Genomic DNA, 69,245 nt, shown 5'->3' with positions numbered 1-69,245 from the left:
TAATCTATCACACCCGATCATCACGTGGTGCTTCGAAACGACGAACCTTCGCAACAGTGCATAGTTAGGGGCAACACTTTTCTTGAAATTTTAGTGAGGGATCATCTTATTTAAGCTACCGTCGTTCTAAGCAAATAAGATGTAAAACATGATAAACATCACATGCAATCAAATAGTGACATGATATGGCCAATATCATTTTGCTCCTTTTGATCTCCATCTTCGGGGATCCATGATCATCATTGTCACCGGCATGACACCATGATCTCCATCATCGTGTCTTCTTGAAGTTGTCTCGTCATCTATTACTTCTACTACTATGGCTAACGTTTTAGCAATAAACTAAAGTAATTACATGATGTTTAAGTTGACACGCAAGTCATAAATAAATTAAAACAACTCCTATGGCTCCTGCTGGTTGTCATACTCATCGACATGCAAGTCGTGATTCCTATTACAAGAACATGACCAATCTCATACATCACATATATCATTCATCACATCCTTTGGCCATATCACATCACAAAACACTTGCTGCAAAAACAAGTTAGACGTCCTCTAATTGTTGTTGCAAATTTTTACGTGGCTGCTATAGGTTTCTAGCAAGAACGTTTCTTACCTATGCCAAAACCACAACGTGAATTGCCAATTTCTATTTACCCTTCATAAGGACCCTGTTCATCGAATCCGATCCGACTAAAGTGGGAGAGACAGACACCCGCTAGCCACCTTATGCAACTAGTGCATGTCAGTCGGTGGAACCAGTCCCACGTAAGAGTACGTGTAAGGTTGGTCCGGGCCGCTTCATCCCACGATGCCGCCGAATCAAGATAAGACTAGTAACGGCAAGTAAATTGACAAAATCGACACCCACAACTGCTTTGTGTTCTACTCGTGCATAGAAACTACGCATAGACCTAGCTCATGATGCCACTGTTGGGGAACGTAGCAGAATTTAAAATTTTCTACGCATCACCAAGATCAATCTATGGAGTAATCTAGCAATGAGGGGAAGGAGAGTGCATCTACATACCCTTGTAGATCGCTAAGCAGAAGCGTTCAAGTGAACGGGGTTGATGGAGTCGTACTCGTCGTGATCCAAATCACCGATGATCCTAGTGCCGAACGGACGGCACCTCCGCGTTCAACACACGTACATCCCGGTGACATCTCCTACGCCTTGATCCAGCAAGGGGAGAAGGAGAGGTTGGGGAAGACTCCATCCAGTAGCAGCACGACGGCGTGGTGGTGGTGGAGGAGCGCGGGACTCCAGCAGGGCTTCACCAAGAACTACGAGAGACGAGGAGGAAGAGGGGTAAGGCTGCGCCAACAGGGGAAGGACTTTATCTGTTGGGCTGCCCCTTTGCCTCCACTATATATAGGGGGAGAGGGAGGGTTGCGCCCCCACCTAGGGTTTCCACCCTAGTGGTGGCGGCAACCCCAATCCCCATCTGGGGTGGCGGCCAAGTGGGGGGGAGAGGGAGGCGCACCAGGCATGGGCCTTAGGGCCCATCTGCCCTTAGGGTTTGCCCCCTCTCCTCTCTAGGCGCATGGGCCTTGGTGGGGAGGCGCCCCAGCCCACCTAGGGGCTGGTCCCTTCTCACACTTGGCCCATGTTGGCTCCCACATGCTCCACGATGATCTCATCGGATGAACCACGATGTCATGGATTTAATCAATCACGTATACAATTCTCTTTATCTAGCGGTATTATGCTTGCCCGAGATTCGATCGTCGGTATCCTAATACCTTGTTCAATCTCGTTACCGGCAAGTCTCTTTACTCGTTCCGTAACACATCATCCCGTGATCAACTCCTTGGTCACATTGTGCACATTATGATGATGTCCTACCGAGTGGGCCCAGAGATACCTCTCCGTTTACACGGAGTGACAAATCCCAGTCTCGATTCGTGCCAACCCAACAGACACTTTCGAAGATACCTGCAGTGTGCCTTTATAGCCACCTAGTTACGTTGTGACGTTTGGCACACCCAAAGCATTCCTACGGTATCCGGGAGTTGCACAATCTCATGGTCTAAGGAAATGACACTTGACATTAGAAAAGCTTTAGCATACGAACTACACGATCTTTGTGCTAGGCTTAGGATTGGGTCTTGTCCATCACATCATTCTCCTAATGATGTGATCCCGTTATCAAGGACATCCAATGTTCATGGTCAGGAAACCTTAACCATCTATTGATCAACGAGCTAGGCAACTAGAGGCTTACTAGGGACATGTTGTTGTCTATGTATCCACACATGTATCTGAGTTTCCTATCAATACAATTCTAGCATGGATAATAAACGATTATCATGAACAAGGAAATATAATAATAACCAATTTATTATTGCCTCTAGGGCATATTTCCAACAGCCGAGTGCCGCGCCGGCTCCGCATCACCACCACGCCGGGCCCCCGCGCCGACAACTTTCTCCATCGCCCCCATGTCCGCCGGCGAGCGCGACCGGTACTACGTCCGCGCGTCGGTGTGCCGCCGTTATTGGGAGACGAGGACACCGCTTCCCTGGAGCGACGTCCACCTCCCCAACAACTGGCACCTGTCCGCCGATCGTGTGCCGATCCCGCCGGTCTCGGCGAGCGGCCGTGCACGCCGTGAAGAGATCGCGCGCCGCCGCCGCCTCCTCCCCGACGACCTGTACTATGACCACAGGTATGCCCCCGACTCCCCGCTGTGGGACACTTGGCTCCAGGAAGAGCACGACGTGCGGCGCACGTCCTACTTTGCCGGCACCGTGTCGGGGCCGCGGAGGCCACGTGCAGAGGCGCGCGTGCGTACGCGGGTGCGTGGCATGACGCCCACGCCATCGCCTTCCCCGTCTGCTCGCCACCTCCTCCTCCTCGCATGACAGCGGAGGAGGAGGCCCGTCTCCTGCAGCGTGTCATGGACGACTCCATGAACACGCACGACGAGCGGCAGTGGGACGGCCTGGAGGAGGCTATGGCGCTCTCTGCCGCTGGGGACGTTGCCTTCCCGTAGGAGGCGATGGAGGAGGACCCGTCGGCCGCGTTCCAACAGCTGCTGGGCCAGGGGTGGGACTAGTCCTGCACTTCTCCGGAGATGGCCGCCGGCGTGGGCGTGAACTGGTGCCCCACTCCGCCGCGCTCATCGGAGCGGGAGGCGTCACCACGGGAGGAGGTGGTGTAGGCACCTCCGGCCGTCCAACCCGCCCCCGTCCACCACGCACCTCCGGCCCACCTGTGGACGCCGCCGGCCTACGTCGACCTCGTCAGCGATGACGACGACAGCGGCAGCCAGTGAAGACGGTGACAGCCACGGCACCGACGGGCGCGGCAGGAGCGCGCGGGAGGAGTTTTTTTTGTTTTTATATGTTAATTATGAAACTGGGCCTTTTAAGTGGCCGTGGAAACTGGGCCGTTTTGTGGCCGACCCCTATATATGTTTTATGTTTTTTTAATGCGTTTACTTAGTTTTTTAGTTATTTCATTCCAGTTTTTATATATTTTTTATTCACGTCCACCCCGGACACGATTTGGAGTGCGGCCACGCGGTGCGCGCACGCACGACTCATCTGACAAAGCCGGACACGGGCGAACCCATCGGCTCCTCAAACGGACAGAATCCGGCCAATCCGGACGTCCATTTGGGGTCGTGCGGTGGAGTTGGCCTTACTTCAATGGGCCAATAGCTATCACAAAAAGGAGGGGAGAGACGGGGTCCCCTCATCATTATTCATTATCTAACACATGACTAGCTAAAAGGAAACTTGGCCTTTTAAGTGGCCGTGGAAACTGGGCCGTTTTGTGGCCGACCCCTGTATATGTTTTATGTTTTTTAATGCGTTTACTTAGTTTTTTAGTTATTTCATTCCAGTTTTTATATATTTTTTATTCACGTCCACCGGACACGATTTGGAGTGCGGCCACGCGGTGCGCGCACGCACGACTCATCTGACAAAGCCGGACACGGGCGAACCCATCGGCTCCCCAAACGGACAGAATCCGGCCAATCCGGACGTCCATTTGGGGTCGTGCGGTGGAGTTGGCCTTACTTCAATGGGTCAATAGCTATCACAAAAAGGAGGGGAGAGACGGGGTCCCCTCATCATTATTCATTATCTGACACATGACTAGCTAAAAGGAAAGACTTGGGACGCATCGAGACGTGGAAGGTACGTGCATGTGGACCGTATAGACATTGCTCGATCACATGCTTCGTGTCTCCATGTATGCCTGACTGGTTCCATGCAGGTCGGTGGTTGTTCCGATGTGCATGTGCATGCATCCGCTTCCTTTGCCTTTTGAATGAAAAGGGCGCACGTTTCCGTTAACTAATCCTTGTAACTAGTTTGCCACAGGTGGTCGATCAGAAGAATAGCATATGCCGATATCCAGCCACGTTCCAATAGCAGGCACAGGAGAGCAGGATTTGGCCCACAGGTCCTCGTTGGCGACTTGGCGATATGCTGGAGATTGGCGTCATGCCGTCCTTCCTCCTCCTGATTTCTCCTCTTGATTCTTCTTCTTCCTTTTCTGATCCCCAACTGCTTTTCTAATCTTCCATATCATTTTCTCTTGTTCCTTCCAGATCTCAACAATTCCCTTCTCTAATCTTCCTTATCCTTTTATCTTGTTCCTTCCAGATCTCATCAATTCCCCTGCTCCAACTAGTGAGGCTAGATCCTTTGTATCCAACCCATCAACCGATCTCTCTCCGTCTCATCTATATCAGCGGATTCCTTGATCAATTCTCGCTCACCAGCCTCTCTGCCTGCGCCCTTCCACCGCTGTGGCATCGCGCCTCCGCCACCACCGTCCGAGACTCCTACTGCCTCAACAGGATTTCCTTGTGGTGCCGCCGGATTCCCACGTCGAACAGGAAATCCTCCCCATCCCTCAGATCTGTCAGACTATCGGCCAAGTGCTGCTGGAGCGCCTTGGCCTCGTCCTTCTCGCTTGGCTAGGACAGCTAAAGGAACCAGTTTCTGAATTGGACAGAGAGCACGACTGCTTCGAATAGGAGCAACACTTTCTGAAATTTGTGTCTGTGGAGAAGCTGAACTGGAGTCATGATTGCCATGAAACTCATTGGCTGGAACTGTCGTGGCATGGGCAAGGACCTCAGCAGCTCTACTAAGATGGAGTACCTCGCAAAATTGATGAATTCCACCTGTGCTCAGGTAACTTTCGTATCTGAAATTAGAACATCAAGGTACAGTTCTTCTCATCTTAACTCTCGATTTAACAATAACGATAGTTTTGTAGTTCCATCTGTTGGTCGTTCTGGTGGTCTTTGGATACTTTGGTCTGATGAAGTTTGTGTCTCTGTCAAGTTCTCTAATCACTATATGATTTTAGCCCTTGTTGTCAATAAAATTACCAATGTGGAATTTGTTCTGGCTTGTGTTTATGGAGATCCCCATCATCGCCACACTAACATAATTTGGGATCATGTTCTAAATTTTGTTAATGATAACATAGGGAAGCCAATTGTTTGTTTCGGTGATCTGAATGATATCATGTGTGATACGGAAACTACTTCTCTCAATGTGAATAAGAACCGTATGCGTGCTGTCAATAACTATGTCAAGCAATGTGGTATGTTTGATCTGGGGTTTAGTGGACCGGCTTATACTTGGACAAATATGCAGTTCTCCTCTAGACCTATCTTTGAAAGGCTTGATCGTTGTCTTGCCAATGCAGATTGGTGTGTTATGTTTCCTAATACTAATGTTTTTAATTTACCAATCATTCATTCGTTGAGTGATCATGCACCTATTCTGATATCCACTGATTCTCAGTTCCATAGGCCTAAACTACACTTTAAATTTGAAAATTGGTGGACTTTTGAGGAAGATTTCCAGGGCATTGCTAAAAATGCTTGGGACTCCTCGGTTAATAGACCATTCCATGTCAGAACCAATAACCTTGCAGGGACTTTGAAAAGGTGGTGCAAAAAGAAAAAACCTTTACAACATCAACTTGATTGTATTCAGGATCAGATCAATGAGATTCAAATGAAGCTGGTGCATCTCCAAGACTATTCCCTTCAGGCAAGCCTAGTTGCCTAATATGAAGGTAATTTGACCAAGCGCATTGAATTTTATAGGCAACGTGCAAAAAAACACTTGGCGACCAAAGGTGACAGGAACACATCCTTCTTTCACAATGTTGTTCAAAAGCGTAAGCGTCGAAATCGCATAGTTTCTATTAAGGACACTCATGGTAATAATTTGTTTGATCCAGATGATATTGCCAAGGAGGTTGTTAATTAGTTTAGAACTATTTTTTGCTCATCTTCTACTAATAATGACAGGCCAGTTTGGATACTACTTTGCCGCAAGATACAAATGACTTCACCTACTCGATCCCTGATAAACATGAGATATGGGAAATTCTCAAAGGCATGAAGAAGAATGCCTCTCCTGGACCTGATGGATTCAATGTGGGTTTCTACCTTTCGGCTTGGAGTTGGATAGGAGATGATGTGACCAATTTGGTAAGAAATTTCTACACCACCGGTATTGTTCCGCCTCATCTCAATGATACTCAAATTGCCCTCATTCCGAAGAAACTTGCTTCGCATCTGCCTTCTGACTTTCGGCCCATAAGTTTGTGTAATGTTGTTTACAAAATCATTGCTAAATCTTTAGCCAATAGGTTGAAAGGACATTTGCTTGATTACATTCACCCCTCTCAGCAAGCTTTTATTGAAGGTAGGCGCATAAGCAATAATATTATTGTCACCCAAGAAATTGCCCACTCATTCTCTCTTGCTTCTTGGAAGAGCCTTGATTTTATACTGAAAATTGACCTTGCCAAAGCTTTTGATAGAATTGAGTGGCACTTCATTGTCTCGGCTCTTACTCGTAAAGGTCTCCATGGCCATTTCATAAAACTTGTTCATGCATGCATTTCATCCCCAACATTTTCAGTGATCATTAATGGTCAATCTTTTGCAAAATTCAATAGTTCCAGAGGCATTAGACAGGGATGTCCTTTGTCACCGTATCTTTTTGTCCTTGCAGTAAATGAGTTATCTCTTATGTTACAGGATGCCTTGCAAGCTAATCACCTGACAGGTATTTCGCTTGGACCAAATTGCCCTCCTATTCACTCTTTGATGTTTGCAGATGACCTGATTGTTTGTGGCAATGCTAATGTGCAGGAAGCTAATACTATTTTACAGCTTTTAGACCATTTTTGTTGTGATTCAGGGCAAACTCCAAACTGGAGTAAATCTGGTATCTTATTCAGCAATAATGTTACGATGCAGGTTAAACAAGATATTAAGAGAATCTTTCCAGCTCCAGACATCGACAGTTCTTTCGTCCATTTAGGCCATCCACTTGTTTTACCTTCTAAAGATAGATCAGCTGCTTATAACTTTGTTTACGATAAATTCAAGTCCAAACTTAGCACATATAAAGCCAACAGACTCTCTCATGCGGCAAGATTAACTCTCATAAAATCCGTTTTCCATTCCATTCCTGTATATTACATGTCCAACATACTTTTTTCAAAAACATTCCTTGCTAAACTAACAACAATCATTAGGAAATTTTGGTGGACAGGTATTCAAGATGATCAAACTACTAGAAGCTTGTGCCTTAGGGCATGGGCTGATGTATGTATTGAGAAGAAAATTGGTGGTCTTGGTGTTAGAAATTTGCAGGCAATCAACAGAGGACTTGTTCTCTCGACGGCATGGAGATTGGCAAAAGAGCCGCAAAGTCAGCTAGCATTGATTCTCAAGGCAAAGTATCATCATGATACATCCATTTGGAGAGCCCGGCCGAACAAACCTAAATCTGCCTTTTGGTCTGCAATTCTAAAGGTAAAGCCTCTTCTAATCTCAGCCACAATTTGCCAAATTGTTGATGGTGCTAGTTCTATTTGGAGCTCGCCTTGGTTTTCCGGATGGGAAACTATTTATGATCATCTTATCATTCAGCAACAATATTTTTCTTACCCTGCACAAGTTAAAGATCTTTGGATACCGGGTCAAAAGAACTGGAATGCAAACTTGATTAATTCTCTTTTCACTCCTGAATTGGCTAATACCATTCTACAAACTCCTATTATTAAGGCAAATGGTAAGGATATGTTAGTTTGGAAACTAACTCCTGCAGGTGAATTCTCTTCCAAAAGTGCCTACAAGCACTGCTTCAACAATCTTCAGCTTCCACCAAGGCAAAGGCCCAAAATTGTCCCTATGCAGGTCATTTCCCTTCTTAATCAGGTGTGGGAGGATAAGCAAATGGCACCAAGAGTTCAGATATTTGCTTGGAGGCTTCTTAGGAAAGCACTTCCTACAGGTAAGAGGGCAGGTAGGTACTCCAAACATATCAATGAAAACTGCTCTAGATGTGGACTATTAGAAGATGAAATGCATATGTTGTTTCTCTGCCCTTTTTTAAAGCTGCATGGTTTTGCTATCCCTGGTTTATTAAAACGGAATCTCTGGCTGAAAATTATCATTCTATTCCTGATATGATTCGTGCTTTGATTACATCTCAACATCCAAAAATAAACTTGACTACTCTCTATACTTTTCTATGGTGTCTTTGGAAAGCTCGGAATGATTGTCTATTTTGCAGCAAATTATGCAAGCCTTCCCAGGTGTATGCTTCAGCAAATGCAATAATTGAAGCAACCAATTTAGAAGATAAGAACTTCGCTCAGCAACAAGAAAGCGATAAAGCTCAGGAGCAGTTGCAGGCTTCTTCAACAACCACGCATACACATGACTGTAATAACCTTACAGGGAATGTCATCTTTTGCGACGCAGCCTGGGAGAGATGCACAGATTCAGAGCTGGGCCATGCTGGCTTAGGAGTAATCATCACCATGCAAGACAATCGGCACCTCCAACAACTACACGTCTCTGCGCTTTCGCCTCCAGTTTCATCATTCCTCCAGGCTGAGACTTATGGGCTGCTACTAGCTACTAACTTAGCAGATCTTCTTCAGGTTCAGAACCCTCACTTTTGCACCGACGCTCGGTGTTAGTTTCGGCGGCAAGGTCATCAACGGTATTTGCTGCTCCAGGATGTTGGGAGAACAGACCTCTCCTTGCAGAGATCCAAGCCTCTCCCTCTTTTAGTCGTAACAAGATCACTCACATCAACAGAAGCAACAATGTAAAAGCTGATCATCAAGCTCGATTAGCTTTGCGGATTCAGTCAAGGTCCTTAGCTCTTCGTTGCTTATGTACACAAGCAGATCAAGGTCAATTTCCCGGAAAGGACATAGTTTCTGGTTCTAGCATGAGTCCCTTCATGCTTCTTTCTGTAAAATGCACCTGATCATCAATAAAGTTTTCTTGTGTTAAAAAAAAGCCACGTTCATTATCTGCTTAAGTTCATGGCATAATGTAGTACAAAACATATATACTATCGGGATTGCTAAAAGTCTCAGTCGATACTATCTTTATGAGATCCCACGTGAAGATCCGTGTACTTGTAATTTTTTCTTTCTTCTTTTTATACTATTTTCATGCTAAATACTAGTAGTATATATACAAAATCTTGTAACCTGGTCGCAAACCACGGCCGGGCGTATCCTGCCCGGATATTTTTGGAACCATACTTTACTCGCTCCTGTCTCTTCACTCCTTCTTTCCTAGGAATTTAAATATCTCATGCCAAAACTACTTGTAGTATTGCATATATACACTACACATATTATATTGGAGAAAGCTAAAGAGAACATTATATCGAGGCTATCATCGTCATCAACTAGATAAGGCTTCGTACACTTGTTCTCTAGAAACCGGTGTGCGCCGTAGATTCCATCCAACTGGCCTATTATTGGTCTCTCCTTTCTACGTTTTCGTTCTTGTCAAAGTCTCAAAACCGGTGAACATTCCGATAGTTGTTCCGGTCCGGTACCAAGATTGGCAAGGAACTTATCGATTAGCATCGCAGTACATTTTGTATTTGATGCACACGTCTCAGAACGAATGAACAACCCTTGTACTCCCTTCGTTTTTCTTTTCTCTGCACATAACTTGAAGCTTGCATACCAAGGGGCGTACCGCTGGCTGTTTCTTGGACCGTATTAACCTTCCTCTCATGTTAATTGCATGTTGGGAACTGGAGCGCTTTAAGTAACTGCATGCAGCTAATTCAAAAATGCTACATCTACGGGGCTTTAGGCTGGTCATAGTGGGGAGTAACTTAGACTAGTGTCATATGCATGACACTGGTCTAAGTTACCAGTACCTTTATAATGCAAAGTAACATAATAGTAGTGTCATAGATGACTTCATTTATTAGCTTGTAGACTCATCTTGTCTTGGGAAGCGCTATGTTACAGTAACATATTACTCCCTCCTTTCCGGTTTATAAGGCTCAATTCAAAAATCTCACCAACCAAGGTAGATGATGAGTGGTGGAATATTTTTTGTAGTTTGCAAAAGCACCCAATTAATGCTCTTGTTTTTCTCAAAAAATTATGTTTACGAATGCATTAATTGCAATGCATGCATGCATAAAGTGCATGCATTGGTCAGTTTTCTCTTAATACTTGCATGCAATGATTTAATGCACCTTGAAGTCTGAACATGTGATGAGGAACAATCAAATTGAGCCTTATAAAATGAAAAAACTAAAATTTTGATATAAGCCTTATAAACCGGAAAGGAGGGAGTATGTTACTATCTCACATTAAATACTTGCTACATAAGCAAAAAAAATTGAAGTGCGCTATGTTACTAGCTAAGTTACTCCCACTACTTGCCACATACTTGTTACAGGTTTTTACAGGAGTTTACAGACTCCTTCCAAACTTCATAAACATCGCCCCACCCCCCTCCCTAATTTTCATGGGGGTGGGCCCCCTTCCCAACTAACACCCTAAAATCAATCATGTAAACTCCTGTAGAAACCTGTATATGTAGCATTGTTGCAGCTAATTGGCCCGTGCCCCTCGGCTGCCCTGCGTGCAGGCCTGCTCATGCATGCGCATTGACTGCTCCACTAATTGCTCTGCCATGGATTGGCTAGCTGGAAGGGACAAAGTTGGAAGGAAATAGATAAATAGGCTAGCGCGCAGAGTAATTAGGAAAAAACGAGAAAAACTTAGACCCAGAGTAATAAAAAACAGAGGGAGTATGAAACAACCTGTTTTAGACAAATCATGCATGCATGTATGATGTTGTACCAAAAAAGGACACGCAGAAAAGTTTTTCTTTTTTGCAGTTACATTGAAGATACACTCAAACACATAAACCCACACAGAGTGCACCACCAAACCATAGTTTTTTTTTTTTGCGAGAACACCAAACCATAGCTACGAAGACACAGACAGCGGATAAATATGTGAATCTCAATGAGTTCCTATGTTGAACCCACCAAGGGTGTGTGTAAGTGTGAATTCCGGGTTTAAACCTTACTGGGTGGAGTCAGTGCTGTAGCTATAATTTCGAAACAATATGGTCCAATCGGCACAATTTTTTTACCAACAAAATAGTTTAGACTTGACCAAAACTCCTGATCAGAAGACTAGGATTTTCATATAGGAAAGGCAAAAGCATTTTTTCCTTTGGTGCTCCTGCCTCGGCATGTCACGCATTGCCAGCCGTTGGGGCCCTACCTCCACCCGATGGACACTGTTGGGCAGTGGGCACACTGTTGTACTTCTCTTTGGGTTGAAAGTATATAAGTCGGTCGCAAAATCCCCACCATGTGGCTCCGCCACCGGGTGAAGTTATCTTGGTCTTTGCTCTTTAGGTTGTGTTTGATTGTGCTACAGATTCTGAAAAAACTGTTGTGAGCTGCGAGAAAGCGTCTGTCAACTTTCAGTTGTGGAAAACCTGGAAGTTGTTTAGTTGAAAGAACTGCGTAACTTTAGATTTGACTGTGAATTGTCTGTAATGCCCCGAGGGCCTGAGAGATTGTTTATATGCTAATTGACCGTAGAACACTTACGTAATATAATTGACATATAAAAGGCCATTTTGGGAAGGAAATTTTTATTTTTTAATATTGTATTATACACATAAATGACTATACTATGCACTAGATAGTTAGTAAAGAGTGCGTACATGTATGTACAAATAGGAGAGCACCATACGTCTTTTAGTTTTATATACGCATGATATACGATGTAGCTCAGGATCCAATTGAACCAAAGGCAAGACAAAAAATTAACTAGATCCAACTGAGCCAAAGACAAGATAGAAAATCTAGATCCAACTGGCCAAAGGGAAGACAACATCAGCTAGTGTATAAGAAATATGCCCATGCATAATCAGCTCCACTACTAAACACTATAACGTTGTTGGTGATCTCCTAGCTTCCTTCAATAGCTACCTTTAGCACCTGAACTCATATGCAGCAAGCCAACAATCATTCTGAATTAACAATCTTGAAGGCAAACTTTGCAATGCTCTATTGTTCTTCACGAAAATACTGTATATGCAATGTGTGCGTGCTTCAGGTGCATAGAGGTCAAAACTGAAGCTTCTTCAAGAAAATACTTTATATGCAATCCGTGCGTGCTTCAGGTGCACAGGAGGGAGGAGTGAGTGGGGGGAGGAGAACAGAGGGCCGATGCGCTGGTGCCGCTGAATGGCCGTCCGGCCTAGGGCTGTCGGGAACGCGGGAGGGAGGGAGGGGAGGGAGGTGGGAGGAAAACGAAGGTGGGAGGAAGGAGTAGGAGGAGAAGAGAGGATGGAGTAGGAGGAAAAAGTCTAGTGCACCGGAACGGGCGGGGGCGGCAGCCAACCTAGCGTCCGGTGCGGCGGCTCGAAACTGTCTGTCATGCGTGTCCCGCGAGACTCCTACGCGCGTGTCCTGCGAGCGTGTGAGAAAACAGATCGAAGCGGTATCACTTGGCAGTGGCATTGGTGGGTAAAGCATTCAGCTTTGAGAGGACGGCCATAACCGGTTGCTTTAGAAGATGAGAAGTTGGGGTACCCCCAACTGCGAAATTTGCACTAAAAAGAAGCTACAGATTCTCAAAAACTGATGTGAAATTTTACCCCTTTGGTTAGCTTTTAACATCTTCAAACCAGAAGTTGGTGAAAAAAGCTCAACCAAACACAACCTTAGTCTTGGAATCGCGCATGACAATTCCTGCTCCTACTGCTATGCTTTGACTGGTACACACACAAGAACGATGGAAAATTAGTAGTAAATTGAGCCCAATGAAAAGTAGTGGCTGTCGTACAATCTATCCCGACTAGCCTATCAAGTTCTATGGCACCATGACTTCGCCTTGATAAGTCCAAGTCAACCATGGAGTTTTTTCCGTCTCGCAAATAATTAGGGTTCCCTCGCAAAATAATAATAATAATTAGGGTTAATATCGGCACTGTGAAAGGCCTATTTTTCAAATAAATTACATTGGAATTTTGGAGGATTCGAATCTAGGAATACACGCAAGAGTTATAAACCGGTACTAGCACTCATTGCCCGAAAATATTTCTCTGTCGTAGTTGAAATGTGTTATCTTTTCTTCAATAGTAGTAGTACATTATGATTATCATTTGCATTTATGACCAGGCAAAAAAATACTGTCATGCGTGGCCCCACTCTTGCCAGTGACAATGTCCCAACTAGGGCGTTGTTGTTCCTGTTGCTTTCTCTGAAGCCTGAACTTCCTGCTTGGCACCTGATGCTATCTTGCAGGAACAAAACAAAGAGACATACTAAAAGGCATGGTTGCTTTAGGCGAAAGGATTGGGACGCGGAGTAACTGCACGCGAGCTCATATGAGCTTGCTATCCACAGCATTGGTGAGTGTGTGCGGATCTGTGTCAATATATTATACAAGCTCGACTGGTCTCCAGGAAAATGAGCACTGTTGCGAAATACGTACCCGGCAGATGTGGGGTAGTGGGCCTAGGTGACGGGGAACGGAAGGCGGAGTAGATGCGCGGTTGGACGGCCGTTCCCCGCCGGAGAGGTGTTCCATGGATCAGAACCGGAGCCGCCGTCTGATCCATGGATCTAAAAAATCGCTATACGGTGGGGACGCACCAGCCTCGAATTGAATGCACCAGCGAGTTCTCGACCAGAGAACGAGTGGGGTTTGTGAAGCGGAGGAGTGCGATTAGGGGGCAAGGAGTGGCGGCGGCGGCGATCCACCATGGAATTCCTGATGCAGCCCATCGGCAGGTACGTGGACCCTTTCTTCTCCGGCGAGGTTGTCGGCATTTTTTCGTGCCGCAGTGTGCCTGAGTGCAAGCGATTTTGGTTGCTTCACGTGATTTAGATCTGCTGTGCTGGAGGAGGTTGGAGAGAGTTTGATGCCTGCCCCGGTAGTTGTGAATGGCGGCCTACTGGCGTACCAGACGGAGCCCGAGCCGGCGGCCCTGGAGCCGGCGGTGTCGGTGCAGGAAAGGATGGTGAAAACGGAGAGGCGCAGATCTTGTCGGGCAAGAGGTAGCACTCCCCTCCGACGTCTGAACTGTCAACTGGGAAGATGAATCCCGAAGCACCCGGGTGGAATAAGAGGTGAGTACAGTACAGGAGCTTGACTGTCTATCGTTAATTCAGTTAGATGTTGTAGTGTGGGGATGAAGAACAGAGGCACATATAGTCTCCTAGGTTCAGAAAGAAGGTAGTTCAGTCCATTCAGTTAACTGATGGTAAATTGATTGGGTGGTTGCAGGCTTAGGACTGGAGCTGCAGCACCAAGCAGGGGCGCCATGCCCTACTCGGATCAGTGCGTTCGAGAAGGCTATGAGGTGTTTCGCAGAGAACCCGACAGAGAATGTGATCACACCTGTACTGTACTTGGCACCTCATTCGACTTTGTGGGTGAGGCCTATGACTTCTACAACCTGTATTCATGGGAAAAAGGTTTTGGCATACGGTATAGGAAGATCCGGCTAAATGTGGAGTGGACGAAATGCATGCAAGATATATTCTGTGGTTGTGAGGTGAGTCAAATTTTTGATGCCATCGTTCATGAATGTTGGGTGCAGCGGATACATTCAAGTGTATTCTTTGTACTGGCATCTGATTAAAAGGTTTTTCATACCCTGATGCAGGGTAAAGCAGGTGTAGAGAACACAAGGCTCGTGCAGATGTGAATGCCCTGCACTGATAAGACTTCTACTGGGAAGAAGACAATGGGTGGTGTATCGTAGAGCATAGAGAGAATCATAACCATTCACTTTCCCCTAATTTCGGTGAGACAATCCATTGGCCATCACATAAGCATATTGACATGTACAGCTGAGATCTCATAAAGCAACTCAGGCAAAACAATGTCAATGAGTTTCCGGCACGTCTGGGCTGGGGACTTCTCTCCCCCTGAATTTGCTGCGCACTTCCATGGACGCCGAGAAGAGGTTGGGAGAGAGTGGAGGCCCTGGGAAGAAGATGATGCCATTTCCCATCAGCAGGTAAAAGCTGTAACATTGCCATGTGTTGAGTATTATGTTTATTTAGGAAATATGAGATAGACTAGGATATGTTCCGGCTTGTCTTGTACTCCAAGTTGACCATGTACTCCTATATATATGCCCACGAGGCTCAAGCAATACAACGAACAACAATTCCACCAAACCCTCTCTCCCTTCTAACACCCTGATTTCCTACAAATTGCAGCGCACACTTGCCAATTTTGAGTCTGTCCTGTAATCTGATTCTCGCCAGATTCCCTTTGACATAGGAGCTGGTTTGCAGGACGGTACGCCTATCGGCAGTCTAGAGCAATCGTCGGCTGCAGCGATGAGCGCGGCCGCACATATCCGTGAGGAACAAGCAGGCGTGAAATGGAGGATGGCAAAGCTTGTCCACGGTATTGGAGCTGTCGACCGGCATGGTGAATCCGCAAGCCCCGGGGTGGACATAAAGGTGTGTGCGGTTTAGAAATTCTTATATACTTTGGTTGTGTCTGATAGCACTATTGCTGAGATTCTTTTCCTCTGAAATCTGGATCAGATTAGTGCGGGATGTAGATTTGTGGCAACTAGTTATGGAATGGTGGACCTCAGCATCTCGAAAAGGGGAAAATGACGTGATGATTTTGTTGTTGTGTACAGTATAACTAGAAACTAGTGTCCTTAGCAATCACCACCATTCAACTGTTCCCAATCCACATATGATTAACGGTGTTTTGGTTATTCATCGCAGGCTTGAAATGTACATATAGTTCAAGCATTTATTTCTAGAGCGATTGAACTATATATTGCTTTTCAGTTTATTCGTGTGGAGTGCTAGATTAATTACTTCCAAGTATATTTATAGATAACAATAGAAAACAGAAATCTGGGTTTTGTAACTTTTTTTCTGTTGGACCTGCATAGTGGATGCATGCCGTTGATCATCCACTGAGGCATCAAGATGAGCAACATCCTGATGGACAAGCAGCTGCGATCAAAGGTTTCAGACTTCGGGCTGTCGAAGCATGGTCACAGAGGAGTCCCACACCAAAACCAATATCTGTGGCATGCTGGGCTAGATCCGCAGTCACTACTCAACAGCCTTGTACTTTTGTTGCTTTCATCTTGGGTCCTACGCACTTCTAGCTGATTGTTCGGTGATCTATACCTTTGTTCTCATGTTACAACTACAGGCCATTAGTTAGGCATAAAAGTGATTTCTTTGCAGCATGCAGGTTATGTGCAGTGTGTCCATGCCGTTAAAGAATCTCATATTGCTTTCAAACTTCTACCATAGATATTTATTTTCTTTGGCCTAGCTGGTTCTGATCATATCAAACCACTTAAGAAAGGCGCTACAGAATTTTGTCGATGGAGCTCACTCAAAATATTGGTTTATCATGTAATGTAACATCAATACTTTTTAGTCCAACTAGGATTTCTTTCATTATTGGATCTTAAGTGTTTGCTAGGATAAGTTAATCGTTCTTAAGGTAGCTTCAGTCATGGACCTTGAATAAGTGTGTCATTTCTAATTTTATCAATTTATTTCCTGCACAGCTGATTTCTGGTATGCCATGGCGATATATTTTAGTGTTGCTCATGCTGTTGATTTGGTGTGGTATGTCTTATCTATCCATGTGCTGCTTTGAATGATTATTATTTATTATATTATCTATATAGGTTAGACAAATTTGTTAAATCTTACGATTTACATATTTCTCCTGATGCAACCAATCACTATACTATTATTTCTTTGTGGATGGAGGACATGCAATGCTTTTTTCCATTGGTTTTAACTTCTAAGTATGATGAACATGTTCGCTAACATCTATCACATGTAGAGACAGTAGTAATGCATTCTGATGTTCAAATAAGATAAGCTACTTGCATTGCGAGACATGTATGAAGGGGATCATCTCGACACCTTTTCCCTCCAGACCTCTATACTTTTTGGAAATTCGTGCAATATTTTTAGATCACAATTTACCTTTAAAATCTACCTATGACGATGGGCTGCATGAGGATAACCTGATTAACGATGAGCTCACCCGTGGTGTTGACAACCTCCTTATAATTTCTGAAACGATGTACAAAGATTAAATAAGGTTTAGTTACTTGCTTACAGATCTATCATTGATCGAATAAAATGTGAAGAAAAAACTGTTGTTTATTGTCTCTGCACAATATAACGTATACAAAATACTTATGTGACACCTATTGTCCTCACTTCCATGTTTTTCCACTCCAGTGTCGTTGTCTAGACTATGACCTCTGCCTTCTGATGTTTCGTTTTTCTCTGCTGCTAGGTATTTTTCTTGTATTCCTGGTTTTTTGTTTATACAGCTACCTTTTCCATTGGTTGCTCATTGGATTTGATGCATCTAACCTGTCCATATCATTACTGGATACATTAGTCTCTCCATTGATGTTGTTGGGTGTGTTTATGTTTCTGTTCTTCACTGTCCTGGTTAGGAACAAGGTGTTTGCTAGCGCCAATGCTGCTTTCTGATGACGACAAAGTTGTTTCCAATTGGTTTCTTAGGGTCGCCTTGATGAGCGTGCTGAGGAATTACAACCGGAACTCCCTCAGCGATGGTACAACTTTCATACATGCCGAACGCACCACTTCCTGATGTAGCCTTTGACTGATCTACCTTTAGTTATCTCAATTCAACCGCGAGTCAGAGAAGTATGAAGAGAAGATGACTAGAATTGCATGTTGCTGCTTGAATGATATTATCAAGGGCTGGAACCAGGGGAATTCTTGATAATAACCTTGTTTTGTTTTGTGATAAATGATAGGGGAGGCCGCTAATGAGGGCAAACTTAGCTATTGAGGACCATGCTGTGAAGATATACACAATGGCTATACTCAAGCAATTCGGACAATCCTGTATGAGTGCATCTGTTGTATGAAAGTTGTGCTTCTGATGCCATCTGTATCTGAAAGTTGCACTTCTGCCGACACATTTAGTGGAACATCAGTGGTATGATATAGTGTTGTTCGAACTGGGTGTTTAGTCTTTAGTTGATGCTGTGGAATACAATTGGTAGTAAGCTCTTCATTGTACTAGTGAAAGCGTAGATGTGCAATGCAAATGATGTGTAGTTGAGCATTTTGGATTGAGTTTTCATAGATTTCCATTCTGCTGCCAGCCTTGGGTATCTGTTTTCAAATGATCTGCCTTACTACTTGTGGTGGTGTGAGTAAATGTTCATACAAAAAAATATTAGGCTCGTGACTGTTGCTACAAGTTTCAGAACTGCTTGTGTTAGTTGGTCATTGATTGATTTTTGTCAAATAACTGAATGTTACCAAATGTCGGGGATGAGCATTGATTGTTTTTTTTGACACATGTGCAAGCAGCACCACCTCCATTGAGAACAGTTTAAATTTTTGAATTGTATATGGTTGGGCGGGGGCAATGTTTTGTGTATTAAAATAGTACTTGGGGTTTGTAGAGGCAGGATGGGAGGCAGGTGAGGCGGTCAGTCCAGGAATGCAGTAAATATGCGGCAGTGAACAGACGGCAACCGAGCCGTGGCCCGGGTGTTAAATGGCCATCTGTGCGGATGAGTCTCTAACGGTGGCCGTCGCATTTACGAGCCGACAACGGTGGGCCTGTCTGCAGGCTTTTGGAGAAATACGGGATAGACAGCATCGCTATACAATTTTATATACAAGAAGCGGCTCGAATCTAGACATGAACAGGCGATGAAGATAACGAGCTCATCTGAGCTCCAGCTCAGAACAACACTTTCGAAAGGATTGGACTTGTTAGTCGGTAGGCATATCTTTGGACGGCTACGGGAATTGACGGAAAATTCTTCAGAATTTGGCTGGCTCATCGCCTCTTTCCTTGATCGGTAGCTAGATGTAGACGTATCTGTAGAAAAATAAGCGGTTGATGGCACTTGGTTTTAGCATCAAATCAACATAGAGCAGAGTAGCCTTTGGTTTCTGAATGCTGTTGCGTGCTGATGGGCGGTAGGTATATAACAGGATTCCATTCCATGGACATGGATGTCGGTCAGCAGCTCGATCGCTGGATGTTAATCCGTAACGCTATCCAATAATTATATGCCGAAAGCACATGAGATGAGAGGGTCACGGTCAATCCAGCTTTGAGAAAACGGATCGGTTCCGTCATCTGTCTTGGACGGCATGGGAACAGAAGATGGGCGCCAACAGCTCTCAGGCTGGGAGCAATCTGATGTTGTTGATGGAGGAAAGTGAGGTGGTGCAAAAGCATTTAATGGAGGATTATGTGTATTCTTTTTTCTTTTACACAGGACTTATTTACCCCTGAAATTCTTTCTTGCTACTAGTAATTAGTACGTACTATATTTTCTCCTTATTGAGAGAAAGTATGGAATGACAAGTATAAATCGATTCGATGGCTGAATGGTGGTGGCCTAGTGGGGTGTACTAATTTTTTGTTTTGACAGCAGTGGGGTGTACTAAATTAATTAAGCATTTGACCAAGTTCCAAACTGATCATGTGGTAACGTGGGCATGGCCTAGCTGTCGAGTTTGACGAGTGTCCACTCCACCCAATGGCGTTCCATGCCCTCCCAACATATATACATCCACCACACCACATGTCTAGTAAGTACTCTACGTGCTTATCCTCTGTCGGCATCCCTCCAATTTTCTTATGCCAAGTTGTTTAATTCGTGCGCTCCAAGAACCAACAAAATTTACTCCAACTTGCTGCGTACTAGTAGAAACTTGTTGATCCGGCTAGTAGAAACCGTGTAGAGGTAATTAGCTAGGTTATCACACAAAATCAATTAAAAAACATTTACACGTGAGCCACAGCGAAATCATGTGGCTCGAATATCACTCCTCAGTCCTAGCTCGCTGTCGCTCACAAAACCGTGAGGCTACTGGAAATGCATTGTGGAGAAGACCCTGTGACTGAAGAACGACGACCTAAAGCCGCCGGAGCGTACGTGGATGCGAGCCACCCACCGGGCCTGCCGGGACCTGCAACGCGATGGAAGGTTGACTCGTCATAATCGGAGACCTTGGAGGAGCTAGGCGGCATGCAGCAGTATACGTACTGGGTTCACTCTCGTGGCATCGCGGTATTATGATCTTCGTCGTCGTCGTCGTTGCGTTCGTCGAACGAGCCGAGCATGCATGTATATTACTCCCTCTGTAAACTAATATAAGAGCGTTTAGATCACTATTTTAGTAATCTAAACACTCTTATATTAGTTTACGGAGAAAGTACTAAGATGCAACTTGCATTACTGCATAGTACGAGCGTGTCATCCATGTCATGTTCAGCGTTCCAACCGCGGCCACTGTTGCCAACTTAACTGCAGGGTCCCCTGACTCTGATCTCAATCCTGATCCACTCGTATATACGTATGTTCCGATTTTCAACGTGCTGAGATCGAAAGCTAGTACTCCTAGTAGTAGTGTCTTGTGCTTTAATTTGTCAACGGTCGCCGAAGTCGGGCGAGCTAGCTGTCCCCGCGCCTCTGGATCGACGTGCTGCGTGTGTCGGGTCGGGTCGCCGCCGTGTCTATACATGACGCGGCCGTCGTCGCCGGGAGAAACTTCCAAGAATGAACCGTGAGGTGCCTAGCTACTTGCCGTCGATCTACTACTCATCACCGAGCATGTGAAGTTAGCTAGCAATGGCATCGATGGATCCTGCTCCACTCTCACCATCGTACTTACTACTACCCCTAACACATTAGATTCGTTCTCGATCTGACACTGGCGGTGACTAAGTAACAAAAGGGAAGACTTGGGACGCGTCGGCATGTGCAAGAGGTACATACGTCTGGACCATATCACGTGCTTCTTGGCCTTTCGATGTATGGATGTATGTGTGCCTGTTGCTGTTGGCATGCAGGTCGTGGTTGTTTTATCAGCTGGCTTGCGTTTTGAAGTAAAAGGGCGCGTCCGTTAATCCTTCTAGCCAGCTTGCCACAGTTTTATCAGCTAGGTGAATGGGTAAAGATGTACTCCCTCCTTTCTAAAATATAAGGCGCCGATTGACTTTTTTTTGTCTTCGTTACACAACTTTGACAGTGATTTTCACGTATTCCATGTCTAAAAAATTAATATACAAACATATGAACTAAAATTGTTTTGCAAGACAATTACGACGATGCCATTTATATGTGTTTAATCCATGTACTTTGATATATTAGTAGTCAAAGTCGTGCATCAAAGACCGTGTAAAATCAATCACGCCTTATATTTTGGGAAGGAGAGAGTCCATTCTTAGAAATCAAACCATCTCCGAGGATGAATTGGATTCTGAGAGTGATTGCGCCAGTTTTGAAGGGGAGTTGACATATGCTTCATCTTTTGACCTTGAATTCTTTGTTACACTCAACATACAACATATCATCATTTATGTTCAAATTTGACACTTTTCTGGTTCGGTTGCTATATCTAAGTCATTCAGTGCATTTCTAGGCATTTAATGTGTATAATTCAAATTTGAACTACGAGTACATTAAACACTGCACAAAAGTGTTTTGGAAAATCATATTCAGGGTCTTGAGTATATCTGCACACCTTATACAAGAAAAGGAAAAAAAATCTCAAAGACCTTTGTGGCAAGAGTCAACCACAAACATGAAGTTTATTCGTCTTTTAATTATTAAAAAGGTAAATGAAGTCTGAAAAACATGAAACCTCGCATGATGTCATGATATGACCTCCGCATGATATGATAAAAATTGAGAAGCTTCGATTTTATTTTTTGATGTAAACTCTTTAGAGATCGAACCATCTTTGAGGATGAACTGTGGTTCAACATGGACTGTGCCAGCTTTGAAGGGGAGTTGACATTTGCTTCATCATTTGACCTTGATATTTTTTACTACACTCAACATATACCATATCATCAGTCACTTTCAAATTTAGCATTTTGGGGGGTTTATTTGCTATATTTAAGCCATTGAGTGCATTTCTAGACATTGATTGAGTACAATTCAATTTTGAAATATGAGTAGTTTAAATAGTACAACCAAATGATTTGAATAATCATATTTAGCATATTGATTATATTTGAATGCATTATACAAGAAATGGCAAGAAATCTCAAAGATCACTATGGCAAGAGTCAAACCATAAACATGAAGTTTAATGATTTGTTAATTCTAAAAATGTAAATGAAGTATAAGAAACATAAAACATTCCGATGTGTCATGATATGACCTAAGTATGATGTGGCAAAAATTTGAGAGGCCCTTTTATTGTTTGCGTTGCACGTTTGCGTCCGGCGGTTCCATGGCCGCACCTGGACCGGCTGGCGGTGTTGCTGCTGCTCCGCACGTCGGTGTTCACGCCCCTCCTGCTCTATGGACACCACCATGTCTACGACAACTTGCATATCCGACGGATCCATGACTACAAGGTGCTCCGGCGACCAACAATGCCCCTACCAGCCGGTGACTTTTTTAGATCTACAATTGTTCTCGCGCATGTGTGTACACAATCGTCACCTTTGTGTATGCACATCGCTCGTGGCTGTTTTGGTTGGATGGTGCGCAAATCGAAATTACAACAGACGCGGACGGTTTGCTTGGGTCGTCTGCAGATCGAAAGCACATTTTTCTGCTCGTATGGGTTATACCACCCCCCCCCCCCCAATTGCACACCTCCAGCAGCAGAAGGTTTTTAATTGGGTTCGTAGAGGCCCTTTTTTTGCACTGCATGTTTCTGCACTTCTTTTAAACACGGTATAATCGAAGATTCCCACAAACACGCACATACACTCATCCTTCTCCCACTGAACGAACATCGCCAAGAAGTCCGAAACAAATAAATTTAGAGAGCAACATCATCAAGTTTAGGACTTCAATTCTGATGAGCTAGGTCCATCAAAGGGAAGCTAGTCATCTGAGTTACGTTGAGTTTGCGCATGTTTATAATCTAGCGGTATAATTAGTTATGTAGTAAGGTACTCCCTCGCGGATCCAAAATAAATGTCGTGATTTTAGTTCTAATTTGATCTAAAACCGTGACACTTATTTTGGATCAGATGGTGTAGGAAATAGCACGTATATATTTGGTCGCTGGATGAAGACAGGCATTTTTTTTTGTGAAATAAGAGCTTCCATTCATTAAACAACGGGATTACAATCGTTCTGCAGACAAACAACTACTCTTCTACCGGTCGAAACGGAGCCACACGAGCATCTGATCGATCGAGATACATATACTCGTCCTCTTTGAAACGAGAGCCGTGTGGGCGCCTTCTCCTGTACAAAGGGCGGCGTAGTTTATCTGTTAATTTCGGCCTGGATGGATAGAAGAGAGATAGGTGCAGTTAGTCGGCCGGCCGGTGAACCTGGTCACAAACCACGGCCTGCGCATGCCGCCGGGCTTACCCATAGTTTGCTCGCTCCTGTCTCTTCCTTCCTGCATCGGAGTACATATGCGGCTATCATCGTCGTTGTCACGTCGTACACTTTTAATCTAGATAGAAACCGGCGGCGTGCGTGCGCCGTAGATTCCATCCAACCGGAGCATTATGGCCTATCCTTTTCTTCATTTTCGTTCTTGTCAAAGTCTCAAACCCGGTGAACATTCCGCTGTTCTCGTCAGGTGCCAAGATTCGCAAGGAACGAATAACCTTTATTCATTATGATTGCAGCACAAGTTGTTTTTGATGCGCACGGCTGAGAACGAACAACCAACCCTTGTATGAGACCACCTGCATTTAGAGAACACAAATAATGCATGCATGCACGATGTTGTAGGAAAAAAGAATACACGACAATTTTCTGTTTTTACGATTACAATGAAGACATAGGCAATAATATACATCCACACGAGTGCAGCACCAAACCATAGCTAACAAAGAAAAAAAAAGATACTGACAGTGGATAAATCTGTGAATTACAGTAGATTCCAATGTTCATCCCACCTGGGGTGTGTGTAAATGTTAGTGCCGGATTTAAACCTCGGTCGACCGGATCAGTGGCACAACTAGAATTTTTAAACAGTGTGGTCTAGGAGACACGACCTTCTTTGAAAGAAAAAACATGTCAACATACCAGTACCAAATTTATCAGAACCGTTGATCACAAGACCAGAATTTACATAAAGATAAAGCAAATGCGCACTTCGAAGGAGTTGAAATGAGGCTATTTCAACTTCTGCATCCTTTGCATGCGGCTACTTAATCGTGCGGTCTAAAAAAAAATCAGAAGACCAAATATATGTAGTTGCGGTTGAATGGTCGTCTCGCATCCGTGTCCGCGGACTGATCCTCCCAATACACGGACGGATACGGAAGATTTTTTACGAGTTACCGTTAAAGATGCCCTAGGCCGCGGGCTGGTGGTGGATCTGAGCCAACCACGGAGCCGGGCCGAACATGCAACGCGATGGAAGGTTGACTCGACTTTGGAGGAGCTCTGCAGCATGCATCAGCAGTATCCTGGGATTCACTATCGTGATATCGCGGTATGATCTTCGTCGTCGTCGCGCTCATCCAACAGAATCACGAGACTGACATGCATTTACTACTCCCTCTGTTTTATAATGTAATGCTTCCTCTATTCACGTGCTTTAACTTTGACTGTAAATTTAACTATCAAGACCGATTGCGGCGGAAGCAAAAATTATATCAGTGAATTCGTATTCGAAAGAAATTTTCAATTATATAATTTTTTCTTCCGTCGCAGTTGGTCTCGTTGGTTTAATTTGTGATCAAAGTTGGACCTCGGAAAGCGCGAGCGCACTATATTTTAAAATGGAGGGAGTATCTTATAGACCGACGCAACTGGCGTACGACCGTGTCATGCATGTCATGTGCCGTGGCGATCGATCTCCAGCGTTCCAACCGCGGCCACTGTTGCCAACTTAACTGCAGATAGCTAGCTAGCCGGTCCCTCTGATCTCTGAATACTGACCTACTCCTAGTATGTTTCAACTTTTCAACGTGTAGAGATCGAGATATGCAATAATTTGTCAGCGGTCGCCGAAGTCGGGCTGGCTCAGCTGTCCCCACGGCCACGCCTCGTTCTGCTCCATGGATGGATTCAGCAGTCGCTGCCGTGTGTATACGTCTCGCCGTCGTCGTCGCCGGCAGAAACTTCCAAGAATGATCAGTGGGTTGTCATCGATCTGCTACTTTAGTACCGTCGTACCGAGGGCTGGAATTTTAGATTAATAGCAGTTTCAGAAATTTTTAATAAATTTTAAAGGCTCACGCAATTCATTCGTGCAAGACAAAAGATGAAATTAAAGTTTAGTCCTACATTGTTAGTTTGGCGGGAGTTGAACCTCCTTATAAAGGAGGTTGTTTCCTCACATGTATGAGCATGAGAACAAAAGGAATATTCATGCGCGCTCCTCCTTTGCCGGCCGTCTTGCCACGCCATACCTCGGCACGACGCGCTGCAGGTTGTGAGAATGAGCCGATGTCTAAATTTTTACCATGTACGACTGGTATTCGAAAGGTTACTCGAAAGCTGAAAGTTTTTGCTGTAATAAATATTGAATACGAAAGCTGCACCTTTGGGCTGCCGCTTGATCACTTCGTCTCTCTCTTACCCTTCAGCTCCCTACGCAGCCTATTTGGCTCCTTCTCCTGTGCCTATAAAGAAGAGGTCTCTCCTCTCTAGAGAGACACATTAGAAGATCATCTTTCTCTCGCCATCGAGTTCCAATCTCTGAGCTGCTGCTACGATCTTCTCCATCCCGGCTTGCAGCGTGCACCGCAGGTCGGGACAGTTGGACTCCGAAACCCCACCTCTCTGAGTCATGTACATCAGAAGGGTGATAAGGGTTTTGGAGAGCGCTCTGCGCGACTACTGACTGGTTCATCACGGACGCTCCTGACACCGACGACCACTTCCCCAACGACGACTTCTTCCCCGACGTCGACAATCTCTTCGACGACATGGTTGGCGAGGATGTCGACCCCCAAACCAGTGCTTCTATTGTTGTACCGTACGTGTTCATGTTTTTTCTGTTTGATGTTTTGTCACATTTCTTGCTCTAATGTCTGCTCTAGATATGTTTGATTCTAATTCATATATGCAGACGCTATTTATCTTCTCTTTATCAGATAGCGTGACTTGTTTTATCTCTGCTATATTAATCATGCTTTATCTAATATTTCTGTTAATAAAATCATTTCGTAAATTGCTTATATTTCCAACACCGAGTGCTACCACTACATTATTCATCATCTGAGACAGGCCGTGACTAACTAAAACGGAAGACCCGGGACGCGTCGAGACGTGGAAGGTACGTGCATAGGGGTGGACCGTATAGACATCGCTCGATCACGTGATTCGCGTCTCCATGTATGCGTGCCTGGTTGCATGAAGGTCCTGGTTGTTGCGATGTGCGTACGTACATCAGATGTGTCATGTGTGCATGTGAATGCATCCACTTCCTCTGCGTTTTGGCTGCAAAGTGCGCGTCCGTTAATTAATCGGTGTAGCTAGTTTGCCACAGGTGGTCGATCACAATGTCAGATGCCGGCAATCGAGCCACATGCATTATCTGCTGAACGAGAAGCTATAGTTAATTATTAATGGCATAATGTAGTAGTACGAAATATATATTTGATGGACGGATGGAGACGGGCATACTCTTCTTCCAGTACGTTGAAACGGAGCCACAGAAAGTATCTGGTCGATCGAGACGAGACGGATATGCTCTTCCACTTGTAGAGCCGTGTGGGTGCCTTCCCCTGTACAAATGGCAGCCGTAAGTTTATCGCTTAGTTTCGGCCAGGATACGATGGATAGAGACATATAGATGCAGTCGGCCGGTGAAGCTGGTCGCAATCCACATCCTGCGCATGCTTATCCTGCCCGAACATTTTCGAAACCACAGTTTGCTCGCTCCTTGTGTCTTCCCTCCTTTGGAATTAAAATATCTCACGCCAAAACTACTAGTAGTGCATATGTATATATATACACAACATTATATTGAGGCTATTATCGTTCTTGTCAACTAGGTGGGAGGACGACGAGTTATTTAACCAAAACCACCGGACAATGGCTAGGGTAACAACTTGGTATCAGATTTTAGCTAAAGCTCAAAAAACCATCGAAATTGCACATAATCCGTAAAGGAGAGCACTGATTGTTTGATTTGCTCGCGAAAACAACGAAACTGACAGGTTGGGCCCGCCTGTCAGACTGACTTGGCATGCTTATGTGAACAAAACATTGACGTGGACGAGGGACCCATCTGTCAGCATCACATATTTTCCCTTTTTTCTTTTTTATTCCTCATCTCTAGCTTTCTCACGCCACCTCTCTCTGCTCCACTGAGCACGCCGCCGTCCTCCTCCCCCCTCTCTCTCCTTGCTTGAGCAGCGGCGCCTAGTATCTCCTCCCGCCGGCACTCCATGGAGAGGCAGACAAGCTGCCGCCGCTCCCCATGAGCCCCTGACGCCACCTCCCTGAGCTCGGGCATGCGTGCTCACAACAGTGGCTGGTGGCGGGGTGCTGACAGCGGCAAGGTTGCTGCATGGACATGGGAGGAGCACCCACAGACAAGCATCTCGTCGGTGAGCTCGCTCCGGGCGCGGGCGACCTCGGGCTGTTGTCGTCGTCTCCATCACCGGCGGATTCGTGGGCCTCCCTCTGCCCCGACGCGAGAACACCCACCACGCTGGCGCTCCATGTCTGCTCCACGCCTACCCCGCGGGTGCTCCATGGACAGGCGGATGAGCAGCTGGTGCTCCCCATGACCCCAGCAACACTTCCCAAAGCTCGGGCTCGTGGGCGCACGATGGTGGACGGTGGCAGGATAGTGACCGCAGTGAGGTCGCTGCGGCGGATGGGGGAAGGACCACCTCGACGGGCGCGACTAACCTTGAACGGCTCCGGTAGACCTGTATGTAGCTCCTCCATGACATCGCTGGTTCTGCCCAGGAAGCAGCGGGCACGTCCAGCACCTATTTGATGAAATGCCCATCCGAAAGTAGAGGTAGAAATAAAAAGAAAAATGAAAAAGGAGACGTTCTGTCATTGACTTGTGGGACCCATGTCCACCTTGGCGTAATTGTCCACATAGGCATGCCACGTCAGCTGGACAGGTGGGCTCAACCTGTCAGTTTCGCCGTTTTCACGAGCAAATCTGGCAATCAGTGCTCCCCGTTACAACACAATTTCAATGGTTTTTTGTGCCCTGGCTAAAATCTGGTACCAAGTTGTTACCCTAGCCCCAAGTATAGTGGTTTTGAATAAATAACCCGAGGTCGACGCACACTTGTATCCTAGAAACCGCGTGTGTGCGTCGTAGATTCCATCCAACTGGAGTATTATTACCCTATCATTTTCTACAATTTTGTTCTTGTCAAAGTCTCAGATCCGGTGAACATTCCGCTGTTCTCGTCAAGTTGTCCACACACCATCCTTGGATTTTGCATTTGATGCATACATCTAATAATGAACGAACAACCCATGTATGAAACCACCTGCATTTAGAGAACACAAATCATGCATGCATGCATGCATGATGTTGTAGCAAGAAACAACACGAGCAACAATTTTCCATTACTTTTGCGATAATAATGAAGATTAGACAAACACATACACCCAAATGAGTATGGCACCAAACCATGACTAACAAAGGAAAAACTAAAAAAGATACTAACCTGGATAAATCTATAAATCGCAATGAATTCCAATGGTTATGCCACCTGGAGTGTGTGTAAATGTTCGTGTTGGATTTAAACCTTAGTGGGTGGGTCAGTGGCCTAACCAGAATTTTGGAATGTTGTGGTCCAATAGACACAACCTTCTTCTACAGAACAAACTTGCACATAAAGGAAAAGCAAATGCATACTTCGAAGGAGATGAAATGTGGTCGTGTGGATGACGCTTCCTCGTCGGCCTATCGCGCATCGCCAGCCGTTGGCCCCCTACCTCCACCCGATGCACACTGCTGGGCGTCCCACATACTTCCCACATACCACAGATCGCCTTCCATGACACTGAGCTCTTTCTCCACTACGTTTCAGCAGGACAACGTTACGCCTCTATTCGAGTCGATTCATACTAAAACAATGAGGGAGCCTGTATCATACTTTTTTAGTCCAATTTGGATCTGATACGTCTCCAACGTATCTATAATTTTTGATTGTTCCATGCTATTATATTATCAACTTTGGATGTTTTATATGCATTTATATGCTATTTTATATGATTGTTGGGACTAACCTATTAATCTAGAGCCCAGTGCCAGTTTCTGTTTTTTCCTTGTTTTAGAGTATCATAGAAAAGGAAAATCAAACGGAGTCCAATTGACCTGAAACTTCGCGGAACTTATTTTTGGACCAGAATAAGCCCATGGAGTATCAGAGATGGACCAGGAGAGTCCCGGGCTGCCCTCGAGGGTGGGGGACGCGCCCACCCCCTGGGCGCGCCCCCTGCCTCGTGGACAGCCCGGAGATCCACCGACGTACTTCTTCCTCATATATATACCCATATACCCTAAAAACTTCGGGGAGCAGAATAGATCGGGAGTTCCGCCGCCAGAAGCCTCTGTAGCCACCGAAAACCAATCTAAACCCGTTCCGGCACCCTGCCGGAGGGGGAATCCCTCTCCGGTGGCCATCTTCATCATCCCGGCGCTCTCCATGACGAGGAGGGAGTAGTTCACCCTCGGGGCTGAGGGTATGTACTAGTAACTATGTGTTTGATCTCTCTCTCTCTCTCTCTCTCTCTCTCGTGTTCTTGAGGTGATACGATATTGATGTATCGCGAGCTTTGCTATTATAGTTGGATCTTATGATGTTTCTCCCCCTCTACTCTCTTGTAATGGATTGAGTTTTCTCTTTGAAGTTATCTTATCGGATTGAGTCTTTAAGGATGTGAGAATACTTGATGTATGTCTTGCGTGGGATACCCGTGGTGACAATGGGGTATTCTATTGATCCACTTGATGTATGTTTTGGTGATCAACTTGCGGGTTCCGCCCATGAACCTATGCATAGGGGTTGGCACACGTTTTCGTCTTGACTCTCCGGTAGAAACTTTGGGACACTCTTTGAAGTACTTTGTATTGGTTTGAATAGATGAATCTGATATTGTGTGATGCATATCGTATAATCATACCGACGGATACTTGAGGTGACATTGGAGTATCTAGGTGACATTAGGGTTTTGGTTGATTTGTGTCTTAAGGTGTTATTCTAGTACGAACTCTAGGATAGATTGAATGGAAATAATAGCCTCATGTTATTTTAATACGAACTCTTGAATAGATCGATCAGAAAGGATAACTTTGAGGTGGTTTCGTACCCTACCATAATCTCTTCGTTTGTTCTCTGCTATTAGAGACTTCGGAGTGACTCTTTGTTGCATGTTGAGGGATAGTTATATGATCCAATTATGTTATTATTGTTGAGATAAATTGCACTAGTGAAAGTATGAACCTTAGGCCTTGTTTCAACGCATTGCAATACCGTTTACGCTCACTTTTATCATTAGTTACCTCGCTATTTTTATATTTTACAGATTACAAAAACCGATATCTACCAACCATATTGCACTTGTATCACCATCTCCTCGCCGAACTAGTGCACCTATACAATTTACCATTGAATTGGGTGTGTTGGGGACACAAGAGACTCTTTGTTATTTGGTTGCAGGGTTTCTTGAGAGAGACCATCTTCATCCTACGCCTCCTAGGGATTGATAAGCCTTAGGTCATCCACCTGAGGGAAATTTGCTACTGTCCTACAAACCTCTGCACTTGGAGGCCCAACAACGTCTACAAGAAGAAGGTTGTGTAGTAGACATCAAGCTCTTTTCTTGCGCCGTTGCCGGGGAGGTTAGCGCTTGAAGGTATATCTTTAGATCTTGCAATCGAATATTTTTGTTTCTTATTTTATCACTAGTTTAGTCTATAAAATAATATTATAAAAAATGGAATTGAGGGTACCTCATATGCTTCATATTTTTAATATCTTTCATGAAAATAAGGGTTCCGATAATTGTGCTCAAGTGCTAGAGGAAGAATGCATTAGAATGTTTGGCACTAAATCTTTGAATGATGAGCATGATCGCAATGTTGTTAGTATGAATTCCTTGAATATCTATGATGCTAATGATATGCAAAGCCACAAGCTTGGGGAAGCTATGTTTGATGAAGATGATATTTTTTGTCCCCCAAGTTTTGATGAGCAAGTTTATAATTATGATAGCATGCCTCCTATTTAGGATGATTATATTGATGAAAGTGGATTTGGAGAGGTCATGACTTTATTTAGTAATGATTCCACTATTTCGGAAGAGGTTCCAATTGATTATGAGAACAAAGTTATTATCTATGATGATTATTGTGATGACTTGTATGCTATTAAAAATAATGATAACCATGAAACTTGTCATCATGTTTTAGTTTTCAATTGGATTATGCCTCACATGATAATTATTTTGTTGAGTTTGCTCCCACTAGTATTCCGAATAAGAAGAATTTTGCTTATGTGGAGAGTAATAAAAGTTCTATTCTTGTAGATCATGAAAAGAATGCTTTATGTGATAGTTATATTGTTGAATTCATTCATGATGCTACTGAAAATTATTATGAGGGAGGAACATATGCTTGTAGGAATTGCAATAATATCAAGTTTCCTCTCTATGCGCTTAAAATCTTGAAGTTATACTTGTTTTGCTTTCCTATGCTAGTTGATTATTGTTCTCATAAATTGTTTGCTCACAAAATCCCTATGCATAGAAAGTGGGCTAGACTTAAATGTGCTAGTCATATTCTTCATGATGCTCTCTTTATGTTTCAATTCTTATCCTTTATGTGAGCATCATTGAAATCATCATGCCTAGCTAGGGGCGTTAAACGATAGCGCTTGTTGGGAGGCAACCCAACTTTATTTTTGTTCCTTGATTTTGTTCCTGTTTAGTAATAAATAATTTATCTATCCTCTGTTATGATTGATTTTTTATGTTTTAATTAGTGTTTGTGTCAAGTAGAACCGGTGGGAAGACTTGGGGAAAGTCTTGTTGATCTTGCTGTAAAAAACAGAAACTTTAGCGCTCACGAGAATTGCTGCTATTTTTTATTGGAGAGTGCTATTTAGTTAATTATTTTTGAAGATGATTAATAGATAAATTCCTCACGTCCAGCAATTTATTTTAGAATTTTTGGGGTTCCAGAAGTTTGCGTTACCTATAGATTACTACAGACTGTTCTGTTTTTGACAGATTGTGTTTTTCGTGTGTTGTTTGCTTATTTTGATGAATCTATGACTAGTAAAAGAGTTTATAAACCATAGAGAATTTGGAATACAGTAGGTATAACACCAATATAAATAAACAATGAGTTAATTACAGTACCTTGAAGTGGTGTTTTGTTTTCTTTTGCTAACGAAGCTTACGAGTTTTCTGTTAAGTTTTGTGTTGTGAAGTTTTCAAGTTTTGGGTAAAGATTCGATGGACTATGAAATAAGGGGTGGTGTCGGTGTCAAAACCGGCGGATCTCGGGTAGGGGGTCCCGAACTATGCGTCTAGGCCGGATGGTAATAGGAGGCAAGGGACATGAAGTTTTACCCAGGTTCGGGCCCTCTCGATGGAGGTAAAACCCTACGTCCTGCTTGATTAATATTGATGATATGGGTAGTACAAGAGTAGATCTATCACGAGATCGGAGAGGCTAAACCCTGGAAGCTATCCTATGGTATGATTGTTGTTGTGTATGTTGTCCTACGGACTAAAACCTTCCGGTTTATATAGACACCGGAGAGGGTTAGGGTTACACAAAGTCGGTTACAATGGTAGGAGATCTACATATCCGTATTGCCAAGCTTGCCTTCCACGCCAAGGAAAGTCCCTTCCGGACACAGGACGGAGTCTTCAATCTTGTATCTTCATAGTCCAGGAGTCCGGATGAAGGTATAGTCCGGCCATCCGGACACCCCCTAATCCAGGACTCCCTCAGTAGCCCCCAAACCAGGCTTCAATGACGATGAGCTCGGCGCGCAGATTGTCTTCGGCATTGCAAGGCGGGTTCTCCTCCAAATTCCGTGTACCTGTTGAATAAAGTCCGGTTTCTTGTAGATGTTGCGCTCCTTGGCTTCTTCGCCCAATAATGGCCGCTTCCTACGTGTCAAATGAATATGAAAAGTCTTAGTGTTTTTACATTCACACCCCTAGCCGCGTAAATGAGCTGACCTATTTAAGGGGACGGGGATTTAGATCCAATCCACATCTTCCTCCCTTCGCGAGTGTTTATCAGAGCGCATCCGACAAAGGTCCATTCCACCATGGCCAGCCGTCGCGACTCCTCCTCTCGCCCTTCCAACCCTCAGCCTGGATATTGGGAGAGATGCTCCATCCCGCATAGCGAGCTAGTGACGCTCCAGACCAAGGGATTTCTCCCCTCGGCCTATATGGTCCCGGTTCGAGCCGGCCTTGCCATCTATAATGGCGGAGAGCAAGCGGAGAGTGCCCCTAATCCCTCCAAAGGAGAGCGGGTGTGCCTCGTCCCTTATTTAATAAGGGGGCTCAGATTTCCAATCCATCCATTTCTCCGGGGGCTCCTGGAGTTCTATGGCCTCCAGCTATACAATCTCACGCCTGCCTCCGTTTTGCATATCGCGGGCTTCGTAGCCCTCTACGAGCTGTTTTTGGGTATCGAGGCTCATTTCGGGCTATGGAAAAGGTTATTCTGCCTTGTGCCCCGCTCTAAGGAGGGGTCAATGTATCAAGTGGGCGGAGCCGAAGTGTGGCGCATCGCCGGGACCAGATATCTATCCGGAACCCCAAAGAAGGCGTCCGAAGACTGGCCCTCAGAATGGTTTTATATAGAAGATGTCCCGCTGCCGGATCCTGTCCGGATCGGCCTCCCTGAATTAGACAGTGCTCCCTTGAAGAAGCGCCTAAGCTGGCGTCCACGGAGCCCTCAGAGGGAAAGTGACAGGGACATCATTTACCTGATGGGCCGAATAAGATTGTTAGCCCATTACGGACTAACCATGATCGGGGTTATGGCCGAATGCATTATGCGGGGGGTGCAACCACTTCAGTATAGAAGCCACCCCATGTGGGACTTCAACGGGGAGGATGACGCCACCCGCTACGGCCGTAAGGGGCCGGATTCAGCTGCCGCTCTACTAAAGATCTTGTCCACTTTGTATAAGGGAGAAGAGGAGGAATTTCTCCGCATCAACCCACAGGGTGGATTCTCTATGCACAATCCCCCAAGCTGGGTAAGCGGTCGTATTTACTTGCCCATCCGTTTTGTATTCCCATTGTTAAATATTCAGTCTGACGACTTCAACGCAGGAACTGCGCTGGGCTGTTAAGGAAATAAGCAGCCCTCCTCCACAACCTGAGGACCCAGGACGGTCCCTCGACCCGGCCTCTCAAGAGGATCCGGACATATCTGTGGAGCTGATTGATGGAGCGTTCCATCAGTTGAGTCAGGACAACGCATTGGTGGCCATTACGGCCGATTACCCAGGGCTAATCCCGGCCTCCCAGGTAACTGAGATCGAAGTCCCAGTACCCCGAATAGGTGTCCGCCCTTTCATGTTTTCAGTTTCCTGATTACAACCGAACTTTGCAGGGGAGGTTTTTAAGGCGGAAGGCCGAACCTGCGGCGACAAGCCAACGAGGGGCCGCAGGGCCCCGTGGGCAGAAAAGAAGTGCAGTCCGGACCGAGGCGTCAGCGCAAAGGTATGGTGCGCCCCCTTATCCCATGTGTTATACCTTCGAGGCACATTGACACTCATGCTCTCTTCAGGACAAAGAGACCTCGCCGGACTATATCCGTAGAGGCTGCCGATCGCGCCTCCACCAGCCAGGCTCCAAAGCCTGGCCCGGAGGCGGAGGCGAACGCAAGGCGCGCGCCAGACGCTCCTCCGACGGAGGATGTGGATGGGTTGCCTGCCACCAACTCTGAGGTGGAGAGTGCCATGAACCACAGGCGTCGCCGGACAATTCTTCACGACGCTTGTTTCTCCCAAGGGGCGTTAGATGCCTTCAACTCGGGAGATGCGTACCACCATGCCGCTCAAAATGGTCTAGCCAGAGCCATGGAGCAATATGTAAAAGACATACGGGTAAGAAAATTTTGGTAATTATATATATATATATATATATATATATATATATATACCAGTAGCCCCCGAGACTTGAAACAATTAGAATAACTGATTTAAGGATCATTTGTTATGCAGGTTCTTACAGAAAAGAATTCCCTACTATCCAAGGAGCTGGAAGAGTGCAAAGCCCAACTTGAGGCCGCACTAGCCGCGGCAGGGAAGCCCAAGGAGACCCCCGCTGGTAATATACACTTCGAAAGATAAGTATTTTGCGAAGCACGGCATGGGTGCGAATCTGACAAATGAAATTGCAGATGGCGCCGGATTGAATCCGAAAAGGCAACACCTCCTACGCTAGCTAAAGGCTGGTGAGAAGGTGCTGATAAAGGTGAGGCGGGAGAAGAACGATCTTCAAGATGCCAACACCAAGCTGGGCGTCGAGTTGAAAGATGTTCGTGCCCAGCTGTCAGACTTCGTGAAGGAGAATCAGCGGCTTCGGCGCGACATATTTAGTAAGTGCTTGAACGAACCTTTGAAAGAAAGTTCGGCGGGGAAGTCGACTAACAGAGCAATGTTTGTAGGTGTGCTAACAGGTCGTCCTATAGAGGAGATGCCCGGTTCTATGGGTGACCTTTTTCTCGAGCTCTCGCAACTGCTCGATCGAGTTCGGCAGGCGATGCAGGGCGTCGCCCAGGCCCAGTGGCCATCCGTCTCCATGCCCGAAGGTCTTGGAGAGCTTGCGGAGAAGCTAAAGGGAGCACGGTGGCGCTTCTGATTGTGGAAGATATCGGCCTGCCGTCAAGGCGCTAGGGAGGCCTGGGCCATGGTGAAGACGTGGTACGCAAAGGCTGACCCCAACCACATGGCCGAGGTCGATCCTGTAGGGCCCGATGGGAAGGAGATCCCTGTAAGCTTAGTATACGGCCAAGTAGAGTTGGCCACAAAGTATTCCCAGTAGGACTGTAAATTAGACAGCCTATTAGATGGTATTGAAGAGGAATACAATCAGTCAAAATGACTATGTAATTTAATTGACATTTATAATGCCTTCTAGCCGGATTGTAGATCATTTGTCATGGCCGACCTTTTCGCTTCAGCCTCGGGACCTGACGGTCCGGAGTGTGTCCGAATTCCCATGCGGTTATGTAGGAACCGTTGAATGCATGGAGACCAGGTGTAGGGGTCATTAGTGCGTGAATAGACAAGTGCCCGACTAGTTATGTTATATTACATGGTTAGTAAGAAACATCTTCCAGGGAGAATAGTTCCGTTAGGGGTTCCTTTCCCTGGGAGGCATGCCCTAAGGTGTATGTCCATGCTGCGAAAAGAAACGCAGGAAAAACATCTGGGGGCGTATAAATAAATAAAAAGATCATCTTTAGTTCACCGATCGAATATTCCCTTAAGAACGCTAGCTTTCGGCTTCACCCAGTCTGAGGTACACGTTCGGCTGACCCGGCAGTAACAATCGCAGAGGTGCTCCCTTTACCACCTAGCCGAACAATCGGGAACATAGGGGTAAGCACAGGAGCCAGGCAACCCAGCTTGGCCAAAACTTAAGTCATATCGATGCATATAATGGTGAATAAAAGGTACATGCGGAAGTGTGACACATGTGTTGGGCATGAAGCCCGTATGAATAAGCTTCTGTTTAAAGAAGCCCCCAGGTTTAATGAGCGCGGATAGCGCGTCACTTTATGAGCCTTTAAAGGCTATAAGAGGGAGAGAGAGAGAGAGAGAAGAAGAGAAATGTAAGACAGAAAATATATAAAAAATGGACAGAGGAAGGAGACGAACATAGAGTCCGGCGCTAGGCGTAGAATCTTCGGAGACGGGCTGCGTTCCATGGGTTCGGCTCGAGTCGGTTATCCGATGCATCCCGCAGGCGGTACGCTCCACCAGTCAGGACTTGGTCAATTATGAAGGGACCTTCCTACTTGGGCTTGAGTTTGTCCTTTTTCTTGTCCGGTAGTCGTAGAACTAATTCGCCAACATTGTAATTTTTGGCCCATACTTCTCTGCTTTGGTATCTTCGAGCCTGCTGTTGATAGAATGCGGAACGGGCTTTTGCCACGTCACCCTCTTCCTCCAATGCGTCCAAGCTGTCCTACCGATCGAGCTCGGCTTCTCTTTCTTCGTACATGCGCACTCGAGGTGAGTCATGAATTATGTCGCAAGGCAAAACTGCCTCTACGCCGTACACCATAAAGAATGGTGCGTATCCGGTGGTGCGATTCGGCGTGGTCCGCAGCCCCCAGAGTACGGAGTCGAGCTCCTCTACCCAGTGCGTGTTAGATTCCTTGAGGGACCGCACTAATCTGGGTTTGATGCCGCTCATGATAAGACCATTTGCACGTTCGACCTGGCCGTTAGTTTGTGGGTGATAGACGGAAGCATAATCGAGCTTGATGTCCATGTTTTTGCACCAGAGTTTTACTCGTCAGCCGTGAAGTTCGTGCCGTTTTCAGTGATGATGCTATGGGTGACGCCGTAACGGTGTACAACCCCGGATATAAAGTCTATCACTGGTCCGGATTCAGCCGTCTTAACAGGCTTGGCTTCTCTCCATTTGGTGAACTTATCCACCATGACTAGTAAGTATTTTTGCTTGTGGGTTCCGCCTTTAAGGGGTCCAACCATGTCAAGCCCCCAGACTGCGAAGGGCCAAGTAATGGGGATAGTTTGGAGGGCGGTGGGTGGCATATGGCTTTGGTTTGCAAAGAGCTGGCAACCGGTGCATCGTTGGACTAAGTCCTGAGCGTCTGCCCAGGCCGTCGGCCAATAAAAGCCCGTACGGAAAGGCTTGCTTACAAGGGACCGAGCTGCAGCGTGATGACCGCCGAGTCCGGCATGAATTTCAGCCAGGAGGTTCCGCCCCTCCTCTTCGGAGATGCACCTTTGAAGGACTCCGGTAGTGCTTTTCTTATAAAGCTCTCCCTCATGGACTCTGTAGGCTTTGGATCGCCGCACTATGCAGCGTGCCTCATTTTGGTCCTCGGGGAGTTCCTGCCTAGTAAGGTAGGCGAGGAATGGTTCTGTCCACGGGGCGATGACGACCGTTATTACGTGGGCTGAAGGTGTTATTTCATTGGCAGAGCCTCCGATTGTGTCAGGATGTTCGGTGTCGGGCAGTGCAGTTGGGTCCGGGTTGTTATTGTTCGGCTCCCCTTCCCATACTACGGATGGCTTGAACAGCCTTTCCAAGAAGATGTTGGGGGGGACTACATCGCGTTTTGCACCGATGCGTGCCAGGACATCTGCCGCCTGATTATTTTCCTGGGCTATATGGTGAAATTCAAGCCCCTCGAACCGAGCTGACATTTTTAGGACGACGTTGCGGTAAGCTGCCATTTTTGGATCCTTGGCATTGAAGTCTCCATTTATTTGGGATATTGCGAGGTTCGAGTCCCTGCGCACCTCTAGGCGTTGAATGCCCATGGATACTGCCATCCGGAGACCATGTAAAAGGGCCTCATATTCGGCTGCATTGTTGGAGTCCGTGTACATAATGTGGAGTACGTATTGAATTGTGTCTCCTATAGGGGACGTCAAAACGACGCCGGCCCCCAGTCCGGCCAACATCTTGGAGCCGTCGAAATGCATGATCCAATTTGAATATGTGTTGTACTCTTTAGGGAGTTCGGCCTCCGTCCATTATGCGACGAAGTCGGCCAAGACTTGCAACTTGATGGCTCGCCGTGGCTTATAAGTTATGTCAAACGGGAGGAGCTCAATGGCCCATTTTGCAATCCAGCCCGTTGTGTCACGGTTGTTTATAATATTGTTAAGTGGTACTTCCGAGGCTACTGTTATTGAACACTTTTGAAAGTAGTGTCGTAGCTTCCGGGATGCCATGAATACCGCGTATGCAATCTTTTGATAATGCGGGTACCATGATTTGCAGGGAGTGAGGACAGTGGACACATAATAGACCGGCTTTTGAAGGGGGAATTTGTGTCTGTCCGCTTCTCGTTCGATGATGAGCACTGCACTTACAACCTGATGTGTTGCTGCAATGTATAATAGCATTGGTTCGCCAATGTTTGGCGCGGCCAGGACTGGGTTTGTTGCCAGTATGGCTTTTATTTCGTCGAGTCTGGTCGTGGCTGCATCCGTCCATTTGAAGTGTTCGGTGCGCCGAAGGAGGCGGTAAAGGGGTAGGGCCTTTTCTCCCAAGCGGGAGATAAAGCGGCTTAGAGCCGCAACGCATCCGGTTAACTTTTGTATTTGTTTGAGGTCCTTTGGGATATCCAGTTGTGACAGAGCTCAGATCTTGGCTGGATTTGCTTCAATTCCTCTACCGGATACAATGAAGCCCAAGAGCTTTCCGGCTGGAACACCGAAAACGCATTTTTCCGGGTTGAGCTTGATGTCGTATGTTCGGAGGTTATCAAATGTGAGCCTCAAGTCATCTACTAGAGATTCAACATGTCTTGTTTTGACGACCACATCATCTACATATGCCTCCACTATTTTGCCGATCTGGTTTGCCACACATGTCTGAATCATGCGCTGATATGTTGCGCCGGCGTTTTTGAGCCTGAAGGGCATCGTGTTGAAGCAGAATGGGCCGTATGGTGTGATAAATGCTGTTGTGGCTTGGTCTAGTTCTGCCATCTTGATTTGATGGTAGCCGGAATATGCGTCGAGGAAACACAACGAATCGTGTCCTGCGGTAGCGTCGATAATTTGATCGATGCGGGGGAGGCGGAAGGGATCCTTTGGGCAAGCCTTGTTAAGGTCTTTAAAATCAACACACAGGCGCCAGGATTTGTCCTTCTTTGGTACCATCACCAGGTTTGCTAGCCAGTCCGGATGTTTTATATCTCTGATGAATCTGGCCTCCAATAGCTTTGCTAGCTCCTCTCCCATGGCTTGTCTCTTAGGTTCGGAAAAACGCCGAAGAGCATGTTTGACAGATTTGAATCCTGTTTGGATATTTAAGCTGTGCTCGGCCAGCCTGCGTGGGATTCCTGGCATGTCTGAAGGGTGTCAGGCGAAAATGTCCCAGTTCTCTCATAGGAACTCTCGCAGTGCGGCGTCTAGATCCGGTTTTAACTGTGCCCCGATGGAAGCTGTTTTATTGGGGTCCCTTGGATGGACTTGGATTTTGACTATTTCGTCCGCCGGTTTAAAGGAGGTGGACTTGGATCTTTTGTCGAGTACCACATCGTCCCTATTCACCGTAGAGCGCAGCGCAGTCAGTTCCTCAGTCGCTAGGGCTTCGGATAGTGCCTCGAGGGCCAGTGCGGCTGTCTTGTTTTCGGCGCGGAGTGCTATGTCCGGATCACTAGCGAGAGTGATGATCCCGTTAGGCCCGGGCATCTTGAGCTTCATGTACCCGTAATGGGGTATTGCTTGGAAGATTGTAAACGCTTCCCGCCCTAGTAGAGCGTGATAACCGCTGCTGAACGGAGCCACATGGAACGTGACCTCTTCGGACCTGTAATTATCTGGCGTGCCGAACACCACATCTAGTGTGATTTTTCCTGTACAGCACGCTTCCTGACTGGGGATTATTCCTCTAAAGGTTGTGCTGCTTCGCTCAATACGGTTCCAGTCTATTTGCATTTTTGAAGGGTTTCCTCATAAATGAGGTTCAATCCGCTGCTGCCGTCCATGAGTACCTTGGTAAGACGAAAGCCGTCCACTATTGGACTGAGGACCAATGCGGCTGGTGCTTGGGCTGTTCGGAATTTAGGTTCATCACTAGCGTTAAAGGTAATAGCCGTGTCACTCCATGGGTTTATTGTTGCTACTTGGTAGACTTCGGCAAGGCTGCGGAGTGTCCTTTTTCGCATATTATTTGATGCGAAAGTCTCGAAGACTGTTAATACCGTATTGGTGTCTCTGGGGTGGCTTTTTGTGGCCTCCGGAATTAGGAGATTTTCGCCAATTTTGGCCACCTGCCGGAGTATCCAACATGCTCTGAGGCTGTGAGTTGGTGTGGCGTCCTCTGTACTGTGAATTTTACAGGGTCCATTGAGCCATCCTTCCAGTACGGTTCCATGCCCTGTAGAGGATTTTTTCTTTTTAGTGCTTGACCCGGGTGTCTGGTGATGATGCACCCTTTTATTTCGGACTGGGTTTGTATTCAGGGCCGGATTGTCCCAAAATTTGATTTCGGTTTTCCAGGTGCTTTCCATCGCACAGTACTTTCGTACAATGGACGCCAAGTCAGCAAAGTGTGTAATATCATGGTGACTTATGGCGTTGAGTATTCCCTTGTCCGTGCAATTATTGCAAAAGATTGAGATTGCGTCTTCCTCACGGCAGTCCCTTAGCCTGTTCTTAACCAGGAGGAATCTGGCCCAGTAATGATGTACTGTTTCATCGGGCTCTTGCCTGATTTTGGATAGATCGCTTATGTTTGGGTGGGTGGGTGGAATTAAATCCGAAGCCTCACCCCATCTGAGGCTCAGTGGCCGAGGAATTTCCGAACTCGAAAATTTGGATTCTTGGATGTTGTCCAATGAATCCAGCCCGTCGCCTGACTCTAAGTTCAGGTCTTGAGTGATATCCTCCCCTCCGCGGGTATCCGGCTTGGAGGGATTGGGAATCCGGACAATGAGTCCTTAAGATAGATGAAAGGTCGCCGCGCTGTCCCTCTACCACGGCAACGTGATGGGTGACTTGGGGAGAGTTAATCTCTCTCAGATCGGGTTTAGGCCCAATCTGGTCGTAATCCGTAGCGACTCCCAGGGCGGCGAAGCGATCCAAGAGCTCGTTTATGGAGGAGAGCTCCATTGGATCTAACTGCTCGGCGAGTTCCGAGCTGACATGAAGATTGTTTTTGATGGCTCGAGAGGTCATCGTCGGTGCAGAAGCCGAACAGACGGTCATAAGAAAACCACCTAGCCAGAGGGTTTGGCCGACAGCCAAAGCTCCCTTAGTAATGGTTCCATCTTTAAAGACGGGGCGAGGCATCCTTCCTGATGGCGACGACACAGAGGAACTCTCAATGAAAGCACCAATGTCGGTGTCAAAACCCGCGGATCTCGGGTAGGGGGTCCCGAACTGTGCGTCTAGGCCAGATGGTAACAGGAGGCAAGGGACACAAAGTTTTACCCAGGTTCGGGCCCTCTCGATGGAGGTAAAACCCTACATCCTCCTTGATTAATATTGATGATATGGGTAGTACAAGAGTAGATCTACCACGAGATCGGAGAGGCTAAACCCTAGAAGCTAGCCGATGGTATGATTGTTGTTGTGTATGTTGTCCTACGGACTAAAACCCTCCAGTTTATATAGACACCGGAGAGGGTTAGGGTTACACAAAGTCGGTTACAATGGTAGGAGATCTACATATCCGTATCACCAAGCTTGCCTTCCACACCAAGGAAAGTCCCTTCCGGACACGGGACGGAGTCTTCAATCTTGTATCTTCATAGTCCAGGAGTCCGGCTGAAGGTATAGTCCGGCCATCCGGACACCCCCTAATCCAGGACTCCCTCAAGTGGCAAGAGCCTAAGTTTGGGGATGCCCAAGGCACCCTGTCGGTGTCAAAACCGGCAGATCTCGGGTAGGGGGTCCCGAACTGTGCGTCTAAGGCGGATGGTAACAGGAGGTAGGGGACACGATGTTTACCCACGTTCGGGCCCTCTTGATGGAGGTAATACCCTACGTCCTGCTTGATTGTTCTTGATGATATGAGTATTACAAGAGTTGATCTACCACGAGATCAGAGAGGCTAAACCCTAGAAGCTTGCCTATGGTATGATTGTATGTTGTCCTACGGACTAAAACCCTCTGGTTTATATAGACACTGGAGGGGGCTAGGGTTACACAAGGTTGGTTATAAAGGAGGAGATATACATATCCGTATTGCCTAGCTTGCCTTCCACGCCAAGTAGAGTCCCATCCGGACACGGGACGAAGTCTTCAATCTTGTATCTTCATAGTCCAACAGACCGTCCAAACGATATAGTCCGGCTATCCGGAGACCCCCTAATCCAGGACTCCCTTAGTAGCCCCTGAACCAGGCTTCAATGACGATGACTCCGACGCGCAGTGTTGTCTTCGACATTGCAAGGCGGGTTCCTCCTCCGAATACACCACAGAAGAGTTTGAATACAAGGATAGTGTCCGACCCTGCAAAATAAGTTTCACATACCACCGTAGAGAGAATAATATTTCCACAAATCTAACCTGCTGACACGTTTTGACAGCATGACATCACGCCACGGCCCGGTCATTATTTGGACCGTTTTTCTTTAACCAGCCCCGCACATAACGCGAGGCAGTTTCTTGACACGTCTTGTCAATGCAGAGATCGTTTACTGTTTTAACCTCTGGTGGGAACTTTTTCTGTCCTCCGGCGCTTTGCTGGCGAGGTTCATCCTCGTCTTCGCTTGGTGTCTCTTCCCCTTTCTATTCGGCGTTTAGCTTACCGGCCAGCTTGAAGACCCAACATTCTCTGTGGGTATGATTTGCAGGTTTGTCTGGGGTGCCGTGAATCTGACAGAGTTTGTCAAGAATTTTGTTTAGGCCAGATTGTCCTTCTCTGCTGCCTTTGAAAGGCTTTTTCCGCTGACCTGGTCGAGGGCCCCTGAATCCGGTGTTTACCACCGTGTTATCTGGGCTACCTTCTTTATTTCGACACTTGTTTTTGTTGCGTCGTGGTTTACCATTGCCATCCCTGACTTCGGATGTGCTTGGGTCGCTGGTACTGCTACGGGCCAACCAGCTGTCCTCACCTGCACAAAAGCGGGTCATGAGGCTTGTTAGGGCTGCCATTGTTCTCGGTTTTTCTTGACCGAGGTGTCTGGCAAGCCATTCGTCTCGGACGCTGTGTTTGAAAGCTGCTAAGTCTTCGGCGTCCGGACAGTCGACAATTTGGTTATTCTTGGTGAGGAACCTGTTCCAAAGCTTTCGGGCGGACTCTTCGGACTGTTGGATTATATGACTTAAATCGTCTGCGTCCGGAGGTCGGACATAAGTCCCTTGAAAATTGGCCCAAAAAGCGTCCTCGAGCTCCTCTCAACTTCCAATTGAGTTTTTGGGGAGACTTTTCAGCTAGTGCCTAGCTGGCCCTTTAAGTTTGAGGGGCAAGTATTTAATGGCATGGAGATCATCTCCATGAGCTATATGGATGTGGAGGATGAAGTCCTCTATCCAGACTCCAGGGTCTGTGGTTCCGTCGTACGCCTTTATGTTCACCGGTTTGAATCCCTCTGGGAATTCGTGATCCAGCACCTCATCAGTGAAACATAAGGGGTGTGCGGCACCCCTGTATTGGGATGCGCCATGGTGTTAGGACGGTTGTAGTATTCGGTGTTGGTTGTGTACCGTAGCGCACTTCCTAGATCCATAGATAGATCTGGTCGCGTCGGATTTTTGACGCAAGTTCTCATGTAGATCGTGTGTTCACTTATGCGCGACTTTGTTAGCCGCTCTATCACGTTCACAGGGTGGTGGATCCGGCCGGTTGTCCGTATCACTTTTTGGCTGTATGGGCTCTAAGGCCTCATCGTCGAATTTTGGTAATAGCTTGCGCTTTGGATAGCTATTTGGATGGTAACTTCCACCATACTTTGTTACTTTGTTCCACTTGTTGTTGAGCGTATCTTGTGCGACCTTGAGCCTTTGCTTCTGTTTCTTCAGGCTTCTCGCTGTGGCAATAAGCCTTCTGCGGAGGTTCTCTTGCTCCAAGTGTGTTTCCGTGATGATGGGTGCATCTTTGTCCGGACTGTTTTTTTCCTAGACGGGGATTGATGAGGCTTATCTTTGGCGTCATCGTGTTCGGACGCCGGATCCGTACTATGTTTGCAGTTTGCATCTTGATCGTATTCTGCCACCGGGGTGGTGCAGTTGTCGTCTCTTCCAGAGTCGCGTGGACTATTATTATCGTTGTTCTTCCTATGGCGGGACTTAGAGCGGCGCCGCTGACATCGGCGCTTGGGTTGCTTCTTGGAGGTGTCATCCTCCGCTGTCTCATCGCCATTGGCTCCTTTGGGGGTGTCCACCATGTATACGTCATGTGATGAAGTAGCGGTCCAGCGCCCTGTGGGCGGTGGTTCCGGTTCGTCTCCTGCATCGTCGTCCATACCATTGATGTCTTCAGAGTCGAAGTCGAGCATGTCGGTTAAGTCGTCGATAGTGGCTACTAAGTGGTTGGTGGGTGGGCAGTGAATTTCTTCGTCGTCCGCATCCCATTCTAGCCGTACATAGTTCGGCCAGGGTTCTCCTGACAGGGAGAGAGACCTTAATGAATTTAGCACATCTCCGAAAGGTGAATGCTGCAAGATATCCGCGGAGGTGAACTCCATGATCGGTGCCCCGTCGGTTTCGACATGCATAGATGTAGGCGGCTCGGAGTCCGTGGCCGGGGATAAATCCAGTGGTTCGGCGACACGGCTCTCGTACGGGGTGAAGTCAGTATCCGGCTCTATCGCCACTGAGAGTGCGGCCTCCATGGCGGGGTCCATCCCTCCGCTCTCGGATGGCGCGACTCGCTCCGGATTAGAGGCCGGAGTAGCTGCGGATGCGATCTCCCGAACACTGTCCGACGGTAGAGTTACTTCTTGCTTGCCGTGACTGCGCGGCGCGTCCGGCATGGGCTCGAATCCGTCGAAGATCAAGTCTCCGCGGATATCGGTTGTGTAGTTCAAGTTTCCAAATCTGACCTGATGGCCAGGGGCGTAGCTCTCAATCTGCTCCAGATGGCCAAGCGAATTGGCCCGCAGTGCAAAGCCGCCGAATATGAAGATCTGTCTGGGGAGGAAAGCCTCACCATGGACCGCATCGCTAGCGATGATCGAAGGAGCCATCAAGCCTTATGGTGACGACACAGTGGAACTCTCAATGAAAGCACCAATGTCGGTGTCAAAACCGGCGGATCTCGGGTAGGGGGTCCCGAACTGTGCGTCTAAGGCGGATGGTAACAGGAGGTAGGAGACACGATGTTTACCCAGGTTCGGGCCCTCTTGATGGAGGTAATACCCTACGTCCTGCTTGATTGTTCTTGATGATATGAGCATTACAACAGTTGATCTACCACGAGATCAGAGTGGCTAAATCCTAGAAGGTAGCCTATGGTATGATTGTATGTTGTCCTACGAACTAAAACCCTTCAGTTTATATAGACACTGGAGGGGGCTAGAGTTACACAAGGTCGGTTACAAAGGAGGAGTTATACATATCCGTATTCCCTAGCTTGCCTTCCATGCCAAGTATAGTCTCATCCGGACATGTGACGAAGTCTTCAATCTTGTATCTTCATAGTCCAACAGTCCGACCAAAGGATATAGTCCGGCTGTCCGGAGACCCCCTAGTCCAGGACTTCCTCACACCCCAAGGTAATATTAAAGGACAACTTAAAGCCTAAGCTTGGGGATGCCCCGGAAGGCATCCCCTCTTTCGTCTTCGTTCATCGGTAACTTTACTTGGAGCTATATTTTTATTTACCACATCATATGTGTTTTGCTTGGAGCGTCATTTTATTTTATTTTATTTTGCTTGCTGTTTGAATAAAATACCAAGATCCGAAATTCTTAAATGTTAGAGAGTCTTCACATAGTTGCATAATTATTCGACTACTCATTGATCTTCACTTATATCTTTTGCAGTAATTTGTCATTTGCTCTAGTGCTTCACTTATATCTTTTTAGAGCACGGTGGTGGTTTTATTTTATAGAAATAGATGAACTCTCATGCGTCACTTATATTATTTTGAGAGTCCTAACCAGCATGGTAATTTGCTTTGGTTATGAATTTAGTCCTAATATGATGGGCATACAAGAGGGATATAATAAAAACTTTCATATAGAGTGCATTGAATACTAAGAGAAGTTTGATACTTGATAATTGTTTTGAGATATGGAGATGGTGATATTAGAGTCATTCTAGTTGATTAGTTGTGAATTTGAGAAATACTTGTGTTGAAGTTTGTGATTCCCGTAGCATGCTGATACGTCTCCAACGTATCTATAATTTTTTTTGCTCCATGCTATATTATCTACTATTTTGGACTATATTGGGATTTATTTTCCACTTTTATATTATTTTTGGGACTAACCTATTAACCGGAGGCCGAGCCCATAATTGCTATTTTTTTCCTATTTCAGTGTTTCGGAGAAATAGAATATCAAACGGAGTCCAAACGGAATAAAATCTTCGGGAACGTGATTTTCTCACCGAACGTGATCCAGGAGACTTGGACCCTACTCCAGGGAGTCAAAGAGGAGGTCACGAGGGTGGGGGGCACGCCCCCCTACCTCGTGGGCCCCTCGGTGCTCCACCGACGTACTCCTTCCTCCTATATATACCTACGTACCCCCAAACGATCAGAACAGGAGCCAAAAACCTAATTCCACCGCCGCAACTTTCTGTATCCACGAGATCCCATCTTGGGGCCTGTTCCGGAGCTCCGTCGGAAGAGGGCCGTCATCACGGAGGGCTTCTACACCATCCTAGCCCCTCCGATGAAGTGTGAGTAGTTTACCTCATACCTTCGGGTCCATAGTTAGTAGCTAGATGGCTTCTTCTCTCTCTTTGGATCTCAATACAAAGTTCTCCCCCTCTCTTGTGGAGATCTATTCGATGTAATCTTCTTTTTGCGGTGTGTTTGTTGAGATCGATGAATTGCGGCTTTATGATCAAGTCTATCAATGAATAATATTTGAATCTTCTCTGAATTCTTTTATGTATGATTGGTTATCTTTGCAAGTCTCTTCGAATTATCCGTTTGGTTTGGCCAACTAGATAGGTAGTTCTTGCCATGGGAGAAGTGCTTAGCTTTGGGTTCGATCTTGCGGTGTCCTTACCCAGTGACAGAAGGGGCAACAAGGCACGTATTGTATCGTTGCCATCGAGGATAACAAGATGGGGTTTATTTCATATTGCATGAATTTATCTCTCTACATCATGTCATCTTGCTTAAGGCGTTACTCTGTTTTTAAGTTAATACTCTAGATGCATGCTGGATAGCGGTCGATGAGTGGAGTAATAGTAGTAGATGCAGAATCGTTTCGGTCTACTTGTCATGGACGTGATGCCTATATACATTATCATGCCTAGATATTCTCATAACTATGCTCAATTCTGTCAATTGATCAATAGTAATTTGTTCACCCACTGTAGAATACTTATGCTCTTGAGAGAAACCACTAGTGAAACCTATGGCCCCCGGGTCTATTCTCATCATATCAATCTCCATCACTTTAATCTTGCTTTTCTTTTTTACTTTGCTTTTACTTTTACTTTGCATCTTTATACCAAAAATACCAAAAATATTATATCTATCAGATCTCACTCTCGTAAGTGACCTTGAAGGGATTGACAACCCCTAATCGTGTTGGTTGCGAGTAGCTATCATTTTGTGCAGGTACGAGGGACTTGAGCGTGGCCTCCTACTGGATTGATACCTTGGTTCTTAAAAACTGAGGGAAATACTTACGCTACTCTGCTGCATCATCCCTTCCTCTTCGGGGAAAACCAACGCAAGCTCAAGACGTAGCAAGAAGGATTTCTGGGGCCGTTGCCGGGGAGTCTACGCAGAAAGTCAACATACCAAGTACCCATCGCAATCCCTATCTCTCGCATTACATTATTTGCCATTTGCCTCTCGATTTCCTCTCCCCCCAATTCACCCTTGCCGTTTTATTTGCCCTCTCTCTCTCTCTATCCTCCCTTTCTATTTTCCTCTTTTTGCCCGTTTGCCTCTTTTTTGCTCGTGTGTTAGATTGCTTGTTTCTTGCGATGGCTCAAGATAATACTAAATTGTGTGACTTCACCAATACCAATAATAATGATTTCCTTAGCACTCCGATTTCTCCTCTTACCGATGTTGAATCTTGTGAAATTAATACTGCTTTGTTGAATCTTGTTATGAAAGATCAATTCGCCGGCCTTCCTAGTGAAGATGCCACTACTCATCTGAATAGCTTCGCTGATTTATGTGATATGCAAAAGAAAAAAGATGTCGATAATGATGTCGTTAAATTGAAGCTACTTCCGTTTTCGCTTAGAGATCGTGCTAAAGCTTGGTTTTCGTCTTTGCCTAAGAATAGTATTGATTCATGGAACAAGTGCAAAGATGCTTTTATCTCTAAGTATTTTCCTCCTGCTAAGATCATATCTCTTAGAAACGATATTATGAACTTTAAACAACTTGATCATGAACATGTTGCACAAGCTTGGGAGAGAATGAAATTAATGGTACGTAATTGCCCTACTCATGGTTTGAATTTGTGGATGATTATACAAAAATTTTATGCCAGATTGAATTTTGCTTCTAGAAATCTTTTAGATTCGGCCGCGGGAGGCACTTTTATGGAAATCACTTTAGAAGATGCTACTAAACTCCTAGATAATATTGTGGCTAATTATTCTCAATGGCATACTGAAAGAACTTCTAATAAAAAAGTGCATGCGATAGAAGAAATCAATGTGTTGAGTGGAAAGATGGATGAACTTATGAAATTATTTGCTACTAAGAGTGTTTCTTCTGATCCTAATGATATGCCTTTGTCTACTTTGATTGAGAATAACAATGAATCTATGGATGTGAATTTTGTTGGTAGGAATAATTTTGGTAACAACGCTTATAGAGGGAATTTTAATCCTAGGCCATATCCTAGTAATCCTTCTAATAATTATGGGAGTTCCTACAACAACTCTTATGGAAATTATAATAAGATGCCCTCTGAATTTGAGAATAGTGTTAAAGAGTTTATGAATTCACAAAAGAATTTTAATGCTTTGCTTGAGGAGAAATTTCTTAAAGTTGATGATTTGGCTAGAAACGTTGATAGAATTTCTCTTGAGGTTGATTCTTTAAAGCATAGATCTATTCCTCCTAAACATGATATCAATGAGTCTCTCAAAGCCATGAGAATTTCCATTGATGAGTGCAAGGAAAGAACCGCTAGGATGTGTGCTTCCAAAGATGCCTTTATGAGAGCGTGTTCCTCCAATTCCTATGAAAATCAAGATGAAGATCTAAAAGTTATTGATGTGTCCCCTATTAAATCTTTGTTTTGCAATATGAATTTTTATGAAACTGAATATGATCTTCCTTTACCTAGAAGGCGTTCTAAAATTCGGAGTATTTAGATCTTAATGATGAAATTGATGAAAGTGGGATTGAAAAAAATAAAAATCTAGATGTTGCTAAACACACTATATTGGATTTCAAGGAATTTAATTATGAAAGTTGCTCTTTAATTGATTGTATTTCCTTGTTGCAATCCGTGCCAAATTTTCCACATGCTTATAGTCAAAATAAAGCCTTCACCGAACATATTGTTGATGCCTTGATGCAATCTTATGAAGAAAAACTTGAGTTGAAAGTTTCTATACCTAGAAAACTCTATGATGAGTGGGAACCAACTACTAAAATTAAAATTAAAGATCATGAGTTTTATGTTTTGTGTGATTTGGGTGCTAGTGTCTCTACTATTCCCAAAACTTTGTGTGATTTGCTAGATTTCCGTAATTTTGATGATTGCACTCTAAACTTGCATCTTGCGGATTCCACTATTAAGAAACCTATGGGAAGGATTAATGATGTTCTTATTGTTGCAAATAGGAATTATGTGCCCGTATATTTCATTGTTCTTGATATAGGTTGCAATCCTTCTTGCCCTATTATTCTTGGTAGACCTTTCCTTATAACGGTTGGTGCGATTATTGATATGAAGGAAGGGAATATTAGATTTCAATTTCCATTAAAAGAGGGCATGGAACACTTCCTAAGAAAGAACATAAAATTGCCATATGAAGCTATCATGAGAGCCACTTATGGATTGCCTACCAAAGATGGCAATACCTAGATCTATCCTCACTTTTATGCCTAGCTAGGGGCGTTAAACGATAGCGCTTGTTGGGAGGCAACCCAATTTTATTTTTATTCCTTGATTTTTGCTCCTGCTTAGTAATAAATAAATTATTTAGCCTCTGTTTTGGTTGTGTTTTTTGTTTTTAATTAGTGTTTGTGCCAAGTAGAACCGTTGGGAAGACTTGGGAAAGTCTTGTTGAACTTGCTGTAAAAAACAGAAACTTTAGCGCTCACGAGAACTGCTGTCATTTTTATTTCAAGAGTGCTATTTAGTTAATTATTTTTGCAGATGATTAATAGATAAATTACTCACGTCCAGCATTTTATTTTAGAATTTTTGGGGTTCCAGATCTTGCGCTAGCTACAGATTACTACAGACTGTTCTGTTTTTGACAGATTCTGTTTTTCGTGTGTTATTTGCTTATTTTGATGAATCTATGGCTAGTAAAATAGTTTATAATCCATAGAGAAGTTGGAATACAGTAGGTTTAACACCAATATAAATAAATAATGAGTTCTTTACAGTGACTTGAAGTGGTCTTTTGTTTTCTTTCGCTAACGGAGCTCACCAGTTTTCTATTTTGAGTTTTGTGTTGTGAAGTTTTCAAGTTTTGGGTGAATTCTTTTGATGGTTCATGGAACAAGGAGTGGCAAGAGCCTAATCTTGGGGATGCCCATGGCACCCCCAAGATAATTATAGGACACCAAAAAGTCAAAGCTTGGGGATCCCCCGTAAGGCATCCCCTCTTTCGTCCACTTCCATCGGTAATTTACTTGGAACTATATTTTTATTCACCAACATGATATGTGTTTTGCTTGGAGCGTCTTGTATTATTTGTGTCTTTGTGTCTTAGTATGCCACAATCATCCTTGCTGTACACACCTTTTGAGAGAGCCATACATGAATTAAAATTTGATAGAATACTCTATGTGCTTCACTTATATCTTTTGAGCTAAGTAGTTTTGCTCTATGTGCTTCACTTATATCTTTTGAGCTAGTTAATTTTTCTCTATGTGCTTCACTTAGATCTTTTAGAGCATGGTGGTGGATTTGTTTTAAAGAAACTATTGATCTCTCATGCTTCACTTAAATTATTTTGAGAGTCTCTTAATAGCATGGTAATTTGCTTAATAACAATATGCTTGGTATTCAAGATTTGTGAAACTTTCTTTTGAGTGTGTTGAATATTAAGAAAAGATTGAAGCATGATAATTGTTTTGAGATATGGAGGTGGTAATATTAAAGTCATGCTAGTTGAGTAGTTGTGAATTTAAAGAATACTTGTGTTAAAGTTTGTGATTTCCGTAGCATGCACGTATGGTGACCTGTTATGTGATGAAGTCGGAGCATGATTTATTTATTGATTGTCTTCCTTATGAGTGGCGGTTGGGGACGAGCGATGGTCTTTTCCTACCAATCTATCCCCCTAGGAGCATGCGCGTAATACTTTGCTTTGATAACTTCTAGATTTTTGCAATAAATATATGAGTTCTTTATAACTAATGTTGAGTCCATGGATTATACGCACTCTCACCCTTCCACCTTTGCTAGCCTCTCTAATACCGCACAACTTTCGCCGGTATCATACACCTACCATATACCTTCCTCAAAACAGCCACCATACCTACCTATTATGGCATAGCCATTCTGAGATATATTGCCATGCAACTTTCCACCATCTAGTTCATCATGACACATTCATAATTATCATCTTGCTTAGCATGATCATGTAGTTGACATAGTATTTGTGGCAAAGCCACCATTCATAATTTCTTCATACTTGTCACTCTTGATTCATTGCATATCCCGGTACACCGCCGGAGGCATCCATATAGAGTCATACTTTGTTTTAGAATCGAGTTGTAATCATTGAGTTGTAAATAAATAAAAGTGTGATGATCATCATTCAATAGAGCATTGTCCCAAAAAAAGAGAAAGGCCAAAGAAAAAAAGTGTCGGTGTACAAAGAGAGGGGTACACTTTTTGTACCCCTATAACTATGCACGGGAAGTCTGAGCCACGGGCACCACCACACTGAGCAAGGCAAGGGAGGTGAGCCAAGGTAAGGCCGAAGCTCAGGAGAAGCAGAATGACGCCAAGACCAAGACCACAAAGAGCAAAGGAGACGAAGCGGACTCCCCCCGAGCAAGATCCTTGCTGGGAGGCGGTTTTAGCAAACCCGGCAAGACCCTTGCCGTGGCAGCTCGCCCCACACCTACGGAGTGAGTCACCCTTGAGTCCACTGCCCCCATGGGGCAAGGATTCGGGAGACATCCCCATGGTGGCATGCTGATCTTTGTGAAGACATTCAAGATCAGATACACCCTTTAGAAGATGATGATCCTTGGCGGGATCCCAGCCAAGGAGGACCACAAGGCCCCCGGCAAGAGCCTTGCCGGGGATGACAGCAGGCGCCACGGCAAGACCCTTGCTGGGGCCCCGGCAAGGCCCTTGCCAAGAACACCCATTGGGCCACCATCAGGCCCACGCCAGTCAAACCTCCACCGCCGTTCGCATGCAGCTGCCGACCCAACCAGCTGGGCAGGCACCTGCGTGGCGGCATGCGGATCTTCGTGGAGACCCACCACTGCGCCACCTCAGCTGCCTGCCTGCCTACATGGCACCGCGGGCGCCGCTGGCCAGGGCGCGTGTCGACACGAGAGGGAGCGGCGACGGACGAGACAGGGCTCTCCCCCGTCCCCGATAAAGCAAGGACACCTAGGCAAGACGCATTAAATGCGCCTTGTCATGTAATGCGAGGGATAACCTCACATCACTGTACCCTTTCCACCTCCTGTGTGCCACTGTGGCAACCCCTTTCCTATAAAAGGAGGCCCGAGGCGACCAGGAGGAGGATTCGGCTTTTTGGAGCTCCTCACGCCCCATAGCTAGCTCAAGAACACAGATATACAATCCACCAAAGCAGGAGTAGGGTTTTATGCATCCTCGCGGCCCGAACCTGGATAAACGAACCGTGTGCTATCTGTTTGATCCGCTCTTCTCACGACCCCGCGCCCCGCAACCATAGTAGGGATTCTTGTGATCCCATAGGTGTCGTTCCCACCGACATCTTTGGCGCGCCAGGTAGGGGGCGCAGTTGTGAGAATCGGCTCTAGCAGTTAGCCTGGCACTCCTTCATCTTCGTGACCCTTGAAGAAGAAAGGAGGCCAGAAGATCGACACTCGAGCGATCGCAAACAGAAGCTAAGTTGCACTGAACCCTTATTTGTGCTACCTTTCTTATTTGAGGTTATTCCCCCCCGGAGATATTTGCTTTGTATGAGAAACCTGCACGCCAGGGGGCTCTACCACGATCAGCAACGCCCTTGCCCTGTTTCGAGTCCGCTCAACAGCTCAAGCGGCTGCGTCGAGAATGGCAGAGTAGCCTTCCGCGATCAGCAACGCCCCCGATTCTGACTCAAGTCAAGCTCGACAGTTCGAGCAGCCGTGTTCAGAACGGAAAGGTGGCTCATACGGCAGCACGCGTACCCGGCCGGCCATGGGGATCCATCCCCAAAATGCCGCTAGGGGCTTCCTCGCCGGCAAGCCTTCCCGATCGACGTAGGGCACGCATACAAAGAGGAATTGAACGGGGAAATAACATGCATGAAAATTAAGAGTACTTCAAAGTTATATTACATCACATCATAGCTGCGGTTCTAACTAAAGATAAAATTTGTCTTGGTCGGGAACCCGCAGCGGCGAAGAAGAACGGGATGCCTAATCCCGGCGCTGGCCTTCCACCCTCTTGATTTCGTCGATGCAGTCGGTGATGGGCTTGATGCGCTCCTTGAGCACCGTGAGGTCAGCACCATCCGGCAAGCTCTTCATCGCGGCCGCGAAGTCAAGATCGGGATTCCAGTACGCCATCTTGGTGAGGACCTTGGTCACGACCCTCCGGCAAAGTCGCCGGGCCTCCTCGGCCAGCGTGGCCGCCCTGTTGGAGTGAAGATAGGCCAAGGCTCCGAGGACGCCCTCGAAGAACTGGGTCAGCTTGGCGTTGACGGTCCCGCTGCGCTCGGGGGCGTACCTCACGTTTGGCAACCCCATGGTGGCCAATTGCGAGGTAACCCTGCCGGCGACGACCTCCAGATGGCTGATCCACCTGTTCTCACCCGCCACATATTCCTGGTGGGAGGCGGCCTCGTTCGCCCGCAGCTGCTTCTCCTCCTCGAGGCTCCTGGTCAAGGTCTCCTCCCGAGCCCTGCTCTCCGACAACATCTTCTCGAGATCCTCCAGCTTCAGCTTGAGGTCTATGATGGAGTTCTGCGCGTCGGAGAGCTCCCCAGTCCTGCTGATGACTGCTCCTTGCGCCTCCACCAAGGCGCGGTTGAGCGTGCTCTTCTCGCCGGACAGCTTGAGGGCCTGCTCCTTCAGCTCGTCCCGCTCTGCTTCCAGCTCCTTCACCTTGCCGGCATGGGCCAGAGCTTGGGCATCGAGTGCCTCTTTGTGCCTCTACTCCAGCTCGCGAGTCCGCTGCGCGACAAGGGCCTCGAGCTCCTCATCCTTGCCGCGAAGCGTTGCGGCAAGCTTCGCTTCATGCGCAGAGAGGTCCTCTTCCTGGGAATCCAAGGTGGCTTCATGCTGGTTCCGGGCGGCCTCGGCCGCGGCAGCCAAGTTCACCGCCTTTTCCTGGGCCTTCTCGATGTCGGCCATCTTCATGGTGAGCTCCACATCGCACTCGGCCAATTTCTCCTGAAAGGCCCTCTGCTCCTTGCGAGCCTGGTGGAACCAGGTCTGCGTCTCGGCAACGCGCGCCTTGAAGTCCACCTCCGCGTTGTCCATCGTTGCCATCCTAGACTTGACCTTGTCCAGGCGAGCACGGTAGAGCACTTGGAGCTTCCGGAAATTGGCCCCCATGGCACGGAAAAGCTGCTCTTCTAGAGAACCGTCGCCACCAATGCCCGGCTCATCAGCCACCTCGAGCCCGGTGGCGGCAAGCACCTCGCCGTCAAAAACTTCCCCTTCAGCGGGCGCCCAGCTTGACGCCCCTAGGAGGTGGACGAAGAGATCGTCGCCCACCTTCAGATATCTGCCGGGGCCCGAGGTTGAGGAGAAGGGAGGCTGGTCACCCACCACCTCTTCCTCGGCGGAGGCCTTGCCGGCCTCACCGGCAGGTCCACCGCTGGCGCCCTCAGCAGAAGCCTCGCCGGTCGCCTTGGCGGCCCCCGCAGCGGCGTCCCCGGTGGCACCCTTGGCGGCTTCGTCGGCGGCGGCCTCGTCAGCATCTTTGGCAGCCTCCTCGGTGGCAATCCTGCTGGCCTCCGCCGCGGCCTCCTCAGCAATATCCCCGACAACAGTGTCCACGTCCTCCATGTCTGTTGAAGGAGGGCCTGGGCAGCAACGGGAGCAATGAAGCCAAGAAAAGAATAAGGGAAAAACAGAGACGAAGGACAGGCGACTCACCAGTGCCAGGCTGTGAAGCAGAAGTCCCCTCTCCGCCAGCATTTGGCGCCGTGGCAGAGCCACCAGCGCCCAAGTTCCCCTCTTCCTCCATGGGTGTGGGCTCCGTGCCTGATGCCCTTGCCGGGGACGCCCCCCGTGGCGGCGTATTCGATGGGGGTGGTGTGTTAGGAGTAGCCCTCTGTGGCTCCTCCTGCTGCCGCTCCCCTCCTGCAAACCCGGCAAGGTCAGCATCATAGCATCGAGCACCTACCACATGTCGAGTAAGAAGAGGGTGACGAACTTACGCTGGGGGCTGCGCCGGGGGCTGCTGTCCGGGATGCTCAGCACCACCAGTGGTGTCTTTGAAGCCCCAGCCGGGGGCTGGCTGCTCGCCGAGGTCCTCGCCCTCTTCACCCTCTGGGCCAACGTCTTTGCCTCCCTACGGAAGCAAACATGGATCAAGACAAGCGACCCAATTTGACGAAATGGAAATGACAGTAAGGAACGGAGAACTTACTCGCCATCCGTCTCCTCCTCTTCCACTAGTTTCCTTTTCCTCTCCGGGCTGAGAGGCCCGAGATCAAAAGGGAGCTCCACATCATCATCTGAGTCGACGCCTGCCGGAGGAGGCGAAGGAGGCGGCGGGGTTTGTGCATGCCCGGATGAGGAAGGGGCTGTTGCCTTCTTCTTCTCAGCGGCCTTCATCAGCCTCTTTGCTGCCGTGGCCCTCGTGTGGCGCCCGGACCCCTCCAGGGTCAATTGAGGCCGCGTAGCCCTGCCGGGCCGGACCGGCTCGCTGGAACCAGACCGCCGCAGGACTCGCCCTCTTCCCCTGGCTGGCGTCGAGCCCGCCGCCACGCCCTCCTCCTCCGATGACTCGTCGGCCGCGTCCTCGACAAGCGGAGCTCCGGTGTCGGCGCCGCTGGCCTCCTTGGTGGCCGCTGCCCACAGGGTGAACTGCTCCTCCTCCGCGGCCGTTGCGGCCTTGTCCTCCATGCCCCCGGTGCTGTCGGCCTCCATGGCAAGTTGTGCCTCCCTCGCCCTGGTGGCGATGTAGTCCAGCTCCGCCTGGGTGGTGTCCATGACATGCCACCGCTCGGCGTCAAGATTGACGTACACCTCGATCAAGGTGTTGAAGAATTCCTGCACATCTGCATTCGATGGCTCCCTCCAGCTCGGGACGGGGCCGTGCGCATTGCGGTCCGGCATCATGGCGATGATCTCGGACCGGCGTGAATTATTGCACAATGGGACCACCCCCGCTGGCAACTTGAAGAACGGGCCCTTGACGGCCTTGCCGACCTTTACGACAACCCTTGCGGCCTTGCCGGTCCACTCAACTTTGCCGTCGCGACCCACATCCAGCTAAAAGAGCCGCTGGCAGAAGTGGGCATGTGCCATCACCGTGAAGTTGTGGTCGAGGCCAGGGCGGAGCCGCGTAATGTCATCCGGATTCGTGAAATGCCAGGCTGGCCTCCCCTTATTGTGCAACGGGGCGATCCGGCGGCGAATAAAGTCCGCCCCGATCATCTCAAGGGTGAGCCCAGCCCAGGTCAGCCGAAGAATCCTGGTGGTGGCGACAGTAAGCCTCCCGTCGATGGCGTCGACATCACCCCAATCGCTGCTGCGGACCGGCGGCACACGGCGGACCTTGCAGAATTCCGGCGGGTCTTCGTCTTCAATCCAGCACCACCGGTCACGCCATTCTTCCCACCTCTCCTTCACGGCACCGTCCGGGTACGCATCCTTGGATCTTGGGATCCAGGTGACGCAACCAGAGACGGCACCTCCCATTTGGATTCGAGGATAGAAATAATGGCGGAAGAGCACCGTCTTGGGCTGCACCCCGGCAAAGCCCTCGCAAAGATGCGCAAAGAAAGACATACACGCCACCGCATTCGGAGTAAAATCCAAGAGGCAAAAACCGTAGGTGTGCATGATGTCGCAGAAGAAATCGGAGAAAGGGGGGCATAACCCGCAAGAAAAGTAATCAACAAAGAAGGGGTACCGATTTGGGACAGGATCAGTGCAAGCGGCAGGAATGACGCGCGTCGCCGGGTGTCCCGAATCCGCTCCCCCCGTCTTCACTCCCCATAGGGGCTTGAAGGAGGCCCAGAGCTCATGAACATCAACCATCGAGGGGAAGAAGAAGGCGGACTTCGTCTTATCCCCCAACAGCGCGCTCTCCGGCGGCTCCATGGTCCCAGAGCCCTTAGCCACCCCCTTGCCCTTGGCGGATCTGGGCGCCATGGCGACCGAGAAGTCTAGAGGGTTGAGGAAAGGGGGTGGCAAAGCAGCAGCGGCGGGCGACAGCGAAAGCTTAGGAAGGAAGGAAGAGAGGGAACGGCGGCTCTGAGATTGGAAAAGGCACGAGGGAAGAGGAGAAAGTGAGCAGTGCGGCCACGGTTATTCCTTCTTATGGGGAAAAAACGCGGGCTGCCTCCTTTCACATTAACTGTGATGTGACGCATGCCCGCGGGAAGCAACCCCACGCATGCCGCCCACGTCACACACGCCTCCCCACGCCGCGCCACGTGCGGGAAGCATGGGAAGCGCATCGCGTGAAGAGACTTACCGCTGTAAAAACCGCCCCGCCTGCCCGCGCACCGTTTTTGGGCCTAGCCCAACAACGCGATTGCGCTTATGTGTGGCCCAGGCCCGGGGGCTCCTGTCGGTGTACAAAAAGAGGGGTACACTTTTGGTACCCCTATAACTGTGCACGGGCAGTCTGAGCCACGGGCACCACCACACTGAGCAAGGCAAGGGAGGTGACCCAAGGTAAGGCCGAAGCTCAGGAGAATCAGGACGACGCCAAGACCAAGACCACAAAGAGCAAAGGAGACGAAGCAGACTCCCCCCCCGGCAAGATCCGTTTTACCAAACCCGGCAAGACCCTTGCCGTGGCAGCTCGCCCCACACCTACGGAGTGAGTCACCCTTGAGTCCACTGCCCCCATGGGGCAAGGATTCGGGAGACATCCCCGTGGTGGCATGCAGATCTTTGTGAAGACATTCAAGATCAGATACACCCTTTAGAAGATGATGATCCTTGGCGGGATCCCAGCCAAGGAGCACCATAAGGCCCCCGGCAAGAGCCTTGCCGGGGATGACAGCAGGTGCCACGGCAAGACCCTTACCGGGGCCTCGGCAAGGCCCTTGCCACGAACACCCGTAGGGCCACCATCAGGCCCACGCCAGTCAAACCTCCACCGCCGTTCGCATGCAGCTGCCGACCCAACCAGCTGGGCAGGCACCTGCGTGGCGGCATGCGGATCTTCGTGGAGACCCACCACTACGCCACCTCAGCTGCCTGCCTGCCTACATGGCACCGCGGGCGCCGCTGGCCAGGGCGCGTGTCGACACGAGAGGGAGCGGCGACGGACGAGACAGGGCTCTCCCCCGTCCCCGATAAAGCAAGGACACCTGGGCAAGACGCATTAAATGCGCCTTGTCATGTAATGTGAGGGATAACCTCACATCACTGTACCCTTTTCACCACCTGTGTGCCACTGTGGCAACCCCTTTCCTATAAAAGGAGGCCCGAGGCGACCAGGAAGAGGATTCGGCTTTTTGGAGCTCCTCACGCCCCATAGCTAGCTCAAGAACACAGATATACAATCCACCAAAGCAGGAGTAGGGTTTTACGCATCCTCGCGGCCCGAACCTGGATAAACGAACCGTGTGCTATCTGTTTGATCCGCTCTTCTCACGACCCCGCGCCCCGCAACCGTAGTAGGGATTCTTGTGATCCCATAGGTGTCATTCCCACCGACAAAAAGAAGGCCCAAAAAAAGGGGAAATGCTACTATCTTTTTTTCCACACTTGTGCTTCAAAGTAGCACCATAATATAGCGAGTCTCATATATTATGCTTCAAAGTAGCACCATGTTCTTCATATAGAGAGTCTCATATGTTGTCACTTTCATATACTAGTGGGAATCTTAGATTATAGAACTTGGCTTGTATATTCCAATGATGGGCTTCCTCAAATTTCCCTAGGTCTTCATGAGCAAGCAAGTTGGATGCACACCCACTAGTTTCTTTTATTGAGCTTTCATACATTTATAGCTCTAGTGCATCCGTTGCATGGCAATCCCTACTCACTCACATTGATATCTATTGATGGGCATCTCCATAGCCCGTTGATACGCCTAGTTGATGTGAGACTATCTTCCCCTCCTTTTGTCTTCTCCAAAACCACCATTCTATTCCACCTATAGTGCTATATCCATGGCTCACGCTCATGTATTGCGTGAAGATTGAAAAAGTTTTGAAAAAGTTAGAGTATGAAACAATTGCTTGGCTTGTCATCAGGGTTGTGCATGATTTAAATACTTTATGTGGTGAAGATGGAGCATAGCCAGACTATATGATTTTGTAGGGATAACTTTCTTTGGCCATGTTATTTTGAGAAGACATAATTGCTTTGTTAGTTGCTTGAAGTATTATTATTTTTATGTCAATATAAACTTTTGTCTTGAATCTTTCTAATCTGAATATTCATATCACAATTAAGTAGATTTGTATTGAAATTATTCCAAGTAGCACTCCGCATCAAAAATTCTCTTTTTATCATTTACCTACTCGAGGACGAGCAGGAATTAAGCTTGGGGATGCCTAATACGTCTCCAACGTATCTATAATTTTTGATTGCTCCATGCTATATTATCTAGTGTTTTGGACTATATTGGGCTTTATTTTCCACTTTTATATTTTCTTTGGGACTAACCTATTAACCGGAGGCCCAGCCCAGAATTGCTATTTTTTGCCTATTTCAGTGTTTCGGAGAAACAGAATATCAAACAGAGTCCAAATGGAATAAAATCTTCAGGAACGTGATTTTCTCACCGAACGTGATCCAGGAGACTTGGACCCTACTCCACGGAGTCAAAGAGGGGTCAAGAGGGTGGGGGCGCGCCCCCCTGCCTCGTGGGCCCCTCGGTGCTCCACCGACGTACTCCTTCCTCCTATATATACCTACGTACCCCCAAACGATCAGAACAGGAGCCAAAAACCTAATTCCACCACAGCAACTTTCTGTATCCACGAGATCCCATCTTGGGGCCTGTTCCGGAGCTCCGTCGGAAGAGGGCCGTCATCACGAAGGGCTTCTACACCATCCTAGCCCCTTTGATGAAGTGTGAGTAGTTTACCTCAGACCTTCGGGTCCATAGTTAGTAGCTAGATGGCTTCTTCTCTCTCTTTGAATCTCAATACAAAGTTCTTCCCCTCTCTTGTGGACATCTATTCGATGTAATCTTCTTTTTGCGGTGTGTTTGTTGAGACCGATGAATTGCGAGTTTATGATCAAGTCTATCAATGAATAATTTTTGAATCTTCTCTAAATTCTTTTATGTATGATTGGTTAACTTTGCAAGTCTCTTCGAATTATCCGTTTGGTTTGGCCAACTAGATTGGTAGTTCTTGCCATGAGAGAAGTGCTTAGCTTTGGGTTCGATCTTGCGGTGTCCTTACCCAGTGACAGAAGGGGCAGCAAGGCACGTATTGTATCGTTGCCATCGAGGATAACAAGATGGGGTTTATTTCATATTGCATGAATTTATCTCTCTACATCATGTCATCTTGCTTAAGGCATTACTCTGTTTTTAAGTTAATACTCTAGATGCATGCTGGATAGCGGTCGATGAGTGGAGTAATAGTAGTAGATGCAGAATCGCTTTGGTCTACTTGTCACGGACGTGATGCCTATATACATGATCATGCCTAGATATTCTCATAACTATGCTCAATTCTGTCAATTGCTCAACAGTAATTTTTCACCCACTGTAGAATACTTATGCTCTTGAGAGAAGCCACTAGTGAAACCTATGGCCCCCGGGTCTATTCTCATCATATCAATCTCCATCACTTTAATCTTGCTTTGCTTTTTTACTTTTCTTTTACTTTTTACTTTGCATCTTTATACCAAAAATACCAAAAATATTATATCTATCAGATCTCACTCTCGTAAGTGACCGTGAAGGGATTGACCACCCCTAATCGCGTTGGTTGCGAGTAGCTATCATTTTGTGCAGGTACGAGGGACTTGAGCGTGGCCTCCTACTGGATTGATACCTTGGTTCTCAAAAACTGAGGGAAATACTTACGCTACTCTGCTGCATCATCCCTTCCTCTTCGGGGAAAACCAATGCAAGCTCAAGACGTAGCACATGCACGTATGGTGAACCATTATGTGACGAAGTCAGAGCATGATTTATTTATTGATTGTCTTCCTTATGAGTGGCGGTCGGGGATGAGCGATGGTCTTTTCCTACCAATCTATCCCCCTAGGAGCATGCGCGTAATACTTTGCTTCGATAACTCATAGATTTTTGCAATAAGTATGTGAGTTCTTTATGACTAATGTTGAGTCCATGGATTATACGCACTCTCACCCTTCCACCATTGCTAGCCTCTCCAATACCGCGCACCTTTCGCCGGTATCATACACCCACCATATACCTTCCTCAAAACATCCACCATACCTACCTATCATGGCATTTCCATAGCCAATCCGAGATATATTGCCATGCAACTTACCACCGTTCCATTTATTATGACACGCTCCATCATTGTCATATTGCTTTGCATGATCATGTAGTTGACATCGTATTTGTGGCAAAGCCACCGTTTATAATTCTTGCATACATGTCACTCTTGATTCATTGCACACCCGGTACACCGCCGAGGCATTCACATAGAGTCATATTTTGTTCTAAGTATATATTGAGTTGTAAATAAATAGAAGTGTGATGATCATCAATAATAGAGCGTTGTCCCAAAAAAAGAGAAAGGCCAAATAAAAAAGGAATGTCTAAAAAAAGAGAAAAATATAAAGGGGCAATGCTACTATCCTTTTTCCACAGTTGTGTTTTAAAGTAGCACCATGATCTTTATGATAGAGAGTCTCCTATGATATCACTTTCATATACTAGTGGGAATTTTTCATTATAAAACTTGGCTTGTATATTCCAATGATAGGCTTCCTCGAAATGCCCTAGGTCTTCGTGAGCAAGCGAGTTGGATGCACACCCACTTAGTTAATTTTGTTGATCTTTCATATACTTATAGCTCTAGTGCATCTGTTGCATGGCAATCCCTACTCACTCACATTGATATCTATTAATGGGCATCTCCATAGCCCATTGATACGCCTAGTTGATGTGAGACTATCTTCTCCCTTTTTGTCTTCTCCACAACCACCATTCTATTCCACATGTAGTGCTATGTCCATGGCTCACACTCATGTATTGTGTGAAGACTGAAAAAGTTTGAGAACACCAAAAGTATGAAACAATTGCTTGGATTGTTATCGGGGTTGTGCATGATTTAAATACTTTGTGTGGTGAAGATGGAGCATAGCCAGACTACATGATTTTGTAGGGATAACTTCCTTTGACCATGTTATTTTGAGAAGACATAATTGCTTAGTTAGTATGCTTGAAGTATTATTATTTCTATGTCCATATTAAACTTTTGTCTTGAATCTTATGGATCTGAATATTCTTGCCACAATAAATAGAATTACATGGATAAATATGTTAGGTAGCATTCCACATCAAAAATTCTGTTTTTATCATTTACCTACTCGAGGACGAGCAGGAATTAAGCTTGGGGATGCTGATACGTCTCCAACGTATCTATAATTTTTGATTGTTCCATGCTATTATATTATCAACTTTGGATGTTTTATATGCATTTGTATGCTATTTTCTATGATTTTTGGGACTAACCTATTAATCTAGAGCCTAATGCCAGTTTTTGTTTTTCCTTGTTTTAGAGTATCGCAGAAAAGGAAAATCAAACGGAGTCCAATTGACCTGAAACTTTACGGAACTTATTTTTGGACCAGAAGAAGCCCACGGAGTATCGGAGATGGACCAGGAGAGTCCCGGGCTTCCCACGAGGGTGGGGGGCGCGCCCACCCCCTGATCGCGCCCCCTTGCCTCGTGGACAGCCCCGAGATCCACCGACATACTTCTTCCTCCTATATATACCCATATACCCTAAAAACTTCAGGGAGCAGAATAGATCGGGAGTTCCGCCGCCAGAAGCCTCCGTAGCCACCGAAAACCAATCTAGACCCGTTCCGGCACCCTGCCGGAGGGGGAATCCCTCTACGGTGGCCATCTTCATCATCCTGGCGCTCTCCATAACGAGGAGGGAGTAGTTCACCCTCGGGGCTGAGGGTATGTACCAGTAGCTATGTGTTTGATCTCTCTCTCTCTCATGTTCTTGAGGTGATACGATCTTGATGTATCGTGAGCTTTGCTATTATAGTTGGATCTTATGATGTTTCTCCCCCTCTACTCTCTTGTAATGGATTGAGTTTTCCCTTTGAAGTTATCTTATCGGATTGAGTCTTTAAGGATTTGAGAACACTTGATGTATGTCTTGCGTGGGATACCCGTGGTGACAATGGGGTATTCTATTGATCCACTTAATGTATGTTTTGGTGATCAACTTGCGGGTTCCGCCCATGAACCTATGCATAGGGGTTGGCACACGTTTTCGTCTTGACTCTCCGGTAGAAACTTTGGGGCACTCTTGAAGGAAATATGCCCTAGAGGCAACAATAAAGTTATTATTTATTTCCTTATATCATGATAAATGTTTATTATTCATGCTAGAATTGTATTAACCGGAAACATAATGCTTGTGTGAATACATAGACAAACAGAGTGTCACTAGTATGCCTCTACTTGACTAGCTCGTTGATCAAAGATGGTTATGTTTCCTAGCCATAGACATGAGTTGTCACTTAATTAACAGGATCACACCATTAGGAGAATGATGTGATTGACTTAACCCATTCCGTTAGCTTAGCACTTGATTGTTTAGTATGTTGCTATTGCTTTCTTCATGACTTATACATGTTCCTATGAGTATGAGATTATGCAACTCCCGTTTACCGGAGGAACACTTTGTGTACTACCAAACGTCACAACGTAACTAGGTGATTATAAAGGTGCTCTACAGGTGTCTCCGAAGGTACTTGTTGGGTTGGCGTATTTCGAGATTAGGATTTGTCACTCCGATTGTCGGAGAGGTATCTCTGGGCCCACTCGGTAATGCACATCACCATAAGCCTTGCAAACATTGCAACTAATGATTTAGTTGCGGGATGATGTATTACGGAACAAGTAAAGAGACTTGCCGGTAACGAGATTGAACTAGGTATTGAGATACCGACGATCAAATCTTGGGCAAGTAACATACCGATGACAAAGGGAACAATGTATGTTGTTATGTGGTTTGACCGATAAATATCTTTGTAGAATATGTGGAAGCCAATATGAGCATCTAGGTTTCGCTATTGGTTATTGACCGGAGACGTGTCTCGGTCATGTCTACATAGTTCTCGAACCCGCAGGGTCAGCACGCTTAAAGTTTCGATGAAGGTTATATTATGAGTTTATGAGTTTTGATGTACCGAAGGTTGTTCGGAGTCCCGAATGTGATCACGGACATGACAAGGAGTCTCGAAATGGTCGAGACATGAAGATTGATATATTGGAAGCCTATATTTGGATATCGGAAATGTTCCGGGTGAAATCGGGATTTTACCGGAGTGGCGAGGGGTTACCGGAACCCCCCGGGGGCTTAATGGGCCATAGTGGGCCTTGGTGGGGAAGAGGAGAGGCGGCTAGGGCAGGGCCGCGCGCCCCTCCCCCTCTAGTCCGAATAGGACAGGGAGAGGGGGGCGGCCCCCCTTTCCTTCCTCTCTCCCTCCTCTTTCCCCCTTCTCCTAATCCAACAAGCAACCCTGCAACCAAATAACAAAGAGTCTCTTGTGTCCCCAACACACCCAATACAATGGTAAATTGTATAGGGGCAGTAGTTTGCGAAGAGATGGTGATACAAGTGCAATATGGATGGTAGATATAGGTTTTTGTAATCTAAAAATATAAAAACAACAAGGTAACTAATGATAAAAGTGAGCGTGAACGGTATTGCAATGCATTGAAACAAGGCCTAGGGTTCATACTTTCACTAGTGCAAGTTCTCTCAACAATAACATAATTGGATCATATAAATATCCCTCAACATGCAACAAAGAGTCACTCCGAAGTCACTAATAGAGGACAACAAACAAAGATATTATGGTAGGGTACGAAACCACCTCAAAGTTATCCATTCTGATCGATCTATTCAAGAGTCCGTAGTAAAAATAACACGAAGCTATTCTTTCCGTTCAATCTATCTTAGAGTTCGTACTAGAATAACACCTTAAGACACAAATCAACCAAAACCCTAATGTCACCTAGATACTCCAATGTCACCTCAAGTATCTGTGGGTATGATTATACGATATGCATCACACAATCTCAGATTCATCTATTCAAACCAACACAAAGTACTTCAAAGAGTTGTTGGGGAACGTAGTAATTTCAAAAAAATTCCTACGCACACGCAAGATCATGGTGATGCATAGCAACGAGAGGGGAGAGTGTTGTCTGATGAAGCTATGTACCTAGGGTAGGGTCATGGACCTGTCCGACATACCCTCCCCAAGGACATCTCTGCAAAGAATCAGAAGCAGTCGAAGAGAAACCATCGTCCACTCGACCATGAAGATGTGCTCACTTGACCACCTTGAAGACACTCGACCACCAGAAGATGAGAAACTCTCCACTCTGCAACGGTCAAGACTTAAACCATAGCTTTATGGGCATTTATAACACCTTACTGCAGGCGTTACCAGTAACGCCCCTCCTTTATGAACATTGAACCCCGTGTAACGGAGGGGAGCTGGGGTCCTGGCGCACTCTATATAAGCCACCCTCCTCCTCTGGGACAAGGGTTCGCACTTTTGTAAACACACACTCATATAATCCAGTCGACCGCCTCAGAGCACCGAGACGTAGGGCTGTTACTTCCTCTGAGAAGGGCCTGAACTCGTAAAACTCGTGCGTACAACTCCTCCATAGCTAGGATCTTGCCTCCTCATACTTACCCCCCATTCTACTGTCAGTCTTAGATCCACGATAGTTGGCGCCCACCGTGGGGCGGTGTCTTAGCGACTTATTGGAGAAGTTGCAATTTTTCCGATCCCCTTCATCATGGTTCCAGGTGGAGGTTTGGCTGAGGGCCGCGAGATCCGTCTCGGCGCGCTCGTGTTTGTCGCCGACGACTCCGCTTCGCTCCAGGAGGCACCACTCGACGCCGACGCGCTCCCCGCCCGCGGGGCGGTGCACTTTCGCGCGTGCGTCCACGGCGTCCTACTGCGGCAACCGTAGACCCAGTACTAGTCGACTCCAGCAGCTTTCCCCCTCCCTGCGACCCGTCGGAGCAAGCGCACCGGTCGGTCGAGGCTTCAACGATGGGTGAAGCATGAGGTGGCCCGCCAATGGGCCACCCCTCAAGTCGCGGCGATCAAGCCCGACGAATCTCTCTACGGCCTGTTCGATCTGTCGACTGGCTCCGTAGAGACCGCATCCGAGTGCGGCAGCAGTGACTCGGCCGCGGAAGTCCTGATGGTCAATGGACCATGTAGTACTCCTGGCTTCAATCGTGAAGACGGAGGTGACGGGAACGGCGATCCGTCGCGCGTTCACGAGGAGTACCGCCCCGAACCTCTCTCCTCGCAGCAGAGGGAAGAACTTCATCGCCGGAACATGGATGCCCTGCACACTCCTATAGTTGGAGAAACCAATGAGGCCCAGGCCTTGGAGCAGGCGCACTTGGCCAATCTGGCTGAGCCCACTCAACTGGAGAACCTCCAGCGCGCACTCGACGATCGCGCTCAACAACGTGCTCCTGAATCCAGTCGACGCCAACTTTTTCCACCTCCAACTCAGGTATACCGAAGCCCGATTCAGAATCTAGCTGCTGCTGCCCGGATAGCGGAGTCGATCCAACCCTCCCAGTCAGAAGTTGGTCGAGGTCTGGTGCAGATCCGAGCCTTGCTTCGGGTGGCGAGAGAGCAGAATACAGTTGTATCTCAGTCGCGGGATAGGATCCACAGCATATCCGTAATGGCAGACACAGTTTAGTCGGCCCATAGCCCAAGATCGCCTCCGAGGCGTGAGGGACATGGGGATCGACGAGATCAGTACAGAAACCGAGAGCAGTATGATCGCCGAGTCGATCGTGATGATCGCCGTCGAGTGCCCACGCCTCCCCCGAGGAGCGGGTCGTACGCGCCTCGGTAGCATGAAGACAGACATCCTCACAGTGTTGGGCGAGGTATTCCAATCGACCCCAGGGAGCCAGGCTTTGATGCGAGATCTATTCTCGTGCATGGCTTGGTCGACAGAAACAGAGCTCACCGGGATGGCCATGATGGAGGTCCACAAACCAGCAACAGGGTGCATGTCTCTGGTCCAGAGTGCTTCAGCAGAGCTATCAGAGCTGCGTGATTCCCCCCAACTTCAGGTTGGCGTCTGGAGTTAGTAAGTTCACCGGGGAGTCCAAGCCTGACACTTGGCTTGAAGACTACCGAGTGGCTGTCCATATTGGTGGCGGTAATGATGAAGTGGCCATGAAACACCTTCCTCCGATGTTAGAGGGCTCGGCTAGAGCATGGCTGAATCAGTTAGCACCTGGCAGCATCTATACTTGGGAAGATCTCGCCCGAGTGTTTGTCCGAACATTCGAGGGCACGTGCAAACGGCTGGCAGGTTTGACAGAGTTGTAGTGTTGTGTTCAGAAACCGAATGAAACTTTGAGGGATTATATCCAGAGATGGATCACCCTGCACCACACAGTAGAAGATGTGTTAGATCATCAGGCA

General features: G+C 46.8%; 1 protein-coding gene across 24 annotated transcripts; it reads left to right on the top strand.

Moving 5' to 3' along the window:
- The first annotated feature begins 13,787 nt into the window (after positions 1–13,787).
- Positions 13,788–18,592, top strand: LOC123066142 (uncharacterized). Of its 24 annotated transcripts, none has more exons than XR_006431263.1 (9): positions 13,788–14,109; positions 14,207–14,448; positions 14,606–14,876; positions 14,988–15,344; positions 15,628–15,798; positions 15,886–16,728; positions 16,887–16,947; positions 17,872–17,924; positions 18,132–18,592. XR_006431263.1 is itself a non-coding variant. In XM_044489290.1 (8 exons), the coding sequence occupies exons 4-8, from the start codon at positions 15,207–15,209 to the stop codon at positions 18,164–18,166; spliced, it is 528 nt and encodes a 175-aa protein (XP_044345225.1). In that variant the 5' UTR covers positions 13,788–14,109; positions 14,207–14,448; positions 14,606–14,876; positions 14,988–15,206; the 3' UTR covers positions 18,167–18,592. The 24 variants fall into 24 exon arrangements, 1 of the variants encoding a protein (XP_044345225.1); XR_006431262.1 differs by having other exon boundaries at positions 17,802–17,924; XR_006431264.1 differs by lacking the exon at positions 17,872–17,924.
- The last annotated feature ends 50,653 nt before the right edge of the window (positions 18,593–69,245 follow it).

This window comes from Triticum aestivum, chromosome 1A (assembly GCF_018294505.1).
Source record: "Triticum aestivum cultivar Chinese Spring chromosome 1A, IWGSC CS RefSeq v2.1, whole genome shotgun sequence".
In the NCBI taxonomy this organism is placed as follows: domain Eukaryota; kingdom Viridiplantae; phylum Streptophyta; class Magnoliopsida; order Poales; family Poaceae; genus Triticum; species Triticum aestivum.
This window is presented reverse-complemented; position numbering and strand designations above follow the sequence as displayed.

What these genes read in the sequence shown, in the direction of transcription:
- LOC123066142 (XM_044489290.1), top strand. Translation starts at nt 15,207, where the DNA reads ATGTCAATGAGTTTCCGGCACGTCTGGGCTGGGGACTTCTCTCCCCCT. An exon ending in ATGCCATTTCCCATCAGCAG is followed by an intron (nt 15,345 to 15,627) that starts GTAAAAGCTGTA and finishes GCTGGTTTGCAG; the next exon opens with GACGGTACGCCTATCGGCAG. An exon ending in CCGGAACTCCCTCAGCGATG is followed by an intron (nt 17,925 to 18,131) that starts GTACAACTTTCA and finishes GATAAATGATAG; the next exon opens with GGGAGGCCGCTAATGAGGGC.